The sequence below is a fragment of the Triticum aestivum genome, chromosome 3A (genome assembly GCF_018294505.1).
Source record: "Triticum aestivum cultivar Chinese Spring chromosome 3A, IWGSC CS RefSeq v2.1, whole genome shotgun sequence".
NCBI classification, from domain to species: Eukaryota; Viridiplantae; Streptophyta; class Magnoliopsida; order Poales; family Poaceae; genus Triticum; species Triticum aestivum.
Window position 1 is genome coordinate 12,302,117 of NC_057800.1, and position 72,089 is coordinate 12,374,205.

A 72,089-nucleotide genomic window follows, 5' to 3' on the forward strand; every position below is an offset into this window, starting at 1 on the left:
CCTCCGTCCGTCGCTCTCCCTCTCGTATCTCCTTCCTCCCTCTCTGCCACTTCTCTAAAGTTTTCCCTGCCATGGCTTGCAGCTGCGCCACCACCCTGCTCCGTTCGTCGCCGCCTCCGCAAGATCTAGCGAGGTCCTGCGTTCCCAGCCTCATCCTGCCGGAATCGCCCGAGCGCCGCCGCGCCACATCGTCCAGGGCCCGCCTCGCCAAGCCCCTGCATCGCGCCGCTGCTCCCCTGCTGCTGTTTCTGTTCTTCAGAAACGAGCAGTAGCAACTCGAGCCGCTCGCCCCTCTGCTTTGCCAGCTGGGCTCTAGATCAGGCCCAGAGCGCATCCTCCCCCACCAACTTGGGCTTGGCCCATGGTGAGGCCACCCCGCTGACGCCCCTCTTTTTTTTCCTGCTGTTGGGCTGCCCAGATTCGGCCCGTTTCTATTTTTTCCCTGTGCTGCGATTTTCCCTTTTATCCAGAAAACTGCTGGTTTACAGTGAAGTCCCTAAACTTCATGCATTTAATAACTTCACAACCATGCATCGGATCTAAATAAATTACATATGAAAGTTGCTTAGAATTTTGTCTAGTTTAATAATTTGCAACTTTCATCCATGTTTAAAATGTTTAAAATGTTGTTTGTTTAAATTTGTTTAAATAACTTGCTAAAATGATTTAATTCATAACTAAATAACCGTAACTCGGAATTTAATAAACTTTATATGTAAATGGGGTAGAATTTTGCCTAGTTTAACATGGTGCACTCATCTTGCATGTTTAACAACTCTAAAATAATGTTTAGGGCAGAACAGTACCAAACCTAATATATGCATATGAGGAGTTTCCGGACTTGTTGTTTTGTTGTTCCGGCCTCATTTAAACTTGCCTAGATTAGATAGTTTCACCATGATTCACCAATTGCCATGTTAATCAACATTTAATATTGTTGGGTACATAAACGAGATCGAACTAAATAACTTGTCGTGGTGTTTCGTCAATATGCACCGTTGCATATTGAGCTCCACTTAATTTGTAGGATTGCTTGTGCACTTTTGCCATGACATGCTTCATTAAACCGGACATGCATCATACTTGGTTGTGCATCATGCCCTGTTCATGTGTTGGTTGTTTACTATGTTGTTTGCTTTCTTTCCAGTGTACTTCTTCTTTGGGTTGATTCCGGTAACGTCGTGTGGTGAGGATGCGTTCGACTACGTCTGTTTGTCTTCTTCATAGACTCGTTCTTCTTCCTTGCGGGATTTCAAGCAAGATGACCATACCCTCGAAATCACTTCTATCTTTGCTTGCTAGTTGCTCGCTCTTTTGCTATGCCTATGCTGCGATACCTACCACTTGCTTATCATGCCTCCCATATTGTTAAGCCAAGCCTCTAACCCACCTTGTCCTAGCAAACCGTTGATTGGCTATGTTAACGCTTTGCTCAGCCCCTCTTATAGCGTTGTTAGTTGCAGGTGAAGATTGAAGTTTGTTCCTTGTTGGGACATGGAGTTGTTGTTCCTTGTTGGAACATGTTTACTTGTTGGGATATCACAATATCTATTGTTTAATTAATGCATCTATATACTTGGTAAAGGGTGGAAGGCTCGGCCTTATGCCTGGTGTTTTGTTCCACTCTTGCCACCATAGTTTTCGTCATATCGGTGTTATGTTCCCGGATTCTGCGTTCCTTACGCGGTTGGGTAATAATGGGAACCCCTTGACAATTCGCCTTGAATAAAACTCTTCTAGCAATGCCCAACATTGGTTTTACCATTCGCCACCTAGCCTTTTCTTTTCCCTTGGGGGTCGTGCGCCCAATGGTCATCATTATTTTAACCCCCCCAGGCCAGTGCTCCTCTGAGTGTTGGTCCAAACTAGAGCCCCTTGCAGCGCCACCTCGGGGAAGCTCAAGGGCTGGTTTTAGTTGTATGGACTGCTCATCCGGTGTGCCCTGAGAACGAGATATGTGCAACTCCTATCGAGATTTGTCGGCACATTCGGGCGGTGTTGCTGGTTTTGTTTTAGCTTGTCGAAATTGTCTTGTAGAACCGGGATACCGAGTCTGATCGGAATGTCTCGGGAGAAGGTATATCCTTCGTTGATTGTGAGAGTTTGTCATGGGCTAAGTTGGGACACCCCTGCAGGGATTTGAACTTTCGAAAGCCATGCCCGCGGTTATGGGTAGATGGGAATTTGTTAATGTCCGGTTGTAGAAAACCTGAAGTTGACCTTAATTAAAACACATCAACCGCGTGTGTAACCGCGATGGTCTCTTTTCGGCGGAGTCCAGGAAGTGAACACGGTGTTGGAGTTATGCTTGACGTAGGTTGTTCTAGGATCACTTCTTGATCATACTTTTATTGACCGTGCTTTGCCTTCTCTTCTCGCTCTCATTTGCGTATGTTAGCCACCATATATGCTAGTTGCTTGCTGCAACTCTACCTCATACTTTTACCTTACCCATAAGCTTAAAGAGTCTTGATCATGAGGGTGTGAGATTGCTGAGTCCCCGTGACTCACAGATACTTCCAAAACCAGTTTGCAGGTGCCGATGTTACCGAGCAGGTGACGCGACCAAGCTCAAGGAGGATCTCGATGAAGATCTTGTCCTTTGTGTTGTTTCGTTCTAGTTGATCGGTAGTGGAGCCCAGTTGGGGTCGATCGGGGATCTGTGTAGCATTTGGGTAGTCTTCTTTTATTTTGGCTCCGTAGTCGGGCCTTGATTGTATTTGGATGATGTAATTCTTTATTCATGTACTTGTGTGAAGTGGCGATTGTAAGCCAACTATGTATCTTTTCCCCTTATTGTATTACATGGGTTGTTTGTGAAGATTACCTCACTTGCGACATTCCTTTCAATGCGGTTATGCCTCTAAGTCGTGCTTCGACACGTGGGAGATATAGCCGCATCGAGGGCGTTACAAAGGGCGTCTCTCCCTCCTCGAGCTGCCTGCCGCGGACCCAGAAAAGAAGAAGCCCAAGGCCTAGGATGTGAAGCGCAAGGGGGCTGCCGTGCTCGCGGCAGAACCAGACACAAAGTGGGGCAGAGATCAGCCCGAATCTTCCAAGGGCAGTCGATACTGTGTGTACCACGACCTCCACACCCACAACACCAATGAATGTCAAGAGCTCCAAGCCGTGCGGGAAGGAAGGATCGGTCGTCGCCTCGACCGCGGTTACCGGGGCTACGGTCGAGGAGGAGGAAGGAACGCAGGACGCTGGGAAGACCGCTGCCCGCGCCAAGGGTGGCGCGATCGACCTCGCGAGGATCGCTGGCAAGACCCACCTCGTGAGGGAGACTGGAGGGATCAGCCTCGCGAGGATCGCCCGCAAGGCAACGCAGGCCTCCCTCTGCTGCCGTCGTAGCCAAGGAGAAACGAGGACCACCATCAGGACGAGGGGGCTGGGGGCTTCCAGGAGCCGCGCGCGATCGTCTGCATCCTGGGCGGGGCTCAAGCCCCAGCCTCTCAACGCATCTTCAACCAGTTCGCCCACGAAGTGAATGCAGTCCTCCCCAAGCTCGAAGACACGCGCCCTCTCAGGTGGTCGGCGTGCGCCATCACGTTCAGCTCAGCAGATCAGCTCAAGTGTGCGGCCACAGCCGGAGTCCTCCCGATGCTTTGTTCCCCAATCATCAGCAACATGGTGGTCACCAGGACCCTCATTGATGGTGGGGCAGGGCTCAACGTCCTGTCCGTGGAAACATTCAACAATCTCCAAGTGCCCTACAACCAGCTTCAGCCAACCAAGCCTTTCTCCGGAGTCACCGACGGCTCCACGGTCCCGATTGGGCAGGTCCGCCTCCCTATCACCTTCGGGGCACGCGACAACTACCGCACCGAGCTCATCGACTTCGACGTCGCTCACATTCGCCTGCCGTACAACGCCATCCTTGGGTACCCAGCACTGGCCAAGTTCATGGCCGTAACTCACCACGGCTACAACGTCCTCAAGATGCCAGGAAGTGGCGGAGTCATCACGGTGCCCTGTGAAGAGAAGGACGCGGTGTGTTCCCTGGAACGAGCCTTTCATGCCGCATCGCTAGAAGACCCGGATCGCGGAAGCAGGAGGCTTCCCGAGACCGCCCCCAAGAAGAAGAAGACATCGTCCGGCCCGGCCCCTCAGGAGGCAGGCCCCTCAGGGCCCGCACCTGCCCAGGGGGAACCTCCTTCCATCGCATAGGAAAGCGCGCCCGACGCCCTCCTCAGGCAGGGCTCGGGGGCACTCCCCTGGATGGCCACCGACCTGGCTAAGGTCACGAGGGAGGCGCTTGGGCACCACATGGGGGCGTGTTTCGAAGCACGTTTCCCTCAAGAAGGAGTAAGGCAAGGAGGGCCAGACCCTCAGGAGTTCGTCAGCAAGGCCATTCAGGAGCTACAGGAGTCAAGAGTCATGAGAGGCGGCCGCCGCCTACCAGCTGTGGCTCCCCATCCAGGCGAGGATGGTGGGCTGCGCATCTGCATCGACATAACAGGGCTCAATCGAGTCGCCTCTCTGGAGCGCCTCTGGCCCATGCAAGTGGGGCGCTGCGAAGGTCCACCCCACAGCTACGTTCGCATGCCTTATGGCTTGCCGAACGCGGCTGCCACGTACCAGCGCCTCATGAGGGGCATCATGGAGGCTCAAGAGGCCAGGCGTTCCGCAGCCCTGGCGGAGATGGAGATGGTTCGCGAGGAGCCACCAGCGCCTCCGGAGCCTCCCAAGGCCCCTGGGCCTGGGGCTCGTGAGGATCGGCTTCCGCAGCCCACCGAGTCTTCTACGCCAACACTCCTTCGTCCTCAACATCATCAGGTGACATCTTTCAAGTTTCATTTCCAGCTGGGAGCGCCCCCCAGGGCTGCATTATTCCCAGGCCGCGTGGGTCCGTCCCTGCGGCATGTATCCCTTTTATTTTATGTTGTTAGCTTACCTTGTTGGGGGCGCCCCTCGGGCTACATCATCCCCAAGTCGCTCGGGCCTGACCCAGTGATGTCCGCCTTCCCAGCATCTATTTGAATGAATCCACTCCTTCACGGCTAATGTGTTTGACCTAGTTGCCCGCTCAACTGATGCCAACTGACGAAAGTGCTCCCAAACAGCACGACGCTTGCGCATGGGTCTGTCCCTGCAACACCGACAAACCTGAATGGCTGAGCTCTGGCCGTGGCAGCCCCGCATGGCGCCACCTCGTCAAGCCTTCAGTGCCTCATCGCCCCTCGGAAGCAACCAACGGCTGACTCTCAATTGTCATGGCACCTCGTTCTTTCTATGATGGGTCTACAGGATCTCCTAAAGGAGCTGCGTCAGGCGAGGCCCTTGCGGTGTCTCCTTCACTCTCATCCGCGCGAACCGCTTGCACATTAAAGGGGGGGTGCCTGAGCATCGCGACTCAGGGCTCCTACTGGCTCTCCAGCCCTCACCCTCTGGCCTTGTCCAAGGCATCACGACCTGGCATACCAGCGACGGCTGAGACTCGCTCGAGGGCCGGGACCCGAGGACGTAGAGCAAAAAGGGGAGCAAAGGCGAGAGGGGAAGGACACGCGAGGACCTCGTCGAGCAACCTCACGCCTGCCGATGCACGGACCCGGCAACACACCAGAGAGCGGCCCCTGATTCTCGAGATAAGTCACCACCTGGAAGCACCAGCTACCGTGGCACCATCCCCGCACCTAATGCAATCCCGTGTTAGCGACGCCGCTCTCCTTTCTCACCCAACGACGGCTGCTTGAGCGCCAAAGGGGACCTCCTGAGCATCGCGACTCAGGGGCTCTTACGGGACCCCGGGTCGCTCACCTCCTGGCCTTGACCACGGCATCGCGACCTGGCATACCAGCGACGGCTGAAGCCGCCTTGGGACTGGGACCTGTCGGCGCAGAGCACCAAGCCCTCGTGAGGTTCGAAAGGGAGAACTGAGCTAAGACGGAATGAGCAACTCGCACAATTCTACGACAAGGGTTATATTAACAAAACAGGATCACAGGCACCTTACAAGCCCCCACAGGACGCGTCTTTGATTCCTCGCAGGGAACAGATCCTAAAAGGACGCTAACTACACGCGCCCCTGCAAAAGACGCCATCATCAACAGTGGGTCGTCAAGCACCGGCGCCAACCCCATCCAGATCAGAGTCGGCGACGGCCTGACGAGCCCGCCCTGCTCCAGGAGCAGCGCCGGCTCGGGGGCTCGTAGCTGTCGTCACTCGTCTCCGGAGTCGCGAAGAGCTCGCCAGAGTCGCTGGACCCTCCAACGCCTCCGCCGCCTGAGCAGACGCCAAGGGAGCGGTCGGCGGGTCCAGTCCTCGCCGTAGCAGGGTCCCGACCACCTATCCCGGGGCAGCACTCCAGCCGGCGCCCGTTCGCATTGAAGACCTTGAAGAACATCACCGAAGCACCAACGTACTCCATGTGGATCGCGAAGGAGCCTCTTGTCCTGTAAACCCGGGCGATTTCGCTCCAGCCTCGAGTCATGAAGACCTCGCCCGGGGCAACGACAGCGACCTCTGCCTCGGTCGCGAGGGTGCTGCAGCTGGCGTGCTGCAGCCAAAGCTCCAGGAGTTCTCCTTGCGGGATGATGGAGGCAAAGAAGGGAGGAAGGCGAATCCAAGACTGAGGAGGCATGGCGGCGTGGAGCATGAACTCTCGGGAGGAGCCCTCGGTGTAGACCCCAGGGGGGACGACCCACACCTTCGTGACCCGGCGGCGCCGCCCGTGGCGATCGGCATCGACTCCTTCAGAGCCCTCGATGTGGGCGTACAAGGGAAGCGGGAACCCCGGCGGTGGCCGCTCGCACCAGGGCCTCAACACCACCTGATGGGCCCCCTCGTCCAGGCCGCAGAGGGCGAGCCGTTTCTTCGGCGGGAGCAGGTCTGGTTCCTCTCGGGGAGCCTTTCCCTTCTCTACCGTCGAGAACCGGCGGATCGGAGCCATCGCAGCAAGATGGAGCAAGGACCGGGAAGAAGGAGAAGCAAGAAGGGATGGACTGGAAGGGCACACGCCGCTCCGTACTTATGGCCGGCGAAGGCCAACCGCCGACCTCCACGATCGCAGGTAATCATGACCCGCTTTGCATGCAGGGACTTGTCCAATCCGTGCAGTTGCCGAGGCACCGTGGGGAAGTGGAGACGCCCACGCCCAATCAACCGCCACGCGGCGCCCAGCCAAGAACAGACCCTCGCGAGGCTGTTCTTCCTTGTATTGCTCATCATCATCAGCCCAAGAGGCAATCCACCACACCACACACTAGAGTAGGGTATTACACCACAACGGTGGCCCGAACCAGTATAAACCCTGTGTCTCTTGTGTTGTTCTTTCCATAGCTTAGATTTTAGCGAGGCGGAGGGGTGCAGGTAGGTAGAAGGGAAATCTCCGCACGCACCACAGTGTTCGAACCTCAAGGGTCTGCCGGAACCCGAAATCCGATAAAGCCTTTGAAGTTTATCACTTAACCTAGAATACCATGCTCTAGGTGCTTGTTTCAGACCATATAATGCCTTGTCAAGTTTGCACACATAATGATATTTGTCTTTTACCTCATACCCAGGTGGCTGTTTCATGTAGACTTCCTCCTCTAGAACGCCATGAAGAAACGCATTTTGCACATCCAATTGATGAAGACTCCAACCATTTGATACTGCAACAGAAAGAACAAGTCTGATAGTAGTTGCTTTAACAACAGGACTAAACGTGTCCTCATAGTCAATACTGTACCGCTGTTTAAAACCCTTTGCTACTAATCTAGCCTTGTATCTGTCTATTTCTCCACTGGACTTTCTTTTGACTCTGTAAACCCATTTACAATCAATTATATTTCTGCCTCTTGCTGGAGGAACCAAGTGCCAAGTTTTGTTTCTAATAAGAGCATTATATTCTTCATCCATAGCATTTTTCCAGTTTTTATCCTCGAAAGCCTCAATTAAGTTTCCTGGCTCACCTGTGACATCTAGGCCACCAAAACGAGCATTACTGTACCTGACCGTGCCATCCGTCCGAACCTTGGGCTTCAAAACTCCATGCTGTGATCTGGTTCTCATCGACACAGAATCGGCAGCAAGGGGCCGCTGCATAGAAGATCCGGCGGGATCCGGCGCGGCAGACGATCCAGCGGCACCTGATCCGAGGCTGATTTCCTCGGAGCCGGAGCCAGTTGCTCGTTGGGCCACTTGGCGAGGCCCACCAGACGACGCGGAGAGGCGCCTGGCCTGGCGCGTGAATGCGGTTGGCCCACCTGCGCCGCTGGGCCCGCCTTGGATTGTCGTTGTCTCACCCGCGGGCCGCGGGGGGGGGGCGTGGTCGTCCGCTGGTGGCCCGCCTGACCCCGAGGCAGGTGCGTTGCCACTGCCTGGCGCGGCTGGCGAGGGCGGATCCACACCGGGATCGCCGCTGTCAGCTCCTTGGTGCAGCACCTGAATCCTCCTCGTGCTCCGCGCTTGTCGTTTGCTGCTGCATAAAATCATAGTGCACAACCGAATTTCCTCCAAAATTTATAGCAGAATTTTCATGAGAATTACCCAAGTGATTATTAGTTGTATGTTCGTCCCCATGATCAAGAGGTAAGGAGGAGGAATTTTCAGAGAGAAGAAGGATTTCGGATCTGATAGGTGCACCGGCATTAGGGTTTAATTTGGCAAAGGGAAACACCGTTTCATCGAACACAACGTCCCGAGAAATATAAACACGTCCAGCGGTTATGTCTAGACACTTGAAACCTTTGTGAAGGTTACTGTAGCCAAGGAAAACGCATTGTTTGGAGCGGAATTCAAGCTTGCGAGTATTGAAAGGACCGAGGTTAGGCCAACATGCGCACCCAAGAGCATGATAGTTTGGTGTTTCATGAAATAATTTTTCTAGTGGAGTTTCAAGATTGATCACCTTACTTGGTGTGCGATTGATCAAGTATGTGGCAGCGATGAATACCTCATCCCAAAATTTGAGGGGCATAGACGCATGAGCTAACAGTGAGAGGCCAACCTCGACAATGTGACGATGCTTTCTTTTGGCGGAGCCGTTTTGCTGATGAGCATGCGGGCAGGAAACATGGTGTGTGATGCCAACTTGGCGAAAAAAGGAATTTAACCTCTCATACTCACCACCCCAGTCGGTTTGCATGGTGATGATTTTGCGATCAAAGAGTCTTTCTACAAGTGCTTGAAATTCATGAAACACTTTAAAGACCTCTGACCTATGCTTAAGAAGAAATATCCACGTAAATTTACTGAAATCATCAATAAAGCTCACATAATAATTCTTTTTATTGATTGAATCACGAGAAGGTCCCCATACATCAGAATAAATAAGCTCTAAAGGAGCATTCGAAAAACTACTAGAATGTGGATAGGGAAGTTGGTGACTTTTGCCTTGTTGGCATGCATCACACACCCCCTCTTTATTCAACTCATGAATTGAAAAAGGAATTTTGTTCTTGCTAAGAACATGCTGAACAATTTTCAAAGATGGATGACCTAGTCGATCATGCCACCTTGACGGAGAGATCTTGGTGGCACCAAAAGCATGCCTGCTCGGGCCTAAAGAAGCTGATGATAGGGGGTAGAGGCCGGCTCTACACCTGCCGTGGAGGAGGGTGCTCCTCGTTGCCTTGTCCTTAATGAAGAAGAAACGAGGGTGAGTTTCAAGAAACACATTATTGTCTTGAGATAGACGATGAGCAGAAACAGGATTTTTTGTGGCTTTAGGTGAGTAAAGGACATATTTTAGATGAAGATTACGAGTGGGAGTACGAACATATGCTTGACCAATATGAGTAATTTTCATACCTGCTCCGTTGGGCATGTTCACTTGATCATGGCCGTTGTATCTCTCCCTCATGGTGAGCTTGTCGAGCTCTCCGGTGATGTGATCTGTGGCGCCTGTGTCAACGTACCAATTGGTGTCGACGCCGTAGGAGGAGTTGGACACGGCGCTCGCACTCTTATCCTTGGTGAATGCGATGTCGAAGCGCCTGTAGCACTCTATGGCGGTGTGGTTCGGCTTCTTGCAGATCTGACAGAACACCTCAGGGAGCTCATCTCGTCCCCCGCCTCCTTGGCCACGCCCACCGTGACCGTTCCCGCGGCCGTCGTTGCCTCCATTGCCACGGCCACCACCGTGACCACAGTCGCCTCCGTTCCTGCCACGGCCTCCGCTGCGAGAGAAGCCACCGCGACCGCCACAGGAGGCGGCGTTCGCGGATGAGTGGGACGATGAGTTGCCACCCTCGAACATGGCGAGGCGGCTCTCGAAGCTGATGAGTTGGGCGTAGAGCTCGTTGGGCTTGATGGGGACGGTCCTGGTGCAGATGGAGGAGACGAAGGACATGTAGTCGAAATCCAAGCCAACAAGGATATACGACACCATATCATCATCCGTGAGCGGCTTGCCGATGGCAGCCATCTCATCACCGAGGGCCTTCATGCGGCCAAGATACTCAGCGATGGTGGAGTTTCCCTTCTTGGTGGTGGAGAGGGTGATCCTCGTCTTGACGATGGCCGCCTGCGTCTGGGAGATGAAGATCTCCGTGATTGCAGTCCATGCTGCTGACGCCGTGCTGCATGTTGTGATCTGAACCATCACAGGGGGGTGAGATGGAATTGAAAAGAAAACTCAGAACCTGTGAGTCTCGAGCCCTGTCGATCTCATATGCCGGGTTCGGCACATCGGTGACCTTGCCGTCTTTGTCCGACAGCTTGGGCGCCGGTTCCTCCCTCTCTGGATCGAGGTAGGTGACCAGCTGAGCGCCACTGATCGTGGCCAGAGCCTGCGCACGCCAGACGTTGAAGTTGGAGCGATGGAGTTTCTCAGCGATGGGGATGAGCACGGATGGAGCGGCTGCGGTGGAGCTTGAGGAAGACATGGCGCCGCAAGGGGTTTTGGCGGCGCAGGAGATGTGCGTAGAGGAGAGGCTCTGTATACCATGTAAATATGGGTTAAGCGTATGCCTTAGCAGGGACGCGTTGCGTGTTATTTATAGGCACAGAAGATTACAGGGTTTAGGTAGTTAGGTTGTTGTAGGATTGATCTCCAAGTCATAATCTATACAAGGGATAGAGATCAACCTAAACATATCCTAACTACCTGAATACAACACGCACATGCCCACACATGTATACGGTTTATATGTACACCGTATACATTCTATAATACATACTTTAACAATGACTTAGATGTGCAATACTTATAGCACATCTAGATATGCTTTAGCAAAGCTGTTACATATGTTTGGAATATATAGATCAGACACGTACGTAATCCCGTCTCCAACTAACGGAGGTTAGGCTCGTACCCTGGCCTCCATGGCGGCGCACTTGAGGCCTTGGGCGGATCTCCATGCCGATCTCTTCCTCCCCATCGTGGACCGCCTGCGATCGCTGAGGGACTGCCTCGCCGTCCGCGGCGTCTGCACCGCGTGGCGATCGGCGCTGCCTCCCGGCCCTCGGTCCCCGTACCTCCTCGTCCTCCACGCCTTCCAACCCTTCGACGGCGGCCTCCCTCGCTTCAACACCCATGCCTACGCCCTATCCCTCCCGATGCAGCGCACGTTTCGCCTCCCCACGTTCGCATGCCACAGCAACGACATCACCTGCTCCGGCAACGGCTACCTCACCATTGCCCATGGTCGTCGTCTTGGGCTGTTAAATCCTGTCACGGGCGAGCAGATCGAGCTCCTTCCTCTCCCCAACATGCCGTACCCTCACAGAATCGTGCTCAGGCCGAACCCAAGGCCTGATGAATACACTGCCGTGGCCATCTGCAGCCATGACAACGTTAGCAAGGTCATGAGCAAGGTCGCCTACATGTCGAGCGGGGACACTGAGTGGACGATCACCGACATCACAGCGGATGGACCGAAGCTGGTCGATCTGGTCTACAAAGACAACGATGTATACTGCCTCGATGAAGATGGTGGCGTGCAAGTCCTCCACATCCCCGTCTCCCAAGGCGGCCCGATGAAGGAACCCAACGTCTGTCCCTTGCTGGCTGAGCGTGTCGTGGGTACCCCCTTCGCCCCGCCTTACGACACCGTGGCCAAGGAAATATCTTTCAAGCGCCTGTTCTTCTGTGAGGGCATCCTATACCAGGTGTGGCAAAACACCAGGCAAACCATCCGGCTGCGGTTACGGGAAGGCGGTGTATTCATCATGCCCTCGGATGAGATACTGGTTCTCAGGTACTACCCGGAGCGATGGCCATGCTGGGATGCGGTGAAGGATCTCGGAGGCCACTCAGTGTTCATCGGCAGGAACAACACGGCGGTGGTGCAGGCTGAGGCTACCCCGGGAGTAAGACCCAACTGTGTCTACTGGATTGATTGCGGGCTATGTACGCCGTGGGTGTTTGACATGAGCAACAAAACCTCTACGCATTGCGTTCGTCCTCCTTGTGGTGTAGGATTTGCAAGGTGTTGGTACTTCAGTAACAGTCGCTAAGATTACTCACTAGTATCGACAGCAATGTAAGAGACACGCCGAATAACTAGATACGGGTCTGGAAGACTTCAAAATACATGTTCTTTGCATTTTCTAATCTTGTTTAGGGATTGCATTTCTAAAGTGTTATATCTTGGTCTTTTGAATAAACTGCGGTTCAGTGCACACGAACCCTTTTTAGTTTAACTAGCAAATGTGCCCGTGCATTGCAACGGGAGAAACAAATGCTTGCATGCCTGATCCATTCATGTTGTTAATTCTAATATTTGCTACCATCACAAATGGTGGCTAACTTATCCATCTATTCAACACCCGTCTCTGTTAAACTTGATGCATGCATCGTCCGAACTAAATCACCAATTACCGTGAACTAGATGACAATGTAACTAAACGTCTCAACTTATAAGTAGTGAAGGAAGTCAAGGCCCTCCTGGTGAATGGATGATGAGCCTTGTTAAGATTCGTCGTAGTAAAAAATGTGCTAGCCACGTTAAGGCTGTAGTAGGTACACAATGCATGGCCTATTGGCTGTGAATTTTCGAGTTCTTTGAAAGTTAGGAAAGCTATACAACAATGTGACCGGTTGATGGAATTCCAGTTTCCATGCAAAACCCGGAAACTTTGTGAGCGCAAATGTGATCTCGATGCTAGGTATGCGATTGACAGAACGAGCGAGATGAGATTCCAGTATCCAATAAGTTGTCTGCTATTCATGATTCTGACCTCTATGTCAGCACAATGGGCAGAGCCCCGGCCGTAGTTGAAACAGGTGTCCTGCACCACAGTCTCCTTGACGTCCAACGTGATAGAGTCGTACAGCAGACACCTACAATTTGTTGTCAAAAATATTGAATCCATATGTATTATATGTGTGGTCTTTTTTGTTGGAAATTATATGTGTTTTATCAATAATATGCAAAAAGAAAGCTACAAATTATATTAAAAGTGAATAGTTAGTGTGTATATTTGCTCAACAAGTGGTCAGGAATTAACATAATCAGAATATACTTTAAGTCAGTATGATATGAAAAAATCAAGTACTGTCTAGTGAAAATTCATACAATGCTGGTTTGAATCCTTCAAGCCATGTCTCACGAATCCTGTTCCTCATTAGTTAATTAATTAATTTACTAATTTAACGACATCATCATGTTCCAGGAATCCCTCTCTCTCTCCCATTAATTAGTGGACTCTCTCAATTAATTCTGATCTAATTGGCCACAAGAGCGTGCATCAGCTGATTTAATCGCATAACTTTTTTCCCACTAAATAATCCTACGGTTGTCTCTTTTCCTTTTTTCTTTCTAATATAATCATCTCCCCCTGATTTTAAGGGATGGGGCCGGGCCTTATTATGTTCCAATCAAATCAAGCCACGTAGACGGGAGCACGGATGGGCACACGACGGGGGAGCAAGCAAGTCTCATCCTATCAGGAGACCATAATCGCTTCATTTTCGCCCACTAATCCCTCCATGAATGGTGTTGCTGTTGTGCATCAGCCGGTTCAATAGCATAATTTTCTCCATTAATCCCTTCATGAATGGCGTGGCTGTTGTGCATCAGCCTATCTTATCCCATTATTCTTTCCCACTAATTCCTCGACAAATGGCGTGGATGTGTTCTTTCCCACTGTTTCCTCCTTGAATGCCCGGATCTCTCTCCGTCTCTCCATTAATTTCGAATGCATCTGCTTAGTAATCTCAACTCTCAAGGCGCTTATTGATTTCAACTTGTACTCATATATAAATTGGTGAAATTATATGCAAAGAAGCGAGGTGGTATTATACAATATGTGTGAAACCTCTTCTGTTTACACAAGAAAGATTTAGATAAGTTGGATCTACGTAAGGAAAACTGATGGCAGGTGATGAGTTAATTTGATCCCTGAAAGCAGTATATTTTGCCGGATTCATTGTTGGGCCACAATACAGGCTGCTGATGTACGGCCAGGGGCCCAAGCGGGTCCATGTACGTGAGACAGAGAGAAAAAAGGCGGAACTGTTTTCTACGACGTACGAAAATCCTGTAACAACGGACGGACGAAAATTTCGTTATGACGGACCAAAATTAGGGAGGAAGAAGCAATAGCCCCTTTATTATTACTAGGACAAATGCCCGTGCGTTGCAACGGGAGTGTAGAGAAAACATATAACACTGCAATATGATTTGTATGAAACGACGGGAAAAAGGTGAAAGACGAAGCTCTGGAGACTCGCTGCTCTAAACTTGTACTAATGATGCTAACAAAATGATAAAAAAATGACACATAACTTTTACTTAGGAACAACATTCCAATGACCTCATCAAGGTGATGCCAGAGTTAGTAACCTCTGGTTCACGCTAAATATGGCAAAGATCTTGGTGTGTGGCCAATGAAATAATCGGATGAGGGACATTATCTAGATTGTTGACGGTGTCGTATATTGGTATGTGTTGGAAAAAAAAAATCACCGAGCACGACATAGTCTTGCGGCGGTCGGTACATATTGAATGACGAGATTCATCATTCATGATGCATGATTTGAAATCTTCTTTTATTGAATGGATTCTAATCATTACTGGTGCTTCGGTATGGAGCAAATGTCAGTTGCCATGAATAGTGGCTTACCAGATCGAGAAACTGAGTTGCGGGAAACAGGACACTGACAACAAAAATGGTATATTTTGAGGGCAGATTTATAGACTTAGTTCGAGACATGGGACATGATCCCAAATCAATTGATCTAGGTGAAGAACAATGAATTGACCTAGGGATTTTTTTTTTTGACTTAGTTCGAGATATAGGCCATTATCCCAAATCAACTGATATAGGTGAACAATGTTAGTTTCAGATAATTACATTACACTGAAATTTAAATTAGAACAATGTCAATAAGTAATATAACATTTTCGACAATCTAGAGTACCCGGAGTAGCAAGTATACCAACTTGGTAGCAGCAAGCAAAACATGTATCTTTTGTGTTTTGGTAAAGACCATCTCGTCGATATCAGGCAACACTGCCTGGATGCCGTCCGGATGCGGTCGTGTCCCTCTCTCGAGACATAAACGGTACTCCTAGTCTTACTTGACACCGGCTCAAAAAAGATGTTACGGGACACAGATGGTGCTCTGATGAATTGGCGATTACATCAACACAAACATGCAATGAATTCTGGAGCTGAATCATGACGTTGGCAAGAGGCCTAGGTTACTCCACATAGTTGTAGGCTTCCTTGGCTAACTAAACGGTTTCATTTAATGCCAAAAACTTGTAGATTAATAGCAGAAATAATGTAGTACATTTTTTTGCGAGAAAGAAATAATGCAGTACTTGTCAATATTTGTGAGCAAATACCATAGACCAACATATGCATATCACATTCTATGTCAAGAGAAAACACGTGAAAAAGCACTAAGCATAATCTCACACAGGATGGATCAACAAACAAATGAACCCAGGTTGTTGGACAGCTTCAATTAGCGGTTCGTAAAAGAACAATTAATCAGGAATTTGGGGTTCACATGTGGGTAAAGGAAAAAAATCCCCATTGATCATCGTCACCACACAACAGACTTATCACTGAACCGCGCCAACACAATGGAATATTTATAACTTCTAAAACTAATCTAGTCAATATTTCAATATATAAACTCTTTTTGAAAAACAATACATACATTTTAAAATGCAAGGGCACCTTTTGAAAATTCACCTATTTTTTCAAAAAGCACGAACACATTTTAAATTACACAGCCATTTTTAAAGCATGTAGACACTTTTTAAAATTATATAAGCAGATTTTGGGGAAAATACAAACCACTAATTCTGTAGCATGCACGTATAGAACTTGAATCCACGTACATATATGGATTCTGTATCCAAGAAATAAAATCTATTGTACCTTTTTTCAGCTCAAAATAAAAATCTATATGTGCGTGCACGCTAGCGCTAACACGTTTGTTGGTAGCTAGAAGAAATCAGCCGCCTCGCTGGCGCTCCAGCGTCCTATTCACAGTTCCGTCCAGATAATAATAAAATAAAAGAAACAACTGTACATGCCCCACCCAATTTATTGGTTTCAACTCGCAGCAGTATTTAAATTAGTTTATTTGAGTGCAAGGAAGCGAGGTGGGATTAGACCGGCTAGCTACCACCTACGGGAGTTGAGAGTTCAATTCATATATGGAACATATATTTTTCACTTTTTTGGTCAAGGTGGCAGGAGCGGGCCCATCAAAGAAAGGCTGAGGCCCACTCGGTTGAGGCGTAGCGGCCTTTGGACTATGCTTTCTCAATGCACGAAACGACGATAAATATTTTTCTGTGAATAGTACCACCTCGCTGGATCTAAAAAACTAAAAAAATAATTTAACCGCGGGACGAAACCAAGAATATCACCTTGCTTTATTAGTATATATATATATATATATATATATATATATATATATAGGTATAGGTATAGGTATAGGTATAGGTATAGGTATAGGTATAGAGGTATGGAGGTATAGATATAGATATATTAGGTAAAGATAAAGATTACATGTATTTTACGTTTATTAACTATATCTAGTTTATTGTAATGTTATAGTTAAATTATTGAGGATTTATATTTTTAACCAATTATAATCCATCAACGTCCATAATGAGTGTGGAACATTCTAGGATATCTTGGTTATTACAGTGGGACGCCAAATGCAGAATCTTATACCAAAAATTCAAAGACAACGCAGCGACTGTTGTGCATGAGTAGGGTTGCAGTGCAGGAGGACGCTCTTGTTGCGCAGGTCCTCCCCCATGTACTTGTACCCCACGTCCTTGTGTATATGTCGAGTTATCGATTGACGCTTGTACCATCATTTGCTCAGGAACGAAGCTTCTCGCTGGCTGTCTATTTTTTCAGAAGAACTATAGCTAAACAATGTGATCTCTACTTCATCTGATCGACGTGTGGAGACAGTTGTCTACCTAGTCCGCATGATATTAGCACACACACACATACAAATATACAATCCTCCACTCAAATGACAGATTTCGAGGTTTAGCAATATAGTTTTTATCTCTGAATATACAGTGGTCAGTCAGTATACAGTTCCTCGTTGCATGTGCATGCTACTAGAAATTTGGAGCAACATAAAAGCGCAGGTCAAACCAGCCATCTAGCAACGCACAGCAGCCAATCTTGATCTATTATTCCATTCCAGTGTCGACAGTACAGCCGAGGATGGTCATGTGGATAGAACAGTCCCCTCCCCAGCCCCCGCGTCGTCCGCTTCGGGCGACTCGGGTTTCCCCGTCGCGCCGCCGCTCCCTCACCCTCCCTCCCTCGCCGCCACCTGAGAAAGCCGCCGGATCCGCTCGCGCGGCCGCCCATGATGGTGGCGGCGAGGCCTCGGTCGCTCCTTTCCTCGAGGAGGACCTCGGATCTGGGGCGGCGGCCCTTCTTGGCGAGGCAGCAGCGCCTTCTCGGCCGTTGTTGTTCACGGGTGTGCTCTGGCCGGCCGCCTGGAAAGTGAACCCCGTCCAACGTTTTGGGTACCGAGCGAAATTTCACGATTTCGCGCGGTTACCGCGTTTACCGTCGCCTCTCGAGAAACACTCATACCAAGCAAAATATCTCGAATATTTTGAAATTTTTGAATTCAAACGCTCACTGTCCACTTAAATAAGCGGCACCTCTTCTATGCCAACACAACTGGTGGTGGCCTAGTGGCAAAGGCCTCCCGTTTAAAAAATACTGCAATGACCAGGCGTCGGACTCGCGACACGAGCAAGCTGTAACTGCGGTCCAGTAACCACTACGCCAAGGAATTGTTCATGGTACTTATGAGTAAAATGGTTAGTATATCGACGTCAAAAATATTTGAATTCAAATTTTGATTTTAAATTTCGCCCGAGTTTTTTTCGGAATTTCGCGGTTACTGTGGTAACCGCAAATTCCGGTGACCCTCGAGAAAAAAGGACCGCTTGGGATCCAAAACCTTTACCCCGTCCAGCTCTTCTTGCAGGACGGCGAGACCCTGACGTAGACGGCCAGTATGGAGACGTTGGTGAGGTAGGAGACGGCGTCGGCCAGCGCGGCGCCTCTGATCCCCAGCCGCAGCCTGTACACCAGCGCTCAGCACACCAGCACGTGGCTCACCGCGGTGGCGCCGGAGCTGAGCATCACCGGCACCACCAGCTTCTGCGCCTGCAGGAACCGCACGTGGCACTGCAGCCGCCCCCGCCGCGATCTCTGGGCCCTGCCCCAGGTGCAGCAGGATCGCGCCGGTGTTGGCCCACACCGCGGCGATCGGGAGGCTCGCCAGGCCTAGCACCAGCATCGCCCTCTGCTTGTACACTCCCAGCAATCGGGGTCCTCGCTCGCCCCGGAGGCCTGCCCGCACAGGGTGTCCAGGGCGAACGACATGCCCGTCTGCCATGGTTCAACAAGCTAAGTGCAAAGTGGAAGATGAACGTGCATGTGAGCTAGCTAGCTCGAGTGGTACCGTACCAGGAAGCTGAAGCCGGTGACGATGGCGAATGAGCTGGCCATGGAGGCGCTGGCCAGCGCGAGCTCGCCCAGGTGCCCCACGAACATCACGGAGATCATCTGGATGACGCTCACGCTCTGCAGCAGGCATCCCACGATGAGCGGCCCGGCCAGGCGGAGCTGTCTCTTTGCCTAACTCCATGGATCTGCTCTTGGTGCTTCCGCTGGGGAGCTACCTCGGCTCACTCGGTCAGTGTTCCTCTCTCTCTCTCTCTACTTTTGAAGGTAAAAAGACAACTGATGTCACACATTATGTAACGGAAGAAACACCGATCTATAGAAAACGGACGGCTGAGAATTCACCAATGGAGTATATGGCTGGATCCAGCGGCAGAGGAGCCGGTAGGGCGAGGTTGGGCTGCCGCCTCATGTACCTTGATTTTCTGCAACGTTTATACAGGTATATGCTGTGTATACACCGTTGGCCGGCTGGGTTGATCTCTTCGAGCGAGTCGTGGTCACGCTGGAAAAATAAGATGTGCGGACAAGCAACCTATTTGGGCCATGAGCCCACTAAATGAACTCCTGCTGTTGGGCTGTTAGTCATCGATTGAGCACTTACAAGTTACACTTAAAAAAAAAGAGCTTAAGTGGGCGTGAACTCAGTCGGTAATGGGCATTGGGTTTTTGTAAGCGTCTGTTCCATTGTTCCATTGCATTGACTCAAACAACATCGGTCTTTATTATTATATTGTTTAAAAAGAATGTAAGGTTCCTGTTTCATCTTTCTTTCCACCACACCTTCGTCCAACCTTCTCCATATGATAATTAATAATCTTAATTTACTTACTTTCTGAACCAATTTCACTTTAATTTACTTACCAAATTTCTGATCAAAATATGGGTAACCCACGGGCAAAATGTGATGAACATTTATATGCATACAATCGGATATTATGGGCAGGTAAATCACTTCTAATCAAAATATAAGGTAAATCACGGACATAATTTGATGAACTTTTATTTACACAATTGCGTATTATGGTCAGGTAAATCACAAACTAACGTACTAGAATATTTATATCACATTGCAATGCACATTCATTCTTCTAGTTATAAGAACAATGGAGCTCTATCATTGTCCGGCACCCTGACAAACCTTAGTCTCTAGGTCCGCCACTGTTACCGGTTGTGACGGCAAATTTTTATGCTAGAGTTCGCCCTCCATCAAAAAAATTTCGTCCTCCGCCACTAGCTGGATCAGCACAGGAGCCTTGGCGTAAGCAAGAACAGTTCATTTACATGGAGACTTTTCAGAAATGTTATCTCTCAAATGTTTGCCCGGAGGCCAACCCTAGCAAACGGTATCCCTGTCGTTGCACAGATATTGGCCAGGCGCAAGGCCAATGCCACATCAATTCCCTGGAGGTGAGCAGCGAATGGGCGGGCGTTCCTTCAATTTTTTTCAAAAAATTAGTGATGCGCACTTGGAGGGAGTGGAACTAGCAGTCAATGCGCACTCACCATTCAGCTGAAGCTAGGGTTTGTGAACACTTGCGCTCAAACTTCTTTTATGTATTTGATTCAACTATTCTTTTTTTTCATTTGAAAAAACTCTGAAACATGTTTTCTTCATTTTTGAAAAAATAAAATACCTACTTTTAGAGGCGAATTTTTCTAAACTCACCATGTGCATTTTTATTATAGGTAGCATGGCAATTCCTAGAAATACTAACATGCCATGCTCTTCAATAATTTAAACCACCATGCGTATGATAACAAAATGTCATGCACTTAATAAATAAAAACTATAATGAAAATGCTATCCTCACATGGCGGTTTTATTATTTATAGCATGGAAATTCTATTATTATTAACATGAATTTTTTTTAAAGAGGATGGCATGTTTATTATCAAGACGATGACATTTTTATTACTGAGAGTGAGAGTATGGCATTTTGATTTTCAATGTCATGGCAGTTTTATTACAAAGAGCATGTCACTTTTATGAATAGGATGTCATTTTTATTACGGAGAGGATGGCATTTTTGTTATCAAAAGGATGGCAATTCCATTATTGAGAGGATGGCATTTTTATTTTTAATGGTATGGCAGTTTTATTAACTAAGAGCATGACAATTTTATAACTAGGATGCCATTATTTTATTATGGGGAGGATGTAATTTTTTGTTAAAGGGGGTGGCAATTTTATTTTTGAGAGAATGGAATTTTTATTATTTTTGTACTACCGCTTTTTTTTGTTCACAAGATTTGTGGTTGATAACTAGAAAGGTGGCAACTTTTGTGGCATTTTTTATTTCTAAATTTAAATTTTTTTCAGTTCAGGAAATAAATAGGCTCATTCCTAAAAAAGGAAAAAAATCATGCAGGGAGTTACGGGCTGTTTTCTCGTACATGGGCCAGCTGGATGGTTCACTCAACCGCGACAGCCCCAACGAACGAAAATGCTCGCTGGTGGAACGACTCCCTTGCGAACTAATCATTTCATGGGTAGCTCCTCCCTGGTCATCATTCCTTAGATATTACGCTCCATATTTTTGGACACTACTAACGAGCAGACCTACACTTACAGGAAGGATCACCCCCCCCCCCCCCCCCAAAGAGTGTCGATCGAGCAAACCAATATCGCTCCCTCATACGTTCGCTATATATGTTTTTCAGTGCAACGCAAGGTGCCCACAATCTAGGGCGCACGAGAAAAAATGAGTTGGGCCCAATTAGCTGAATATTTTGAAAAAAAATGGCATCTACAAAAAAGTAAATATTTTTTGATACATAAAAGGAAGAAAAAACATAAATTTGGGCATGAAAAATAAATAAATTTGCCATGCCCACAAAATTCCCCTCTAGAAACCAAAAGGTAAAAGAAAAATGGGGAAAATGATCATGTTAAAAAATATATAAATCCATCTATATGAAAATGTAAGATTTCCATGCTCGTGTTCAAGATTTCATATACCAGGATAAAAATTAAAAAGAAAGAGAAATTGCCATGACAAAATGAAAACTCACATAAATTAAAAGTAAAATTGCCATGCTGCATTTAAAAAAATCATGATATGCTCTCAATGAATTTTTCATGCTATAGAAAACAATCTTCCATGGTAAAATACAACAAAACAAACATAAGTGAAAAATTGCCAAGGTGTTGTACGAGAAAACATCCATGGTTAAAATTTTGCCATGGTCGATGGCAACTTGGATGCAAAATGTTCTATATATCGTTGAAAACTTGGCAAAAATTTTGTACTTGTAATTAAGGGTTTTTTTTTCTTATCTAAACACATGACAAGGTGTTAAATTTTCTGTAATCATCACATGGGGACCTGTTGGGAAAAAAGTTTAACTTATACACTCCAAAATTAGGAAAGATAATTCACTAAAAATTATGGCAACAATATATATGTAGAAGAAACAATGAATGAAAACTCTTAGTTTTACCATCTGCCTAGGTGGCAATTACAAGTTTAGTGCCCTGCTTAAGTGTGTGTTCTAATGGTGGCAACTTTTTTTTATAACATAGGGTTTTTTCAAGAAGTGGTGATTTTGCACCCAGGTCGAGATGCTCCCATGTGTGAACAGTAAAATTGTTTAAAATAAGAGAAAAAACAAAAAATCTGATTTTTCTAGGGAAATATGGTCGAATGTGTGAGCCCATCCCAAATTTCGTGGAGTTTGGACATTCGAGGACCTTGTGGTTAACAAGACAAAATTTTGGCATGTGAAAAAGTTAAAAAACGCATTGCTCATAGCCGATTTTGTCTTTTTTGTGCGAGCTCCTCAAATTTCTTTTACCACGAATTTTTGCATGCACCTGGCACGCTGAAGGATCTTTCATGCAAAAATAATAATCAATTTTTTTTAAGTGTTTTACTATTTGTTTTCATTTTAGTGTTCACCTAGTGTAGATGAGCCCAAGCTCCGAACTGAGTTATTGGTTTTTTCAGACTAGTATTGTTTTGTTAGTAGTTTTTAGATGACAATCACTAGGTTTTGCACCTGGCAACTTAATCCACATGGATAAAACATTGAATGAAACTATCTACACCCCCATTGTAAGTAAACAATCATGATGGCAAAATTATACAGATAATGGCATTTTCAAAATAATTGTTCTCCAAGTCATGGCAAAAAGTGCAGAAGCATTCTCATCAAATGGAAATTTTAGAAAAGAAATAGATATCTAGATCATGGCATGTTAATAATGACCCTTGTTTGTGATTGTTTGATCGGGGTCAGTTAATGAAGTCAGTGATGAGGGGACGTGCTATTCAGTTTTGTAGTGGTGCTTGTGGGGCATTATTCGTTCCATTCTCGTTGAGGGTTAAGTTCCCTTCATCCATAGCCCCGGACAATGACTGGTAGTATCTAATGATATGTTGATTCAGCTTAGTCCCTCGATATATCCCTCATCCCGGCAAAGACTATAAATACACTATTTCCTGTGTCGCCCATTGGCAACCATGTGAGAACTTTCGTGTGTTGTTGTCACATTCCATGATGAACTAGGCTTGGGGTCTTTGGTACCACCAAATTTCCACTGCTCGGAGTAGAAGTGATACTTCTCATTGGATCTGATAGCTTTTTCGCGATGTTTGCAAAGCCAACCTGCTCTAAGCATCCCAATTCATATTTGAATGGATAGCATGCAATGGGCGACCTACCAGAGTTAGATTTCAAGAATGATCAATGCATGGTCCAAAAGTGTCTAGATATTCTCAAGGGCATGCAGGGGCGGAGCCAGAAAATTTAGCCATTGGGTTCATTTATTGACTTTGCTGTGAATGTTTGATATAAATTAATTAAGTAAAAATAGGTGTATCTAGTGTTGAAAACACCCACGCAAGATAGGTTACCCCAGCATAATAATTCTGCAAGGAAGCTGGATGGAACTCAGGATCTCCAGGCCACAAGTGGAGAGACTCTACCACTTTGTTAAGTGTAAAATCTAACTTCACATCATCTTACAACAAAGATTATAACACTAAAAATAACTTAATGTCTGGAAATATGATATCACTTATCATATATCGTGTTACATAAATACCAAAGAGTGCATGACAAAGCTGTTACATGTTATAGCCAGCTCAGGACCAAATGACTTCATAGCTTCAGATAAAGCTTTTCATCTTCCTGTAAGCATTGAAGAAAATGACCATTAATTTCTAATGACTCACTCTCAGTCTTGTCCTTATTGTTATCCCTAAAAAGATAGCAGCAATAACAAAAGGTCGTATGCATCTTGTCACTAATCACTATACTAAGTCAACCACCATATTCATAAAATCATTCCAGATTAAATCTGGGTGAAGCATCTCCAACTCCAATGAAGCTCTAGGAATAATCACAGGTGGTATCCCGTAATGTCTTATGGTTAGATATGTTCGCCTAATCTCATATTGCTTCTTAGAATTTTTCAATCAGCCGGATTGCTTGCAACATCGATATTTGATGCACATTGCCTGGGTCTAACAACTGGACATGATGTGTCTGTATCATTATCTATATCGGTAAATTGATTTTTAGTTGAGAAATATAGATCAATAAAAGTATATGGGATAAGCAATTAGAAAACTAGGGCAAAAATCAATATTATAGTGCCATACGAGATTAGAGAGGAGATGTGGAGATTGTGATTCATTACCACGAATCTGGACTAGTTCTTGGCCTGTCGCTCAATACCTGGCATCTGGCGACCAATCCACGACGGAACACCGAGAAAGAGAGACGAGATTGTTGAGTTTTTTTGGGAAGTCATTGAGCGAATAGGAATGACGAGAGGCGGCTGCCGAGTATTCGTACAGAGAATTGGCGAACGAACAGACGTAGGCACTCTACTTGGGCTTTTGGGCTTTCGATTGGCCAGTACGTGAGTGGGATCCTATTTTTCTTTCCTTTCTTTTTTTGTACGTGCGATCCTGGTTTGATGGGTTCAGCGACGATTTTCTGTTGGGTTCATACCAAAAAAATACTCATACGCACATAGGGCCACAGGGAAATCGTTGGGTTCAACGCTGGCTCCGCCCCTGAGGGCATGCATGCACGATTACCAGAGGAAATTTAAGTTCCCATTTGTAAACCTAACTACTCAATGGAGTTTCTCGTATTTCACCACGAGGTGGTTATTAGCACAAGTGATTGCCTTCCCGACATACAAGATTTCCGTAAACTCCCCCCTAATAAGCATGTGGTATGGGTTATCCTTTCCCAAGTTGACCATTTTGCGTAGAAAGGCGGAATTATTCTTAACTTTGACAGCTCCATAGACTCCGACCAGTCTCCATGTAAAATTGCTAGCCCTGTGAAATTCACCAACCGAGAAATCTAACAAGTCTATGGTTATGCTCTATATGCCAAGTAACATTCCTCGTGACCTTCCCATGGCGTTAGACAAGGCCATGTGAAGTCAAACCTCCTTCTAAGGTGGTCGAGGACATACATAGGGAAATCTTGTCTACTGACCCAGAAATTGCCACAAAATCCATCTCCGAGTTCACGCACACAATCACCCATGTGTTTATGTTTAGCTAAGTAAGATAGACCTCTGTTATTAAAAACATGCCTTTCATGTGGAAACTTGTATTGGGGTGGTAATTTATCCCTTCATGTGTAGTTTTTGTTTCTTTACAATTGAATGAGACTTAGATTTGTGTGAAGATGATGTCAAGTCACAAAAAATGGACTCAGGTCTAGCTTCGTCCAGCCCAACCTCTATTACCGCACCAACCAAGTGGAATAGAACTGAGACATCATATGTGGCCTCAGCCTCCCCCTCCTCGGTATTTAGGTCAGGTAGCGGGCTAGGACATTTACGAGAAATATTTAAACTGTCTATCTCCATATGTTTGAGCACCCCGCCCGACAAACATGCACATCATCATCATCATCATTCTTTCCCATATAGACTCGAACATTCTCTAAGATAGAAGAAATATGGGTATTCGAGTAAGAAGAAAGAAATGTTTTTGTGGAAGAAGTACCCGACTTGTAGTCCAAGTTGCGTGCAGCATGACTTCGCATCACCTTAGCTCAAGAGTTCTCATCGATATGTGAAGAATCGTTGGAGGAGACTGCATGGCGGCCACTGCCGCGAAGTGAGATTGTCATCCCATCTAACGCATGAGCCACTGGTGACCCTGGATGGACAGTTGGTGATGGATGTGGCGATGACAGCATGTGCAAAGAAACAGCCTGGTGGAATAGGACCATAAACATTAGCAGGAGCCACCGCGTTGGCCGTTGTGCGACTCGCTAACTTGGTCTTGGTCCTTGCAACAATCGCAAAGGATGACACGGTCGCAGTTGATGCAGCCGGAACAACCGGCATTAGGGTTGAAGTCGGCACAACAGGTGTGGATAGCGTGACAGAGGGAGTCAGCAAAGACTCGGGCCACACTGGCAAAGGTCGCATTCCCGCCGGGGCAACCACAACCCACCGAGCTCCGTGTTGACCTACGTCTGCGACGAGACTTCCTATGAGACAAATGTTGCGTCAGTTGACAACGCTACCGATGGGCCAAACCCTAATTGTCTATTTCGGCTCATGAAGCCATCCTATGGCGAGCCGACAAACTATAGCACGACCCAGCTACTTAGTGAGCTACTACTAGTAGCCAATGTGTTTCTTTCTTTTAGATTTTATTCGGCTATTTGAGTAACTACCGGGAAATGCTATTTCAAAAGTGATTGTTTTCCATAAAAATATTTTAAAATGTTTGTGAAGATTTTTTGAAAAATTAAACATTTTTTTATGTTTTTAGTCCTTTTAGAAAGCAAATCTTTTTAAAATGCCACCTTTTTGAAAATGCGATCATTTTTAGAAATATTGAAACATATCTTTAAAAGCTAATATTTTCTGAAAACAAGTATTTTTAAATTCCAAACATATTTTCAAATTCTTAACAATTTCTGAACATTTCCTATAAATGCAAATATTTTTGATAAATTCCAAATATATCTTGAAATTTTAATTATTTGAAATGAATGGGAAGTAAATGAAATGAAATAAAAAATTCAAAAACCAGTAAAGGAAAAATGGAAAGTGAAAAACAGATAGGAACATTCTAGAAGGTTCCCTTCACTGGTCAGGAACCTTAAAGTTTCCTGCGACAATTTGACTTAGATAGAGTAGAACGTTCTAGTAGTTTTTTCTTCACGGGATAACGAGCAAGTAGTTGGGTAGGCGCGAGAGCTATTTCTCGATGAACATGAGATGGAAGGATCTCTAGCGTTAAGCATTTTTCCTCTCCCTCATATCAGGGACAGCCCGATTCATTTTTTCTATTTGTTGGCTTTTCATATGATCAAATTGTTTTCTTTTCTTTGTTCGCTTGAATTGCCATAGGTCACTCGTTTCATCTGGGTTTTTCTTCTTCCTAAATTATAATTATTGCAGCTGCACTAATTAGAAGTCGCGAGCACACCCTCTGCTGGCCATCCGATGGTCCAGATCGCGCCCAGGTGGCACCTGGTCGGGAGCGACTGGGCTGAAGCGTCGTGAAGCGGTCGAAACGCCTGCGGTGCTATGGGTGGTTCCTCATCCCCTCGCCCAAATCACCTGTGTCGCCTAAATCGAGGTCGTGGCGCCGCCCAAATCGCTGTGCAGGGGGAGTGGATTGCCGGTGCGGGTGGTCGGGGCGTGGAGCAGCACTCGTGTGCGGTTCGTCGATTTTCTTTTTATTGAAACATTGCAAACTAATTCATCACATATTGCATGACTTTACACTGACCAAATAAACTAACAACAGTAACGCTAAAGATGATTCGTGTGGAGGAGTAGGAAAAATGAAACTCAGTGCTTCCAACATATCTAGTAGAAGGGTCTTGTTTACACTAGCTCATATAGTTAAGAGTAAGGAAAAATGAAACTCAATCAAACATAACCCAAAAAGCTACAAGGTAATCCTGGGAGTGGTGGCCATGGACAGTTTTTACGACCAGGTATCCTGTAAATATTCTACACGTGCTATTTTGGTAGTCTCTGTCTTCTTGGATGGTTTTTGTTCCTTTTTAGAGAAATGGGACTTAGATTTGCGTGAAAGATGTTGTGAACTTACAAAACATGGACCCAGTCTAGACTCATCCAATCTAACCTCAATAACCACACCAACCAAATGGGATAGAAGCGGGCCATCCTATACGGCCTCCGCCTCCTTGGTGTCGGAGTAAAGCCGGGTACAAGTGCAAGAAAACAGCCTACAGTGTCAAGATCCAGCACTGAAGCAGAGTACAAGTCCTTTAAGAATGCAACAAAAGTAATCTGGGTTTAGTCATTGTTGCAAGAGCTTGGTACTCCATCCGTTTCATAATGTAGTGCACATAGATTTTTAGAGAAGTCAAAACTCGCAAACTTTGAACAAATTTGTAGAGAAAAACATTTACATCTAGAATGCCAAACATATATCATCAAATTCATCATAAGATGTAGTTTCATGTTTTCTCTATAAACTCGGTCAAAGTTTGCAAAGTTTGATTTTTCTAAAAAAAATACGGACTATATTATGGAACGGAGGGAGTATTATTCAACCTAAAGCGTGTCTCATGCAGGTAATAAACATATTGAATTGGATTACCACTTTGTCAGAGAAAGAGTAGCAAACAAGTTGCTCAACATTCCTTTTATACCCACAAGAGATCAAGTTGTAGGTTTACAAAACCATTGACAGTACGGCAGCAAGAAGCATTTAGGCGTAATCTCAACTTAGATAAGTTGTGAATGAAAGGGGTTCTTGAAATACTTTGTATGGTTTGTATTCCGTATGTGTGGTTGTGGTAATGCTGGTTATTGGTTTGTGTAAGATTGGCCATATCTCCTGTATAGCTTTCATAGAGGTGACAAACGACCCATAATAACACGTACGAGTCCCTGCTGATCGACACACAGCAAACTCTTCCGCCTAGCTTTTACAGGCATGGGTGCTAAATCTCTCCGTTGGTCCAAGCCTCCAACTAGGCCATTCCAAAATAATGCAAAGTGAAAACCCACTATATGCCAAACCTAGAGAAGAGCCAAGAAGGCTGAAAAGAACTTAATCTCGGGAAAGAAAGTTATGTACAGCATCTAGCGCTAAGACAATCAGTCAGGCGGCAACCACCTAGCAGTGTTCTTTCAGATGCCTTTGATTCCTTGCACCTCGGAGGAAACAATGGTTAATGCACCGTCATCTCGGAGGTCGACGTTGATGCAACCCATACAGTCCCACCATTATTTAAGCATACCATCTGCCATAGTTCCTTCCAAGAGAAGAGCTCGGTTCATCATCCACTACCCTCAACCGATCAACCACCACAGTCCTAGCAACAAGCAATGGCGAACAACGGGCTCGTCGCTGAGAAGGACCCACTTTTCTGGGGTGCGGCGGCGGCCGAGCTCACCGGCAGCCACCTCGACGAGGTCAAGCGCATGGTGGCGCTGTTCCGCGAGCCTGTCGTCAGGATCGTGGGCGCCGGCCTCAGCGTCGGCCAGGTGGCTGCCGTCGCCCAGGCCAAGGATGTGTCCAGCGTCACCGTCGAGCTCGCCGATGAGGCACGCGCCCGCGTCAAGGCCTGCAGCGAGTGGATCCTGGACTCCGTGGCCAACGGCGGCGACATCTACGGCGTCACTACTGGCTTCGGTGGCACCTCCCACCGTCGCACCAAAGATGGGCACGGCCTCCAAGTTGAGCTCGTCAGGTGATGCCTAGTATAATTTTACATCTCAACATCATGAGAATATTTGAGTATTCTTGATATTCTGGCAGAAGAAACCGCTAACAGGGACTGCAGTGGGGACGTGATGTTTCTTAGCTCCAGCTCAAATAGTTCGGATGAAAGTAAAATATGAAAATTTTGATAAAGTATTTAAAAATCCTTTTTTTTCTGATACACTAACAAATGTTTTGAGCACTTATAAAGTTACACCATGAAATAACATTCGTGGATGTCACGGCAAAAAAACATCGATGCTCCAAAAATGATATTCTTGTAAGCATTTTGAGGTGCTGATTTTTTGCCACGACTTTCACGAATGCCATTCCACAATGAAATTGTGCAAGCACCCAAAATATGCTCAGAGTCTTTCATGAAAAAAAAACAGATTTTTTTATTAAATATATTTTGAAATTTACTGTTCATCATAGCTCATTTCAGCTCGCAAGCAAAAGAAGACTTCCGACGGTCGCGCTGCTACTAATAGAAGGGAGTAGCAAGCAAATAAGGAAAAAGTCTAAAATGTATATTTGTGTTGTTCAATCTTTGCTTGACCTCAAAGTAGTAGGTTTTTCTTTTCTTTGGCAAGTACGTTATAGTAGAAGAAATAATGTTAATTATTAATTGGCTTGTGAAAATTGTTTGAAATATATATGCATGAAAAGATCATATATTCAATTTTAAGTATTTATGTGGGAAATATGTACATAAAATGGTTAAAAAAATCTTCTAACGCCGCAAGATGTGGTACAATGAATTTAGTAAAAAAATCATAATTGGAGATGTAACGTATACATGTGCATAACCACACTTTCTATTATTGGAATGTACTTTTTAAATATCTCTCACTACATGATGTAATTAGAGATTAAAAAGAATGTAGGATTCAAATTGAGGACTATTGTAGTCTTTCTATTTCCTGTAAACCAACTCAGGTTTGTTTTTTGTCGACTAGCTAGTAGAAGATACATATTCTTTTCAGTATTCCTTATGTTCTATAATATAGTGCAAATTAAATTAGGTCTAAATAAAATTTTGTAAAACTTAACCAAGTTTGTATAGAAAAATATGAACACTTCCAATAGCAAATGTATATGATAGGAAAATATATTCTAACATGAATACAATTGCATATATGGTATATCATTGAATAGATGGAGTATTTATCATAGTAGGAGAATATGTGTCACTAAGATTCATAGTCACTAGTACGCCTGCACAATATTTTATATCTCAACATCTTGCTAATTTAGTTGAGAACACAAGCCAACACGCAGACACTTGGCATCCTTTTTTTTGCGAGTGTAAAAGATTTTTATTTCAGGATCATAGGGTTACAATCGAGAGGCAAAAGTTTCTTAATACACGGTGGTCCTCTACCTAACCATACAGCAGTAGCACTCTCCGTATGGCTATACAATACCAACCGATCTGCTATCCTATTTTGTTCACGTTTAACTTTGCATGTATATAGCTTGCCACCACCACACTGAAATTGTTTAACTATCTCGTAGTAGTACGGAAAGTGATAGAATGATCTTGGTCCTATACGAACCCAATTTCCTAACTTTATGTTCTCAATTACTCTGTCCGCCCTGAATTATTTGTCGTGAAAATGGATAACAAACAATTTATTTAGAAATAAAATATGTCTACATACATCCATTTCTGCGACAAATAATTCCGGACATAGGGAGTATTCCGTAACAGTTATGCAAGTAATATGGATACAAACTTATCCACGTGACCTTCTGTAAAAGAATATGATAATATGTGAGCTGTGTGAAATTTATAAAAAGGAACAAGTTATTTATTTCAAATATATCATAGTATATAGCAACTTCATCCATACCTCTTTTTTTTTTGCACAGCTCGTACGTTATCATATTTTGTTAACGAAAGTTGGCAAGGCTAAATTTGTTGAAACTTAACAATGTTTATAAAAGACGGGTCCATATGTATGTATCAAAAAAATTAGTCTGTTGGCCGGCCGTCATTGACCTTATTCGTCCATGCATGCAGGCATCTCATTGCTGGCATATTCGGCACCGGCAGCGACCACGAGCTGCCATCGGAGGTTACACGTGCGTCCATGCTCGTGCGCATTAACACCCTCCTCCAGGGCTTCTCCGGCATACGTTTCGAGATCCTTGAGGCCATCACAAAGTTCATCAACAAAGGAGTGCACCCGAGAATTCCCCTCTGAGGCAGCATCACCGCGAGTGGCGACGTGGTCCCGCTTGCTTACATCGCCGGTGTCCTTACCGGACGCCCCAACGCACAAGCATTTACCCACGATGGTAGGAAGGTGGATGCCGCTGAGGCATTCAAGATCGCCGGGATAGATGGTGGCTTCTTCAATCTGAACCCCAAGGAGGGGCTGGCCATTGTAAATGGCACGGCTGCGGCCGCCGCCCTTGCGGCCATGGTGTTGTTCGATTGCAACATCTTCGCCATCCTATCTGAGGTTTTGTCCGCGATGTTTTGTGAGGTAATGTATGGTAAATCAGAGTTTGCCGACCATCTAATCCACAAGTTGAAACATCACCCCGGCACGATCGAGGCTGCGGCTATCATGGAGCACATTCTGGATGGCAGCCCGTTCATGGTCCACGGCAAGATGGTGAACGACATGGACCCACACCTGAAGCCGAAGCAGGACAGATATGCGATCCGCACCGCGCCACAGTGGTTTGGCCCGCAGATTGAGGTCATTCGGGCTGCTGCCAAGTGTATTGAGCGTGAGGTGAACTCCATGAGTGATAATCCAGTTATTGACGTCCATCGTGGCATTGCACTCCATGGCGGTAACTTCCAGGGAACACCCATCGGCATATCTATGGACAACACCCGCCTTGCCATCGCCAGCATTGGGAAGCTCATGTTCGCGCAGTTCTCCGAGCTCGTAAATGAGTTCTATAATAATGGCCTGACGTCAAACCTAGCTGGAAGCCGCGACTCAAGCTTAGACTATGGTCTCAAAGGCATTGAGATCGCCATGGCTGCCTACTGCTCGGAGCTCCAATACCTTGCCAACCCGGTGACAACCCATGTCGAAAGCGCGGAGCAGCACAACCAGGGGGTGAACTCACTCGGCCTTGTCTCAGCCAGGAAGACTGCAGAGGCGGTGGAGATGTTGAAGCTCATGTCCTCGACGTACCTGGTGGCACTTTGCCAGGCCGTCGACCTCCGCCACCTGGAGGAAAACATCAAGATCTCCGTCAACATATGCGTGGCACAAGCTGCCAAGAAGGTGGTCGACGTCACCAGTGTTGAGAAGAAGCTTGCGGCCGCCATTGACCGCGTGGACGTTTTCCGCTATGCCGACGACCCATGCAGCGCCAACTACCCCCTGATGCACAAGCTGCATTGCGTGCTCCTCGAGCACGCTCTTGCTAGCAGGAGCATCGACGATGAGGTGTTGTGCAAGATCAGTAAGCTAGAGGAGGAGCTCGTGATAGCGCTGCCACGGAAGGTCGAGGCGGCGCGTGTGGCCGTGGAGAAGGGCACTGCACCCATCTCAAACATGATCATGGGGAGCAGGTCGTTCCCACTATCGTTTTGTTCGTGAGGAACTCGGATGCGTGTTTTTGACCGGGGAGAAGCTTCTCGCGCCCGGCGAAGAGTGTGACAAGGTGTTCGTGGGGATCAGCCAAGGAAAGCTCATCGACCCCATGCTTGAGGTTCTCAAGGAATGGAACGGTGAGCCTCTGCCCATCAACTAACTCATGTCAAGGTTTTTATCTCCATACGTGTGCCTGTCTGAATAAGTGAACAGTACTGTTGTTCACGTGTTGTTCAGCTGTTTTTCCTTTGGGTAAGTCGAACTTGTCTCGTGTCATTTTGTAACTCGTGCTCTATATGTGTGAAATGTTTGTCTGATTCTTGCCCATCTTTGTCTGATTTTAATTTGGGCCACAGTCAAAAAAGCCCCCCACGCATTAGACCATTTCGCATGACTCGCAGCTAAAACAAGCCAGACAATGGCCCTGTTTGGTTCAGCTTTTATCGACGGATTCTGTTGCCGCGCAGCAGAATCTGAACCAAAAGGCAAACCCAGCAGAATCCGATTCCAGAAATTCGCTGCCAAAATATGAACCAAAAGCGGAAGCAGACCAGGACGTGCTTTTCAAAATCTGATTTCGCTGCGGGCCAGAATCTGAAAAAGCTGTATCAGCTGGTTTGCCAAATGACCTACATCTTTTTCACATCAGATTTTCTATAGTTGTTTTTCCACAACAGATTTTTCATAGCTGCTTTTAGAAATCCACAGCCGAACCAAACAGGGCCAACATATCTCCTCTCATTCTATTTTGGCTTTTTGCTTCCTGGATCGTGTAATGTCTAGTGAAATACCTATGCAACAAAGCAAAAAATAATAATAATCCTCCCGGTAAATCAGCTAAAATTTACTAGTAACACTATTTTTTGGTTGACTCTGCTAAAGAGGAACACTCGGGGAATCTACGAATAACATTGTCAAGCTCATTGGCTGTGGTTTCTTAACCTCAAGTTTCCTTCCATCAGAAATAAACAATTCCCATATCAGAAACATGTTACCAGTTCCTCAAGTTTTTCGTTAAACCAGGACTATCTATTTTTCCTGGAGCAATATCATCAAAAAATGGGCTTCCATTCAAATCTAAATGTAATCCACAAAAGCATGTATCCACTCCAAAAAGAATGCTCATATACAACGCATTCGGCTCACGTATGCACGCTAAGGGCCGACCCAGTTACATTTGGTTAATCGGTTGACTGGTGGACCAGCGACCGCTGACTATCTAATCAGTCATGAATTACCATTGACCTTTTAGGGAAAACTCAGCCCTGACTTGTTTGCAAATATGAAAAAAGTTTGTGAGTTAGAAAAATGTTCATGAATTTGAAAAACATTCATCGATTTGAAAAATTCCCGAGGATTTAAACAACGTTCATGGATTTTAAAAAATGAATTAAAAAATGTTCACAAATTTTGAAAACGTTCATGGATTATAAAAAATCATGGGTAATAGTATCATGCATGCCAACTAGGCAATTTTGTCGAGGTGTCGTAGCATTAAATGAAGAAAGAAATGATGTACTACCTCCGTCACGGTTTAGAAGGCGCGCTTGGAAATTCTCTAGGACCTAGGTGGTTATCTATTGGTTGTGAGATGGGCTAAAAAATAGCATTTACATTACGCATGCATATAGAAATAGTATATCGGAGTACTAATTAGCTACTAGAAATAAATGCAATGCGCCCTAAATCTTGTCTATTGTGGAAACGCACGCAAATTTAAATGTGCCTTCTAAGGCCCTCTTTGATTTGCAGGATTTTCCTCCGTGTTGGAGTACAGGATTTGAGTGGCATGTCCACTTGAATCCTATAGAATTAACATAGAGTGTTTGATGCTATAGGAAAAACAAAGGATTGAAAAAAGAGGTTGAAGTGGATGCTAGATTTCCAATGAAATGGTAGTACACTTGATTCCATAGGAAAAAAATCCTATAGGATTCAATCCTATGAATCAAATGACAAACGTAGGAAAAAATCCTAGGGATTCTGACCCTCCAAAAGTCCCACGGAATTCCTTTGAATTAAAGGAGCCCTAAATTGTGACGGAGGGAGTAGTATCATATCATGATACCGTATCATAATAAATGCTATGCTACTTTGTGTCATGCATGACAATAAATAAAGTACTACATGATACTAATATATGATACTATGCATTAGGGAGGTAGTAACATACACTAGTATTGTATGCATGATACTACTATATAATACTCCCCATTACAACCAGCCTTCGTGAAGAGCCAGCTCTAGCACAGGCTCCTAGACACTTTGTGAGAATTAAAGATGGGTCACATAATAAAAAAGTAGTATCTTTTTTTGTTCTATTATTGTACATGTTAGCTATAAGATAGGCTTAAATGACATGGCATTGTCTTATAGGCAGCAGCCAGCTATACTATTAACTATGCTCTTATGTTACCCCACTATGATCAGCCTTAGTCGTCAACACACTGATTATGAAAACACTCACAACCTTCAACACAGACACAAAAGCAACAACATTACTATAATTATTCCCTTCTTTGGCGAGGAAACATTATAATTAATCTTGATCACGCACGACATAAGAATTGTTGATCACCGGTTCCATCCGAAAATGCAACCCAAAAGACATGCATCGCATTACATAGCAGTTCGTAACCTGACATTTTCTGATTGTACTAGCTACCAGTACCATGGATCTTTCTTATAAGAGAAGGCTATAAAATGAGACTTGGCGGCGTCGATGGATCAGAGCTTGTCAATGCGAACACCGAGGAAGAGGTCTTCGCTCTCGCTCCCAAAATCCGGTGGCACCAGCAGGCACACCGGCGGCCCTCCACCGGGAAGACTGCCGCCGCTGCTGCTGCTCGGCACCGTGGACTGACGACGAAACAATTTTTCCTCCGTGTTGCTCGCAACCTCAGCCCATACCGTGGACCTGAAGCGGGGCGCCGCCGCCGCCGTGCCCTCCCGCACGCACACCACCGTGACAGCGGTGGCCTCGCCGAAATCGGAGAGGGTCACGAGGAACAGGCGCGGGTCGTTCCGCTCGACGAGGAGGTGCGTGCCGCCGCCGCGCCACGGCGCCGGCACGGCGATCCTGAACGGGCTCCCGTAGCCGACCTCCGTGACGGGCCAGGAGTGGGCGGCGGTGATGTGGTCGAGGAGGGCCGGCGGGGAGGCCCACATGCTGCAGCCGTGGCCCGGGCAGTGGCAGGGCGCGAAGGCGCACTGCAGCGCGTGGTCGGCGGCCTCGTGGTACATGAGCTTCCTCCCGCAGCCGTCGGCCCTGTAGCAGCACGGCAGCCGCACGGCGGCCAGCGCGTCGTCCATGAAGGGGAAGGGGCTGTAAGCCGCCGGCGGGTCGCACGCCGTGCAGCGGTCGCCATGGCACCTGCCGCACACCCTGTGGCCGCCCTCGCACTGCACGCAACCACTCACAAATCAAGCTATTGGTTCATGACAGCGATAGTGATGGAGAAGAATCACAAACTAGCTAGGCATCCATTACCTGGTGCACGGGAGGCCTGAGGGGAAGTTGGCATGCAAAGCAGAGATAGAAGAGTGGGTTCACCTCCGCGGCCACCCATGGAACCTGCATGGCTTCCTCCACCGCCAACAGCGCACCTTCGCCGCCTTGGCTCTCCCTCGTCTCCGCCCGTTCATGCTTCACCGCCATGGGCTCCTTCTGCAACCTCGATTTCTTGATGCTCGGCTCGCCGCCGTTCTCCATGGTTGGCGCACTCACCTGCAAGGTGGAAGACAGAGCAGAATATGGAGCACGGCTCAACTTATGCACGCAGTAGTACTGGAAGGCAGAGGGGTAGACGAGGAAGATGTGATGTGTGAACACGGTAGAAAACACTTCGTGGGGACTTGATTGCCCCAGACAATTACAATTACAATGCGCGTGCACCGGCGCTGATCAGCCAGCCCATCCAGTCGTCGGCAATAACTAGCGCGAAGCTCCAAATGCAGGCTTAACTCTTGTGAGCACACCACACTCCATGCGGATTCACTTCAAATACTACAAGGCTGCCTCTACTTTGAGCCTATATCTGTGCTAAAAACACGGGTCATATACTCCCTCCGTTCCTAAATATTTGTCTTTATAGAGATTTCAAATGGTCACCACTCGTATTTAAGAAAAATAAACCATTAGATTCATATGCAAAATTACATGGTGCACAAAATATATACTTCGGAGGCATATACAAGACATACAAATTGAAGAGATCGTTTCCATGTACAAACTGCCGTTGGCAACCTTTCCAAATGGCTAGCCAACCACCGGTATGAGCGCGTGACGCGCCCATGACATCAAACCAAGGAATATTTGTGAAGGGGACCCGACCGAATTTGAGGTGTTGCAACCCCTAAGCCCTATTCCAAAGAGTTTGCACTATGAAAAGGAGAGGGAGGACTCCTGCGCCAGAGGATCCTGTTCTGCTTCGCTCCACCCGCCAAGTTCCTCATCTAGAGCCAACATCACCACCACCACCATAGCAATTTCTCCATATTTTTATTCGTGTACTCAAGATTCCTTCATGGCCGAAGAGATGATAAGACGGTTTATTCATTCATCTTAATGAAACCATTTCGCGGTGCCTCTTGTGCACGATCTAACCACGATGTGTGTTTAGTCCTCACATCCCACATGTGTGCTTCATATGGAATCCATGATATGTTTATGTTATATTATGTTTATGGTATGAGTTGGTATTTTTGTCTCTTCTTAATCCTATGATGTTGATACCCAATGCACCGAATGTGCACCAAAGAGGAGGCACATTGCAGGGCGCATGAAAGGCTACATCAAAAACTGGTGACAATAGGGATTAGTATGATAGTCCAATAAAATTCATTTGGGGAGGGGGGATGACGCGGTCACAAATACGCGTGACTCCAAGCTTTGGTGCAGGTGAGGGGGTGTTGGGTTGCAAGGGACTATACTTTTTTTAGTCCCAGGGACTAAAGAGAAAAGACCCTCTAGTAGAGTCTTTTTCTAGTCCCTTAAGAAAAAGTCCCTCATATTTGGTTACATATGGACTAAAAGGGACTTTGTCTAGTCTAGTCCATGTAAACAAACAGGGTCCCAAGGGTCCACGTGACTCCGAGTTTGGAAAAGGTGAGCAGTATCCAGGCATCAAGGATCTGTGTGGGTCCGAGCTTGTGCGACGAACATCGTGACATCGGAGATTTGAGTGACTTCCGAGTTGGCAAAGGCATGCGGCGTCGAGGATCACTGTAACTCCAAGCTAGCAAAGGCAAGGGGCGCCGTGACATCGATGAGCCTTTCACCTTTTGCAGGCAATGCTCTTTACATTACTTGTGTTTTACTTCGCCCAGAACTTTGTTGAGGATTTAGCATCATCAATTCACCGCTTTATACTTGGTGAGGATTTACCACTGTAGATTGCAATGTTGTTATAGTGAAAACAAAAGGTGATTCGTCGGCCTTATAGGGAAGGTTGGCGTACATGGCTAATATTGACACACCAATGTTTTTTTTCTAATATGTTCAATCATCTTGACGGAGCACCGCCTATTCGTACGTTATGAAGGTGTCGAGGGAGGTTTGTCATAGAGTCAAGCCGTTCTCAGATTACTTCAACACCCTGTACAAACTTCTCTTCCTCGACGCCAATCCAGGTCGTTCTCTATTATTTGGACTCAACTATTTTAATTAATCATACAACGTCTATCCTAACATGGATAGTCAACAAAAGTTTGATGGTACGATTAGTTATTCTCACAACACTAACTTTTCTAGTATCGATATCTCTATTTGGGTTAACCCGTCAGATGTTTTTAATAATAATAAATTATTATAATAGATACGCTATTTGAGTAAAGATAACAACATATTTTAAACCGGCAAAAAAACCAACATATTTTTTAAAAAAAGTTTTACTAAAAAATAGTAACTTAACTGTGTGTTATGCTATTTCGCAAAAAAAAAGTGTGTTATGCTTGAATGTTGGAGTATGCATGTGAATTGTGAGACTCTTGGGAGAAGAGAGGGCATCATGATGGCGTGGGGAAAAAGCAAATCAATCAGCTGTCTCGGGTGGCAAAACTTCAATATATATTTTCAAAAATTCAGATTTGACCAACCATTAATACCCATTATACTTGTATATGTTCCTAAAACGTCTAGACTCCTCTTTCCTAGAGCACGGCCGCCTCCTCTTCTTCCCACATGACCGCATATATTCTCCCCGTCCTCTTCCGCTAGACCGTACTGGCCGGACGGACGAAGCAGGCAAGCCAGATTTTAGTCCGGGAGGAGGTGGAGAGAGTAAGCTTTCCTGCATCTCATCTGTTGCTGATTTGTTCTTGTTAGATGATTTCTTTGAGACTAAACCTGCATCCTTTCTTTAGTAATCCCATTCTACCATTCAATTTAAGTTAACCTATCCTATATATGACTCGGATCAGATTTGAAACTCTCTGAATTTATTTCATTTGTGTATGGCAATCACGATAATTTTTTTGCTTTTGCGTAAAGTGTATAGCAAGAAGTTGACAGCCGCATTTACACAGTAAAATTGATCGGACATGTCGGAACCAAACTAGGGCCTAGCATTCGCGGAATCAAACATTTTTAGAATCTAGAGACTAAATTATGAGAATGTTTGTCATTCGCCGTATGAAAATCGTGTCAATGGATTTGTCGTCAATGGTTCATGCTGTTCTTATATGTTCTTTTGCACCAAGAGATTTCACGGTAGAAGCTAAGTTAGATATAGTATGTGCTTAGTTGCTTACCTTTAATATGCTATGCATTAATATCTTGATTCATTACTCACACATTTTCTACCTATTTCAGCTGCACAATGACAATAATAGACTTCATAGACGTGATTGATGATATCATTGACTTGAGCAGCGATGGGGAGAATGTTGAACAGGATGAAATCCCAGCTCAGCCCCCGGCGACGATGCTTGATAGGCAGGAGGTGTTTGTCGAAGCTGGTGATGGAAGGCAAGAGGCTGACGAGTCCGGAAATACTATCCAAGCTACCACATGGTCCATGTTTAGGGAGAAAGGGCCTCTTGATACAACTGCAAACCAGAATTGCGCTTCAATGACAGTATCACTCCCAAGTAACTACATTCGTTCTTCGCTATCCCATCTTATGTTAAAAACCTTGTGTGCTTATCATGAAAATAGTACACATATCAAACAACCATTGCAATGCCAATCCCGGTTTTCAATTAACAGTGACACCATGATATAGAGATAAAAAGTTGTTACATCGCTGCAGGCCCTGCTTCAGCGGCTTGGGAGGCTCATCCCTCATCACAGCCGGACCACACTGAAGAAGGGTCCTCTACTCGGTCCAGAAATACTATAATAGATACCACTGCAACACCGTCCTCGGTTGCAGAAAAAGGGCCTCTTGATGCCACTGCAACACAGAATTTTCCTCTAACATCAGTGACATTCCCAAGTAATTACACTCTTCTCTACCACACTATTTGTTAACTTGTGTGCTTATCATGAAAATGTTCCAAATCAACCAATCATTGCAACATCGATCCCTCTTTTGAATTAACAAAGACAGCCTGATAGAGATAAGTGGTTATCGCTGCAGGTGCCACTTTCACGACTCCAAAGGGTCTGACACATGAAGGAGATAATGGAAGGCTGCTGAGGATGTATGGGAGACGTCCTAGGAAGAAGAAGAACTACCATACCGAAACCCCTAGGAGAAGTCCTAGGTTCGAAGATAAGCTGGGAGTCGATCGGAAGCTGTTGTAAATCCTGGTGTGTAATAAAAGGCTGCTGTAGAGCTGGGAGTCGATCGCAAAAGGCCCCGCATGCTAGAGCCAGCAGAAGAATCAACTGCCTCACCAAGCAATGCAGAATTTTCAAAAACCTGCTCGCCTGCACCCCCAACTAGCGTAATAAAATCTCTCTCTGCTGCTTCCAGTTAAATGTCACAAAAAGATTGCGAACCTGTTCTGAATGCGCATTATCAGGTGGTATTTTAAATAAATTTGGGAAATGCACTCAGTTTTTGCAGTTTGGGACTTGAGAAACTACGTAGTAGCTGCAATGTAACCAACAGGTTGGATGTTGGACTGAATTTGTGAGGCCCACAACATTGTGAAAAAAATCAAAAATAATCTTATGGTTTGGTGTGTGAAAGCTACATTTCACTTGTGTTCACAGTTGAATTACAAAATAAATCGAAGCTTATATCTGACGCTATGCTGGACACGACTGTTGTTGATCTTTGTTTTCCTTCAAAAAGGGGATACCCTGGGCCTCTATATTATGTGATGCACACCACCATTTTATTAAACATAAAAGCTGCAAATCACGGAGTACCAAAAGGTTTACATCAAAACACACCAGGATTTATGTGATCCATGAATATAAACTTTGAAAGAAGCATGATCCTCTGTCCCCAGTTTGATACACAATAACACACAACTTGACCCATCTCCGAGAGGGGGAAAAACTCTTTGAAATGTGACTTTATCCAAATTGTCATCTTCGGTTTGAACTTGAAGGTTCTTTTGAGCATCAGGTCCAGCTTGCTCACAGAAAAAAGGGACAGAATGATCTTAGATACAAAAGTGAAAAAAATGATGCAGGTTTTTGAGAAGGATACATTTACATGATCTTTTCATGCCAATCGGAAAAATGGATTTATAGAAGCTCCCTTCACGTGAACATAACATTGAAGAATCTGCACACGAACAATACGATTCACAAAATGTATAATTTGCCATACATACTCTGCTGCAGGTTATAAAGAGCAGAATAAATTCTAGTGGAGGATCTCCAGATTAACTTCAATTTGTTGCTCTTCACTCAGATCAAATACAAACCAGTAGCTGCATTACTAGTACTACTATCTAGGCCATTTGTTCAGAATAAAGAGTGAAGCATTCCTACCCTCGCTTAGCTACATATTACTGCTACCGTACCATTGCTTGGCTGCATTACTACTAAGTCTAACTGATCTAGTACTGATATTGCGTAAACAGCTTAACCATCAGATGCCAGAATAATCATACATTCATACAAAGTGTCATACTAATCATCTTGATCGATTAAGTTGATTAGCTTGCACATGTGTGGTTTAGCCTCCAGTCAAACATTCACACTAATCATCTAACTTAGCTGCACTAATCATACTAATCATCCATAACATGAAGGAGATCAAGAACATACTTCACTGCATCCTCCTGGGCGCCCTGGCCTGCGGTGTAGTAGTTGACTTGGTAGCGACGGCGGCAGGTGGGATCAGATCGATCCGGACGCTGAGGGTGAGCGTGTCGCCGGAGAGCAGCTCCTAGGGCACCACCAAGAACATCCCTGGCCCAACGCCGGTGCGCTCGTGGATAGCGCGTTGCTGATCACCGGCGAGGTCATGAGGACTAGGTCGTAGTCCTTGTCGCCGCCACGGCGCTCAATGGAGAGCTTGCACCAGAACCAGTGACACGGCGGTGCCCGGACCGAGCGGACGGAGGGAGACGAGGAACACGCCGCGGTCCTCCTCCCCGACGAGCAGGTGCCAGCCGTGCGACAGGGAGAAGTTCAGGCACCAAGACCGGCCATGGCGGACCGTGACGGCGGGGCGCTGGTGATCGGCGGCGAAGTGGTTGGCCAGCATTGCGCGGGAGCCCACGAAGGCGCATGCGGACTCCGGGCAGGTGCAGGGCGCGCACTGGCACATGCGCTGGTGGTTCGCGGCCTCGTGGAACACCACATAGCGCTCGCAGCCGAACGCCTTGTAGGGGCACGGCACCTTGGCGGCGCCGACCACCTTGTCCAGCTGGCCGCAGTGGGTGTTGGTACGGCTGCAGACGGCGCGGTGCCCGGCGCGGCAGTAGTAGCACACTACGTGCCCTACGGCATCGCACTGCCGCAGTAAACGCAACAACACCCAAGCCATCAGCTCTCAGGTCTCGTTTCTCACTTGCAACTTTGCTTTAAGAAAAGGAGGATAACCTCCGACCTCTGCATTATTGCGATGCACATAACCATATATTTATTCAATTTCACTTGCTCTAGATGATAGATCGTCGACGGAAAAGATGACAAATGTCTTCCATCCACTTGCAAATAAAATAAATGTGTGATCTTCGCAAAATCTCAAAGAAATCCACTCCAAAAGTGAGATAGAAAGAAGTTCATTGGTCCTTTAAAAAAATTATGATTGCTCTAGGGTGAGAGGAGAGATCACCTTGAACACCGGGGGCTTGAGGGGGAGGAGGCAGCCCTGGCAGTGGAGGAGTGTCACGTCCATCCTCACGTCGATTTGCGTCGGTGCCATGGATTCCGGCGCCACCAACGCGTCCCCTGCTTTGCCTTCATCCTGCATCGTCACCTCCCCTTTCTCTGACTCCGACTTCACCTCCTCGGCACTCGCCCTCTTGCCACGACTCTCCCCTTCCTTCATTGTTATTTCTGGTCGCAATGTGTGTTTTAGTGGGGAAATAATGGACGAGAAGGGAGGGTGAGGACGGAAGAGGAAAACTGGGGCGGCCATTGCGGCAATGTTGGAGCCAGCATAGCATACCCCAAAAGGAAAGATAGCTGCCAATAATTTTAGCATGCTGATAATGTTCGTTTTGACGGTTCAAAGAACTGATCTTTAAAATTCCAGAAAGTTTTAGAAAATACAAATTTGAAAAATATCTGTGAATTTAAGACAAAATAATTATTTTGAAAAGTTCGCAGGTTTAAACCGTTTGCGTAGGATGGTTCTGCACCAGTGACAGAATGAGGCATGCGCCTTTCAGACATACTTTCTTTTCTATTCCAGTGTTTCAGCGTTTCTTTTCTTTCTTTCTTTCTCATTTTTTTCTTTTTTATGAGTTAACTGGCCAAGGCCCAAGTCATGATGATGACCACTCCAACCAACGCATAAACCAGACACATAAAGCAATGACCTGATGTTCCTAGGAGTGAAACGAAGGGAAGAAAATAAAATCACTCAATCATGAGCAGCCCGTGTGATAAAAAAATGTAAAAACACCTTGATGGCGTGGGTACTAAAATTTGACAGGCTTGCAATGCAGCATGCTCACAAGCATAGAGGCCAAGGTGAAAGGCAAAGCTACAAAAAAATCTTCTCCCCGAACGAAGTGACGACGTCCTCTGGCAGCTCAATCTCTACCCTAGCGAGCAAAGTCCCCCCCCCCTAGCAATCTCACAAGCATAAGAAAGCGCAGACAAAGCAAACCGCACTACTAGAGCCTCTAAAACAAGTAGCACAAAAGAGATGACGGAACACATCGTGTGCGGACGGACCGACAACGAAAATGCAACAAGCTGCAGCAGTATCGCACAGGAACACAACACACATCTTAACGGGCGAAAAGAAAAACAATTTGATTAACCACGCAAAGGGCATCAAAACCTCCCTAAACAAAGCAAGTTACGAATCTTCAAGCGACGAAACGGACGACCAGCAAGTGCGTGGAAATTTTGCACAACAAAAAGGCTAAACGTCAAACATATATTTTTAAAACATGTTTTTGTAAATTTCTTTATTCAAAAAAAAAATGTTCTTTTATGTCTACTTTTTTTTGCATATATAGCTGTAGATTTTTTGTATACACCAGGAACATTTTTTATACACATTTAAATTTTTGTAAAGACATGATTAACATTTTTTCCCCATATATGTTGTCATGTCTACTTTGTTCCATACAGATTGTACAAGTTTCGTATACATTAGAAATAGTTTTCTATACACATTTAATATTTTTCGAATGCGTTGTTATTTTTTAAATTCTTTAAGTAAATTATTAAGAAAAAATAAAAATGAAGCAAAAATGGGGAAAAATAAAGCGCTCAAGGCCTCTGATCCCCGCTGGGCCAGCCATTTGGGTAGCTGTTTGTAGCGAGGCTGCCCGACATCTCGCTTTTATCACCAAATAGAATTTTTCCTGTCAATATCTCGCTTTTAGCGAGTTGTATCATCGCGTCGCCCATATTGGACAGACCCACTAAAATAGCATCCTGCGGCTAGGTGCAGAGCCCCTTTAATTTTTCTTTTGAAGTGTTAATTTAGTGTGTGTAGTAGAATAGCTAAGTAGCGATCTCTTGTACATGAGTATGCAAAAATGTGTATGTGTATGTGACCTTCTGTTAGAAATGTAATTAGATAAAATTATAATTTCCACACCTTGACTCCGAAAACAACATAGAATTAACCTAAACTATTTTTCACGTGAACCTAAATAATATGAAAATCTTAATCTATACAAAAATAAATGTGCATATGTCTTTTGGTGCGAAAAGGTAAAATTAAAAGGATGTACCATGCCTCATAGAAAAATGTTCAGGTACACAAAGAAAATGTTGCATGATTCAATAAGAGTGTCCTCTAGATCACGAATATATTGCGAGGAAGAAATGTTCATAGAATTGTGCATTTGAATCATTTTTTTGTGTAATAAATTTTTCTGTATTCAAAAATTGTTTATTGTCTATTAAAATAATTTCATGTGTATGTGGAAAATGTTCATGGAACATTACAAAAATAGTAGTCATCTACTGAACAAAGGATGATGATGAACTAAAGTTTTTACTACTTATTTGAAACAAAGTCATCATGTGTTCGAAAAATGTTCATTTAACTAAAAGAAGTGTTTACATTTTTTTCCCTAAATGTCCATGCTGTACAAGTGTTAACACATTCTGAAAAAAAATATCCATAAAAGTAAGTTCACATATTCTCAAAAAAATGTGTATAAATTTTGAAACATATGAGCATTATTAAATAATTTATATTTAATTTGAAATATTGAAACCACAAATATGAATGGAAAAGAAACGGAAAAACAAAACCCAAAATGAGACACAAATATATAATCCAGATATTTCAAACAATGAACATTCTTAAATCCAGAATGAATAATTTTGAGATATGTAGTGAACACTTTTCTGAATATGTTTTGAATACATTTGAAAATTGTAAACAGCACTTGAACTTTTTTAAATAGCCAATGAAACTGTTTAATATATCCTATAAATATGTTTTAAAAACACTATAAAAATTACTGGAAGACAAAAGGAAAAGCAAAATGATAAAAAAATATTTAACAAAAATAATAGGACAGGGAAACCGAAATGAAAAGGAAAACAAATAAAAATAAAAGAACAGAACAGAAAAATGACGAAAGACCTGATGCTAGAGCAAGTTATGGATGGTAAAATAATCATATCAACTACACCCGAGGTGAGCGTACACATGGAAAAGAAAATATTGCTGGATAGTGGGCTGCGGCCCACAGGCGAATTAATGAAGGCGGGAGAGAATTCAGACTTGCCCTAGGCGATATATAGCCTGATCCATAGCCTTTTCCACGGATCAATCAAGATGAATACTGATAGACAATTAAACAAAAAGGAGAAGAGTATTGGTCGTCAATCAAACGAAACAAATATGTGCTAATTGTACAAATTCTGTCTGAAAAGTCCCAATATTACAAGTTCAGATAAAGAAACAAAATTAACCATAACTAAAATCATTTGGGAGGCACAAGGGAGGTATCAGCGGCCGGCGACAGTGGCCGGCGACTAACACGATGGTGGTGCCGGTTCCGGCGTGGATTCCAATTTGACGACTATCGAGGAAGACACAAAGAGAAAACTTAGGGGCTGATGGATGAATGGGTAGGGAACTTGGAACCTGCGTGAGTTTTTTCTTACAGTTTTTCCACTGGTTCTTGTCTTTCTTCTTCCAGTTTTTCCGATGTTTTTCTTCTTTTGTTTCTCTTATTAGTTTTTTCTCTTTTATTTGGTTTTAGTTTTTCTGTTCATCTCTTTTCTTTCCTATGTTTTTCTGTACATGAACTACTTGCAAACATGTGATGAACATTGCAGTGGCGGAGCTTGGGCCAAAATTCTGGAGGGGCAATGGGCTGAGGGGGGGCTAAATTATGAGGTCTGGCCTTATTTTCCTATTCTTATGGCCCAAATACCTAGGGGTAGTGAAGGATTTCTTCATGGGCTGGGGGGGCGGTGGCCCAGGTTGCACTCCAAGAAGCTCCGCCACTGGAACATTGTAACATATACATGATGAGTTGTTTTATAAAAATACGTGAGGAATTTCTTACAAATGCTTAATAATCATTTTTATAAATATGCGATGAATTTTTTAAAATACATGATGATCATTTTTCATATATGTGAAGATTTTTTCTACATACATGATAAACATATTATATATGAAATCAATATTTCATAAGCAAAGGTGAATTCTTGGTCTAGAGACATGCCTAAAAGATGAATTCTTGGTCTAGTTTGAAATTATATGAAATGTTATCGCAAGGTCAAGTGCCCACACTCTTCTTAGCACGGTTGGTAAATTACTTTACTTTCTAGACACGTATGAGTAAGAAGGATGCCTAGTTGGAGGGTGCTGCCTTGCAGGTATATTCAGACCAAGCCAACGAAAGATAGTGTCACACATAGACAGACTGAGTGTGCTATGACACAGCAAGCTATCACCCTAGTATAAGCTAGCTCTTCATAGATTAGATCTACAATACTGTGATCATCTTGCTTATCAACAAAGATACACAGGCAGAACATATAAATCCTAAACCCGCAAAAAAAAGAACATATATTTTCTACCCAATCAGGCCTGTTGTATTACCTTCATCATCAATGCGATTTTTTTGGACACCACTCATCACTCTACCTTTAGAGGGCGACGGCACATTAGGCTGGCATAGTGGGAGTAACTTAGACTAGTAACATACATATGTTAGTAGTCTATATTACTGCCTCTATAGTGCATAGTATTATAGATTATATCATATGTAGTGTCATTTATTGCCATGCATGACACATAGTAGCACCATATTTATTATGTTACGGTATCTACCTATATTACTATAGCCATCTCTTTTTTCTTTAATTGTCTGCCACATAAGCATGTTTGTGAGTCCCAAGTACATGATACTACTTAGGCTAGTCATAGTGGGAGTAACTTAGGTAGTAACATAGCGCACCTCGAGAATTTTTTGCTTATGTGGCAAGTAGTTAATGAGAAGTAGTAACATAATATGTTACTGTAACATAGCGCTTTCCAAGACAACATTAGTCTACAAGCTATTAAATGAGGCCACATATGACACTAGTACTATGTTACTTTGCACTATAAAGGTAATAACTTAGACTAGTGTAAGTTACTCCCCACTATGACCAGCCTTAGAGCAAGTAATATAATAAAGCTGAGTCAGCGGGCTGTGAGGAATAAACTAGTATATTTCTGCTTAGTTGGAGGAAAGAGAAGAGGAGGGAGAACGTACGCGAGCTCTTCGGCTAGTCGTAATGGTAGTATCATAGCTACTTCCTCCATCGCGGTTTACAAGGCACAGTTAAATTTGCGTGCGTTTCCATAATAGACAAGGTTTAGGGCACACTGCATTTATTTCTAGTAGCTAATTAGTACTCCGATATACTATTTCTATATGCATGCGTAGTGTGAATGCTATTTTTTAGCCCATCCCACAATCAATAGATAACCACCTAGGTCCCAGAGAATTTCTAAACGCGCCTTCTAAACCGTGACGGAGGTAGTAGTATCATGCATGCCAACTAGGCAATTTTGTCGAGGTGTCGTAGCATTAAATGAAGAAAGAAATGATGTACTACCTCCGTCACGGTTTAGAAGGCGCGCTTGGAAATTCTCTAGGACCTAGGTGGTTATCTATTGGTTGTGAGATGGGCTAAAAAATAGCATTTACATTACGCATGCATATAGAAATAGTATATCGGAGTACTAATTAGCTACTAGAAATAAATGCAATGCGCCCTAAATCTTGTCTATTGTGGAAACGCACGCAAATTTAAATGTGCCTTCTAAGGCCCTCTTTGATTTGCAGGATTTTCCTCCGTGTTGGAGTACAGGATTTGAGTGGCATGTCCACTTGAATCCTATAGGATTAACATAGAGTGTTTGATGCTATAGGAAAAACAAAGGATTGAAAAAAGAGGTTGAAGTGGATGCTAGATTTCCAATGAAATGGTAGTACACTTGATTCCATAGGAAAAAAATCCTATAGGATTCAATCCTATGAATCAAATGACAAACGTAGGAAAAAATCCTAGGGATTCTGACCCTCCAAAAGTCCCACGGAATTCCTTTGAATTAAAGGAGCCCTAAATTGTGACGGAGGGAGTAGTATCATATCATGATACCGTATCATAATAAATGCTATGCTACTTTGTGTCATGCATGACAATAAATAAAGTACTACATGATACTAATATATGATACTATGCATTAGGGAGGTAGTAACATACACTAGTATTGTATGCATGATACTACTATATAATACTCCCCATTACAACCAGCCTTCGTGAAGAGCCAGCTCTAGCACAGGCTCCTAGACACTTTGTGAGAATTAAAGATGGGTCACATAATAAAAAAGTAGTATCTTTTTTTGTTCTATTATTGTACATGTTAGCTATAAGATAGGCTTAAATGACATGGCATTGTCTTATAGGCAGCAGCCAGCTATACTATTAACTATGCTCTTATGTTACCCCACTATGATCAGCCTTAGTCGTCAACACACTGATTATGAAAACACTCACAACCTTCAACACAGACACAAAAGCAACAACATTACTATAATTATTCCCTTCTTTGGCGAGGAAACATTATAATTAATCTTGATCACGCACGACATAAGAATTGTTGATCACCGGTTCCATCCGAAAATGCAACCCAAAAGACATGCATCGCATTACATAGCAGTTCGTAACCTGACATTTTCTGATTGTACTAGCTACCAGTACCATGGATCTTTCTTATAAGAGAAGGCTATAAAATGAGACTTGGCGGCGTCGATGGATCAGAGCTTGTCAATGCGAACACCGAGGAAGAGGTCTTCGCTCTCGCTCCCAAAATCCGGTGGCACCAGCAGGCACACCGGCGGCCCTCCACCGGGAAGACTGCCGCCGCTGCTGCTGCTCGGCACCGTGGACTGACGACGAAACAATTTTTCCTCCGTGTTGCTCGCAACCTCAGCCCATACCGTGGACCTGAAGCGGGGCGCCGCCGCCGCCGTGCCCTCCCGCACGCACACCACCGTGACAGCGGTGGCCTCGCCGAAATCGGAGAGGGTCACGAGGAACAGGCGCGGGTCGTTCCGCTCGACGAGGAGGTGCGTGCCGCCGCCGCGCCACGGCGCCGGCACGGCGATCCTGAACGGGCTCCCGTAGCCGACCTCCGTGACGGGCCAGGAGTGGGCGGCGGTGATGTGGTCGAGGAGGGCCGGCGGGGAGGCCCACATGCTGCAGCCGTGGCCCGGGCAGTGGCAGGGCGCGAAGGCGCACTGCAGCGCGTGGTCGGCGGCCTCGTGGTACATGAGCTTCCTCCCGCAGCCGTCGGCCCTGTAGCAGCACGGCAGCCGCACGGCGGCCAGCGCGTCGTCCATGAAGGGGAAGGGGCTGTAAGCCGCCGGCGGGTCGCACGCCGTGCAGCGGTCGCCATGGCACCTGCCGCACACCCTGTGGCCGCCCTCGCACTGCACGCAACCACTCACAAATCAAGCTATTGGTTCATGACAGCGATAGTGATGGAGAAGAATCACAAACTAGCTAGGCATCCATTACCTGGTGCACGGGAGGCCTGAGGGGAAGTTGGCATGCAAAGCAGAGATAGAAGAGTGGGTTCACCTCCGCGGCCACCCATGGAACCTGCATGGCTTCCTCCACCGCCAACAGCGCACCTTCGCCGCCTTGGCTCTCCCTCGTCTCCGCCCGTTCATGCTTCACCGCCATGGGCTCCTTCTGCAACCTCGATTTCTTGATGCTCGGCTCGCCGCCGTTCTCCATGGTTGGCGCACTCACCTGCAAGGTGGAAGACAGAGCAGAATATGGAGCACGGCTCAACTTATGCACGCAGTAGTACTGGAAGGCAGAGGGGTAGACGAGGAAGATGTGATGTGTGAACACGGTAGAAAACACTTCGTGGGGACTTGATTGCCCCAGACAATTACAATTACAATGCGCGTGCACCGGCGCTGATCAGCCAGCCCATCCAGTCGTCGGCAATAACTAGCGCGAAGCTCCAAATGCAGGCTTAACTCTTGTGAGCACACCACACTCCATGCGGATTCACTTCAAATACTACAAGGCTGCCTCTACTTTGAGCCTATATCTGTGCTAAAAACACGGGTCATATACTCCCTCCGTTCCTAAATATTTGTCTTTATAGAGATTTCAAATGGTCACCACTCGTATTTAAGAAAAATAAACCATTAGATTCATATGCAAAATTACATGGTGCACAAAATATATACTTCGGAGGCATATACAAGACATACAAATTGAAGAGATCGTTTCCATGTACAAACTGCCGTTGGCAACCTTTCCAAATGGCTAGCCAACCACCGGTATGAGCGCGTGACGCGCCCATGACATCAAACCAAGGAATATTTGTGAAGGGGACCCGACCGAATTTGAGGTGTTGCAACCCCTAAGCCCTATTCCAAAGAGTTTGCACTATGAAAAGGAGAGGGAGGACTCCTGCGCCAGAGGATCCTGTTCTGCTTCGCTCCACCCGCCAAGTTCCTCATCTAGAGCCAACATCACCACCACCACCATAGCAATTTCTCCATATTTTTATTCGTGTACTCAAGATTCCTTCATGGCCGAAGAGATGATAAGACGGTTTATTCATTCATCTTAATGAAACCATTTCGCGGTGCCTCTTGTGCACGATCTAACCACGATGTGTGTTTAGTCCTCACATCCCACATGTGTGCTTCATATGGAATCCATGATATGTTTATGTTATATTATGTTTATGGTATGAGTTGGTATTTTTGTCTCTTCTTAATCCTATGATGTTGATACCCAATGCACCGAATGTGCACCAAAGAGGAGGCACATTGCAGGGCGCATGAAAGGCTACATCAAAAACTGGTGACAATAGGGATTAGTATGATAGTCCAATAAAATTCATTTGGGGGAGGGGGGATGACGCGGTCACAAATACGCGTGACTCCAAGCTTTGGTGCAGGTGAGGGGGTGTTGGGTTGCAAGGGACTATACTTTTTTTAGTCCCAGGGACTAAAGAGAAAAGACCCTCTAGTAGAGTCTTTTTCTAGTCCCTTAAGAAAAAGTCCCTCATATTTGGTTACATATGGACTAAAAGGGACTTTGTCTAGTCTAGTCCATGTAAACAAACAGGGTCCCAAGGGTCCACGTGACTCCGAGTTTGGAAAAGGTGAGCAGTATCCAGGCATCAAGGATCTGTGTGGGTCCGAGCTTGTGCGACGAACATCGTGACATCGGAGATTTGAGTGACTTCCGAGTTGGCAAAGGCATGCGGCGTCGAGGATCACTGTAACTCCAAGCTAGCAAAGGCAAGGGGCGCCGTGACATCGATGAGCCTTTCACCTTTTGCAGGCAATGCTCTTTACATTACTTGTGTTTTACTTCGCCCAGAACTTTGTTGAGGATTTAGCATCATCAATTCACCGCTTTATACTTGGTGAGGATTTACCACTGTAGATTGCAATGTTGTTATAGTGAAAACAAAAGGTGATTCGTCGGCCTTATAGGGAAGGTTGGCGTACATGGCTAATATTGACACACCAATGTTTTTTTTCTAATATGTTCAATCATCTTGACGGAGCACCGCCTATTCGTACGTTATGAAGGTGTCGAGGGAGGTTTGTCATAGAGTCAAGCCGTTCTCAGATTACTTCAACACCCTGTACAAACTTCTCTTCCTCGACGCCAATCCAGGTCGTTCTCTATTATTTGGACTCAACTATTTTAATTAATCATACAACGTCTATCCTAACATGGATAGTCAACAAAAGTTTGATGGTACGATTAGTTATTCTCACAACACTAACTTTTCTAGTATCGATATCTCTATTTGGGTTAACCCGTCAGATGTTTTTAATAATAATAAATTATTATAATAGATACGCTATTTGAGTAAAGATAACAACATATTTTAAACCGGCAAAAAAACCAACATATTTTTTAAAAAAAGTTTTACTAAAAAATAGTAACTTAACTGTGTGTTATGCTATTTCGCAAAAAAAAAAGTGTGTTATGCTTGAATGTTGGAGTATGCATGTGAATTGTGAGACTCTTGGGAGAAGAGAGGGCATCATGATGGCGTGGGGAAAAAGCAAATCAATCAGCTGTCTCGGGTGGCAAAACTTCAATATATATTTTCAAAAATTCAGATTTGACCAACCATTAATACCCATTATACTTGTATATGTTCCTAAAACGTCTAGACTCCTCTTTCCTAGAGCACGGCCGCCTCCTCTTCTTCCCACATGACCGCATATATTCTCCCCGTCCTCTTCCGCTAGACCGTACTGGCCGGACGGACGAAGCAGGCAAGCCAGATTTTAGTCCGGGAGGAGGTGGAGAGAGTAAGCTTTCCTGCATCTCATCTGTTGCTGATTTGTTCTTGTTAGATGATTTCTTTGAGACTAAACCTGCATCCTTTCTTTAGTAATCCCATTCTACCATTCAATTTAAGTTAACCTATCCTATATATGACTCGGATCAGATTTGAAACTCTCTGAATTTATTTCATTTGTGTATGGCAATCACGATAATTTTTTTGCTTTTGCGTAAAGTGTATAGCAAGAAGTTGACAGCCGCATTTACACAGTAAAATTGATCGGACATGTCGGAACCAAACTAGGGCCTAGCATTCGCGGAATCAAACATTTTTAGAATCTAGAGACTAAATTATGAGAATGTTTGTCATTCGCCGTATGAAAATCGTGTCAATGGATTTGTCGTCAATGGTTCATGCTGTTCTTATATGTTCTTTTGCACCAAGAGATTTCACGGTAGAAGCTAAGTTAGATATAGTATGTGCTTAGTTGCTTACCTTTAATATGCTATGCATTAATATCTTGATTCATTACTCACACATTTTCTACCTATTTCAGCTGCACAATGACAATAATAGACTTCATAGACGTGATTGATGATATCATTGACTTGAGCAGCGATGGGGAGAATGTTGAACAGGATGAAATCCCAGCTCAGCCCCCGGCGACGATGCTTGATAGGCAGGAGGTGTTTGTCGAAGCTGGTGATGGAAGGCAAGAGGCTGACGAGTCCGGAAATACTATCCAAGCTACCACATGGTCCATGTTTAGGGAGAAAGGGCCTCTTGATACAACTGCAAACCAGAATTGCGCTTCAATGACAGTATCACTCCCAAGTAACTACATTCGTTCTTCGCTATCCCATCTTATGTTAAAAAACCTTGTGTGCTTATCATGAAAATAGTACACATATCAAACAACCATTGCAATGCCAATCCCGGTTTTCAATTAACAGTGACACCATGATATAGAGATAAAAAGTTGTTACATCGCTGCAGGCCCTGCTTCAGCGGCTTGGGAGGCTCATCCCTCATCACAGCCGGACCACACTGAAGAAGGGTCCTCTACTCGGTCCAGAAATACTATAATAGATACCACTGCAACACCGTCCTCGGTTGCAGAAAAAGGGCCTCTTGATGCCACTGCAACACAGAATTTTCCTCTAACATCAGTGACATTCCCAAGTAATTACACTCTTCTCTACCACACTATTTGTTAACTTGTGTGCTTATCATGAAAATGTTCCAAATCAACCAATCATTGCAACATCGATCCCTCTTTTGAATTAACAAAGACAGCCTGATAGAGATAAGTGGTTATCGCTGCAGGTGCCACTTTCACGACTCCAAAGGGTCTGACACATGAAGGAGATAATGGAAGGCTGCTGAGGATGTATGGGAGACGTCCTAGGAAGAAGAAGAACTACCATACCGAAACCCCTAGGAGAAGTCCTAGGTTCGAAGATAAGCTGGGAGTCGATCGGAAGCTGTTGTAAATCCTGGTGTGTAATAAAAGGCTGCTGTAGAGCTGGGAGTCGATCGCAAAAGGCCCCGCATGCTAGAGCCAGCAGAAGAATCAACTGCCTCACCAAGCAATGCAGAATTTTCAAAAACCTGCTCGCCTGCACCCCCAACTAGCGTAATAAAATCTCTCTCTGCTGCTTCCAGTTAAATGTCACAAAAAGATTGCGAACCTGTTCTGAATGCGCATTATCAGGTGGTATTTTAAATAAATTTGGGAAATGCACTCAGTTTTTGCAGTTTGGGACTTGAGAAACTACGTAGTAGCTGCAATGTAACCAACAGGTTGGATGTTGGACTGAATTTGTGAGGCCCACAACATTGTGAAAAAAATCAAAAATAATCTTATGGTTTGGTGTGTGAAAGCTACATTTCACTTGTGTTCACAGTTGAATTACAAAATAAATCGAAGCTTATATCTGACGCTATGCTGGACACGACTGTTGTTGATCTTTGTTTTCCTTCAAAAAGGGGATACCCTGGGCCTCTATATTATGTGATGCACACCACCATTTTATTAAACATAAAAGCTGCAAATCACGGAGTACCAAAAGGTTTACATCAAAACACACCAGGATTTATGTGATCCATGAATATAAACTTTGAAAGAAGCATGATCCTCTGTCCCCAGTTTGATACACAATAACACACAACTTGACCCATCTCCGAGAGGGGGAAAAACTCTTTGAAATGTGACTTTATCCAAATTGTCATCTTCGGTTTGAACTTGAAGGTTCTTTTGAGCATCAGGTCCAGCTTGCTCACAGAAAAAAGGGACAGAATGATCTTAGATACAAAAGTGAAAAAAATGATGCAGGTTTTGAGAAGGATACATTTACATGATCTTTTCATGCCAATCGGAAAAATGGATTTATAGAAGCTCCCTTCACGTGAACATAACATTGAAGAATCTGCACACGAACAATACGATTCACAAAATGTATAATTTGCCATACATACTCTGCTGCAGGTTATAAAGAGCAGAATAAATTCTAGTGGAGGATCTCCAGATTAACTTCAATTTGTTGCTCTTCACTCAGATCAAATACAAACCAGTAGCTGCATTACTAGTACTACTATCTAGGCCATTTGTTCAGAATAAAGAGTGAAGCATTCCTACCCTCGCTTAGCTACATATTACTGCTACCGTACCATTGCTTGGCTGCATTACTACTAAGTCTAACTGATCTAGTACTGATATTGCGTAAACAGCTTAACCATCAGATGCCAGAATAATCATACATTCATACAAAGTGTCATACTAATCATCTTGATCGATTAAGTTGATTAGCTTGCACATGTGTGGTTTAGCCTCCAGTCAAACATTCACACTAATCATCTAACTTAGCTGCACTAATCATACTAATCATCCATAACATGAAGGAGATCAAGAACATACTTCACTGCATCCTCCTGGGCGCCCTGGCCTGCGGTGTAGTAGTTGACTTGGTAGCGACGGCGGCAGGTGGGATCAGATCGATCCGGACGCTGAGGGTGAGCGTGTCGCCGGAGAGCAGCTCCTAGGGCACCACCAAGAACATCCCCTGGCCCAACGCCGGTGCGCTCGTGGATAGCGCGTTGCTGATCACCGGCGAGGTCATGAGGACTAGGTCGTAGTCCTTGTCGCCGCCACGGCGCTCAATGGAGAGCTTGCACCAGAACCAGTGACACGGCGGTGCCCGGACCGAGCGGACGGAGGGAGACGAGGAACACGCCGCGGTCCTCCTCCCCGACGAGCAGGTGCCAGCCGTGCGACAGGGAGAAGTTCAGGCACCAAGACCGGCCATGGCGGACCGTGACGGCGGGGCGCTGGTGATCGGCGGCGAAGTGGTTGGCCAGCATTGCGCGGGAGCCCACGAAGGCGCATGCGGACTCCGGGCAGGTGCAGGGCGCGCACTGGCACATGCGCTGGTGGTTCGCGGCCTCGTGGAACACCACATAGCGCTCGCAGCCGAACGCCTTGTAGGGGCACGGCACCTTGGCGGCGCCGACCACCTTGTCCAGCTGGCCGCAGTGGGTGTTGGTACGGCTGCAGACGGCGCGGTGCCCGGCGCGGCAGTAGTAGCACACTACGTGCCCTACGGCATCGCACTGCCGCAGTAAACGCAACAACACCCAAGCCATCAGCTCTCAGGTCTCGTTTCTCACTTGCAACTTTGCTTTAAGAAAAGGAGGATAACCTCCGACCTCTGCATTATTGCGATGCACATAACCATATATTTATTCAATTTCACTTGCTCTAGATGATAGATCGTCGACGGAAAAGATGACAAATGTCTTCCATCCACTTGCAAATAAAATAAATGTGTGATCTTCGCAAAATCTCAAAGAAATCCACTCCAAAAGTGAGATAGAAAGAAGTTCATTGGTCCTTTAAAAAAATTATGATTGCTCTAGGGTGAGAGGAGAGATCACCTTGAACACCGGGGGCTTGAGGGGGAGGAGGCAGCCCTGGCAGTGGAGGAGTGTCACGTCCATCCTCACGTCGATTTGCGTCGGTGCCATGGATTCCGGCGCCACCAACGCGTCCCCTGCTTTGCCTTCATCCTGCATCGTCACCTCCCCTTTCTCTGACTCCGACTTCACCTCCTCGGCACTCGCCCTCTTGCCACGACTCTCCCCTTCCTTCATTGTTATTTCTGGTCGCAATGTGTGTTTTAGTGGGGAAATAATGGAAGAGAAGGGAGGGTGAGGACGGAAGAGGAAAACTGGGGCGGCCATTGCGGCAATGTTGGAGCCAGCATAGCATACCCCAAAAGGAAAGATAGCTGCCAATAATTTTAGCATGCTGATAATGTTCGTTTTGACGGTTCAAAGAACTGATCTTTAATGTATCGCTATGTAGGTGGAGTTTTTATTTGGGATAATATAACTTTGGGTTCCAGTTCAGGGAACCGGATCCTCTAACATTGAGAAGGAATGTCACCGTGCTACAGTGTTAGGCTAGTGTAAAATGAAGAAGGAAAGTTAGGGACTGTTAGTAGATAATTAATAGGTTGTTTAGTGTTGGTATTTACTGTAAATATAAATAATTTAAATTTAATTTTATTTCACCATCAATTTGTTTGCATATAATTACTATAAATGTATACGGTAGATCATCAAATTGCAAATTAATTTAAATCATTTTAGACATAATCATATGAATAGAAAGAAGGAAAGTTAGAGTATTGTAGCTTCTCTAACATTCCTTCTTAATGTTAGAGGACCCGGTTCCCCAGTTCAGTACACCCCCTCTAATAAAATCAACGCTTGAGATTAAGATGTGCCTCTTCGGATGAGAGAGTATGATGGTACAGTTGACAAGTAATTATTGCTTTACAAAACTCACAATGTGGGATATGATCTTCCTAAATTTAACAGATGTAACGTGGCCTGACAAACTGCATTCTGGTCAGACTACATAGCAATACGAATTTAATAGTCATGGAACTTCAATGTATCCCAAAGTTATATGTTTGTGAACTTTAGCTGTGTGGTCTGGTGAATTATATGTTTGTGAACTATATTGTTCTGACCAGATTTAACACAATGTATTTGATGTAATTTGGGATAATATAACTTTAACGTGAACTATATAACTTTGGAACTAACACAATGTATCTCATGTTTTCGCAGAAAAAAAGGGTACTCACCTGATGTTGAGTGAATTGATGCATGCTACCAAAATGCATCGTCCGTTAAGCTAAATTAAACCAAACTAGACTAAACCTTGCTAGTATTAAGGTCAGTAGAACCCTAGGCATAGCAGAATCATTTAGGAGGTGATCTTGTCGATGCGAACATGGAGGGACACCGTCCTGGACGGGCCAGCCCCGGCCAGCAGCTTGTGAGGCACCGTCAAGAAAGTCAGCTCCTCCACGGCGACGGTGCCGGGCTCCTTGCTGCTCGTCACCTGGATCTCCGCCCGGACCGTGTCGGTCCTGTCGTTGGCCGCCGCCGAAGGCCCGTTCGCCCACACTTTGGCCACGTAGTGCGGCGGCGGGGACGCCCCCGCCCTGATGCACACCACCGACAAGGCGATGGGCACGCCCAGGCCGAGCGAGCCGCCGACCACGAGGAACGCGCGGCCGTCTTCCTCCGCGAACAGCAGGCGCCGCGGCTCCGACACCGGCACCTCGAGCTGGAGCACCTTGCCGTACTGAACCGCGTGAACGGGCATGGAATGGACCGCGCTGAGGTGGTGGGGCAGGGCCGGCGGCGGGCCTTCGAAGCCGCAGCCGGACACCGGGCACCTGCAGGGCGCGAGCGGGCACGCGCTTTTGTGGTCGTCGAGCTTGTGGTAGGTGACCTGGCGGCCGCAGCCGTGGTGGTCGCACTTCATCCTGGCCGAGGAGACGAAGGCGTCCACAAAGGGGCAGCCGTGGAAGTCGCCGCCATGGTCGCACCTCTGGCACTGCTTCCAGGGGAGCTTCGCGACGCAGCTGCCGCAAGCGAGGTGCCCGCCTATGCACTAGACAGATCCAAGGAAGTAAGAAAAATACTAAAATCCGTGCGTGCAGCTGCTGCTAGATCCGATTCAGTTCATGGGATGTTGAGTAACCACCAACCAAAGAAATTGCTCTACTACACCAACCTGGAAGACGGGAGGCTTGAAGGGGGAGGAGCAGATGGGGCAGTCAAGCATGTTGGCCTCAATCCTCACGGTGGCCTCCGTCCTCCTCATGCCGTGTTCCGACGCCTCCGCGATTGCGCCACCACCACCTCCTCTTCCTTGGGCTGCTGCATCATGCACAACGATTTCTTGCTTCACCGGGCCGTTGAGATTGGGCAGCTCCTTCTCCATGGCAGAACCAGCAGCCTGCGCTCGCCTGGAACAAACCTCTCTCTCTCCCTCTGGCGTCCCTGGCGAACGGCTGGAGAAGAGAAGACCAGAGGAGGAAGGGTGGGACTCTGGGAGGGACAGCATGCCAGCGCACGGCACAGTACAGAAGTAAGCAGCAGAGTTAACGTGACACCCAAAGGCCCTGTCCATGGGTTAGAGTTTTTTTTTTTACTGCAAATAGACTTTATTTCTCAAATAATAGACATGTCATTTACAAGCAGATAAGAAATAAAATCAGGGATCTCATCATCCCAAGAACTAGAAGATCTAGTAGTAAAAGAGTTCTTTGCTAATTCATCTGCCACCTGATTGGCCTCTCTATAGCAATGTCTGAAGGATATGGACGCAAAGTCCATCATAAGTTGTTTACACTCTGTGATGATAGCTACCTCCGGGCCTAAATGATTATCAACTTGATTCAACGAGTCCACTGCGAACGAACAATCTGATTCAATTTCTATGTTGTTGCATTCAATGTGAGTTGCCAAGTATATCCCGTTTTTGATGGCAGTTAGCTCAGCTGAGTCAACTCCACTGATGTTTGGAACAAACCCACTTGCTGCAGCAATAAAATCACCCCGGTAGTCCCGAGCCACGGCACCACAAGCACCTGAAAGTGTTTCATACTGAAAGGAAGCATCAACATTTATCTTCACGATCCCATATCCTGGTTTCCTCCACATGTGGTCGTTCTTACGTATTGGTCCTTTGGGTATAGTTGACCTGAGGAAATTTGTCGCCAAAACCTTGATGGCTAGTGCAGTTTTTTCTGGCGTTTGGACTTTGACTTCCTTTACTATCTGTCGGCGCTGCCACCATATATACCATGCTGCTACAACAGCAAGCTCCGCCGTTGGTACCTCCGCATCATTGCCCTGAAGCTTTGATAAAATTTCCATCGTAATAGATCCTGATCTGTCCTCGGCGACAGCTTTCCGTATGACTTGTAGCAAGCCCAGCCGCTCCCAAACATCCGTCGCTCGTCGGCACCTAAATAAGCAGTGTTGAATGTCTTCTGCTCTGACTAAACAAACTGGACATTGAGCTGAGCATGGGATGTGTCGGCTTGCTAATACACCAAAGCATGGGAGGGCGTCATGCAAAACTTTCCATGCAAAATGTTTTATCTTCCCTGGTATTTTCAGCTTCCACATATCCTTCCAAACTGAGTTTATATTTTCTGTACCTTGCCCATCAGCTCACACCCACTGTGCCCCATGTTGATGTTCAAACTCCTAATGATAAGCCTAGAGTTAATTTGAGTTAGTTTGTACTCAACTAACCCAAAAGTATCCAAACAGGAGGGTTAGTTTGGGTTAGATGCATCTAACCCATCCAAAAAAACTAACCCACTCAAGAGGTGTTTATTTGGGTTAGTTCTTCTCGGGACCACTAAAAAACATATTTTTTCTCTTGCTCTTCCCGTAGCAGAATCCTCTTTACTTCCTCGAAGCTTCTCGTTCTCTCCCTCCCTCCCTCTCACACCACCCGTGAAGGCGTCTCGCCGTATCCGTGCTCCATCTAACCCTGCCATCCAAACACCTCTTTGGTTAGAGTTAGTTCAGGGTTAGTTCAGAGTTACAATCCAACTCTAACCTCTAACTAAGTTAGTGTATCCAAACAGGACCAAAGTTGCAACAGTCAAAGAGCAAAACGAACCACCATAAATTTGGTGTAGCCTGCTTCGTCCTTGGCAGGTGGGGAAGAGTACTACAATGAACAGACTAAGGCCTCCTTTAATTCATAGGGTAGGGAAATCATAAGAATAGAAAAGTCATAGGAAATGAGATGAGATGCATCTCAAATCCTATGAGTAGGAATAGGAAAGAAGATGCCCTTTGATTTACTTCATAGGATTTTTTTCATTGAGTCTAGCCTAATATTTATTTTTCTATGAAATGTGGAGGATAGAAAGAATTCCTCCATACGAATAGGATTCCATTCCTACAAATCAAAGGGCTCTAAAGGAATTTTTTCTACAAAAATCCTATCCTATGGAATTCCTACAAAAATCCTCCAAACCAAAGAAGGCCTTAAGTGTTTTGAAGCCGAAGCTCTATACTCCCTCTATGTAATAATATGTACTAGTACGCGTACATTTTTATTAACAATCAAACTTTGTAAATTTAGTTTTCAGAGATAATTATTTACGTATATTTGTAATACCAAATATAAAGTATAAGACTGCATTTTATAATAAATCTAATCATATAATCTTGGTACGGGTGGCAATTTTATCCATGGATTTGGATACCCATGAATATCCGACCCGGTTGGGCAAGGGTATGAAGCACATTTCTGCCCATGGGTCCATGGATATGGATACCCACGAACAGCTGGGTTGGGCATGGTTATGGTTTGTGCTCCATGGATATCCAGTGGATACCCATATGACATGTGGGGCCATATGCCAGTGACAGTAGAAAGAGCGAATCAATGGGAAATGGCAGGAAATATGCAACTTGTGCCATGAGTTATATGCTACAGAATCAATATCTGGTATGTCACACTTAAAGACTCATCTTATTACTTGTTACCTACTTATGCATGTAGCTTATGTTGTCATTTGTGAGTGAATGATGATGAGTTAATTTGATCTCTGGGAAGGCTTCATGCTGACTTTTCTATGCCCATGGAGCTCCATGGGTATGTGGGTATGCAGCGGGTTTGGGTATGGGCACAAGTTATGCCCATGGATAATTTGGTGGATGGGTAGAGGGTAGGAAGATGGGTCATGGGTTGGATTTGGACCAGCTCCACCCGCCCCAAACCCGACCCATTGCCATCCCTAAATCTTGGCATTTTAGATGTAGATGTTTTTTCTCCGTAAATTTGGACAAAGTTTATGAGATTTGACATTTCAAAAAAAACAAATCACAACATTATGAAATAGAGAGGGAATTATAGTTTCTCTGCCTGTAGTATTATTAACTAGATGATACCCCACACGTTGTTGAGGGACAGTTTGCAATACATTTCAATGAGATTCCGTGTATGAAACATGGATATTTTGAGTAATAATATAAGAGCTAGAACTGAAAGTGTGTTTTATTTTTGTATAGTTGCATAGTATTTATTAAATATAAATATCGCAATAGAATGCATATTTGCATGTTTGAGGTGAGTATTTTTCCATGCATGTTGCATGATGTGGCATGCTTGCATGTTTAGAGAAATAGGTTAGTGGGGATCCGGTTTGCTTGCTCATTTCCCATGCTCCTATCCGTGCTCCCACTTTATCCTACGGCTGTCTTTTTCTCTTATTTCTTTCTAATATAATCATATTTCCCCCTGATTTTAAGGGGGTGAGGCCGGGCCTTATTTTGTTCCAATCAAATCATGCCACGTATGCGGGCGCATGGATAGGCGCACGCCGGGGGAGCAGGCAAGTCTCGTCTGGTTAGTGGAGGCCAGCCTTTTTTTCATGCATGTTGCATGATGAGGTGGCATGTTTGTATGTCAAGAGAAATAATTTAGTGAGCCTAGCTATTTAGATATAGAAGATAAACGTAAATGAAACAAAAGACACGGTAGATTGATGAGCAGTGTTGGGCGTACGACGATTTCCTGTAGGACTCGTCCAACACTACCAAACCACCGTGAGATGTTATCCCCACTTGAACCGCGAACGTAGAATCCTAGTGTAGTATGGCGGTCGGACACATCATACCCAAAGCAATTTCCTTGATCGAAATGTAAACACTATTAGTCTCTGAAAAAATATACAAAACGAAAAAGTTTAGAACTAATTCAATAGGAATTTTGATCATCCAATCTAACCTTAGGTTCTCACTACTTCATATAGTACTCCCTTTTAAAGATAAAGACACATACAAACAAAGTGGTGAGGATACCTTCTAACAAGCAGGTCGAAAGAAATATAATGACGACGGGCGAGTGGCACAAGTACCACAAACCCAACACCCAGCAATAAAAACAGGAGAATCCACCCCTAACAAACTACAACCAAGAATATTAAAGAGGATCGAAGCCGAGTCTCCATGAGAACCCACCGAACACCTAGGATTCGAACACACCGAGCCACCTCCGGAAGGGGGCGTCTCATCGTAGCGATAGCCCCCTCACTTCGGGTCGTGGAGAATCGCTCTTGCCAAGGGACAACAAGGACTGAGAACAAGGACCACGGGGATCCGTCTACAATATAGGAGATAAACAGATGCAACCCACTCCACAGACTAGGACGTGATACTTTAGGGGGAGGCAAACCATTCATCGTAGGCCATCTGCCATCGAGAGGGACCGAGATTCCGCGACGATGCCATCAAAAGGGTGAAGGCTTCGGGCGCCACTGCCATCGGGCCCAAGACTCAGGGTGTCTCCAAGGCTGATCCGCAAACCAGACACCGCATCTGTCAACAGACCGGGAGGGGAATGGATCGTTCAACGAACACTGATGCGGAAGCCGACCATCCAAAGTTAGCTGCATACATGCATATTTAAACAAACTAGATGAATCTCATTAAAACTTTGTTATTTTTACATAAAACTTTATGATTTTTGGCATATTTGACCGGACTCTAAAACTGAACAAAATAACCGCCAACACTCGTTCCCCATGTCCGGCAGGCCTCCCGGGAATTGAAGCTCCGCCTCCGTAGCCTGCAAGCGGCTACTTAGCCGACGATAATGAGCCCGCCAAGTTTGGCTTCAACGGGAGCGAAAGAGCGATGGCCTTCCTGGGACCCGAGCGTCGACGACCTCCCATGCTCTACTCTTCCTTGCTATCGTTGGTGCCTGCAGATGTGCCGACTTCGTGATCGTGGCGGGAGGCACAGGTGTGGCGGAGCTGGTGACGTTGTCCTCGTCCTCGCTCTTGTCGTAGACTTCATCCGCCGCCTCATCGATCTCCTTGAAGGCGAGTTCTAGCTATGCCTGATGGCGGCGGCACCGCCAGCGGTAGAGGCGGATTTCGTGGGCGGTACGATAGGAGTCGACCAGGTCCACGTCCGTCGCGATGTTCATGCTAGCGGCGAGTTGCTCCTCCACGCGTCGGTGCTCATCGAGGAGGCAAAAGGATGTACTCCTGGTCGGCCTGCGTCTACCAGAACGTGGTCTCCCGCTCAGCTAACTGTTGGAAATATGCCCTAGAGGCAATAATAAAAGTATTATTATTATATTTCCTTGTTCATGATAATTGTCTTTTATTCATGCTATAACTGTATTATCCGGAAATCGTAATACACGTGTGAATACATAGACCACAATATGTCCCTAGTAAGCCTCTAGTTGACTAGCTCGTTGTGATCAACAGATAGTCGGTTTCCTGGCTATGGACATTGGATGTCGTTGATAACGGGATCACATCATTAGGAGAATGATGTGATGGACAAGACCCAATCCTAAGACTAGCACAAAAGATCGTGTAGTTCATTTGCTAGAGCTTTGCCAATGTCAAGTATCTCTTCCTTTGACCATGAGATCGTATAACTCCTGGATACCGTAGGAGTGCTTTGGGTGTATCAAACGTCACAACGTAACTGGGTGACTATAAAGGTGCACTACAGGTATCTCCGAAAGTATCTATTGTTTTATGCGGATCGAGACTGGGATTTGTCACTCCGTGTAAACGGAGAGGTATCTCTGGGCCCACTCGGTAGGACATCATCATATGCGCAATGTGACCAAGGATTTGATCACGGGATGATGTGTTACGGAACGAGTAAAGTGACTTGCCGATAACGAGATTGAACAAGGTATTGGATACCGACGATCGAATCTCGGGCAAGTAAAATACCGCTAGACAAAGGGAATTGAATACGGGATTGATTAAGTCCTTGACATCGTGTTTCATCCGATGAGATCATCGTGGAACATGTGGGAGCCATCATGGGTATCCAGATCCCGCTGTTGGTTATTGACCGGAGAACATCTCGGTCATGTCTGCATGTCTCCCGAACCCGTAGGGTCTACACACTTAAGGTTCGATGACGCTAGGGTTATAAAGGAAGCTTGTATGTGGTTACCGAATGTTGTTCGGAGTCCCGGATGAGATCCCGGACGTCACGAGGAGTTCCGGAATGGTCCGGAGGTAAAGATTTATATATAGGAAGTCCTGTTTCGGCCATCGGGACAAGTTTCGGGGTCATCGGTATTGTACCGGGACCACCGGAAGGGTCCCGGGGGCCCACCGGGTGGGGCCACCTGCCCCGGGGGGCCACATGGGCTGTAGGGGGTGCGCCTTGGCCTACATGGGCCAAGGGCACCAGCCCCTAGAGGCCCATGCGCCAAGATAAAGGAAAAAGGGAAGAGTCCTAAAGGGGGAAGGCACCTCCGAGGTGCCTTGGGGAGGATGGACTCCTCCCCATCCTTAGCCGCACCCCTTCCTTGGAGGAGGGGGCAAGGCTGCGCCCTCCCCCTCTCCCTTGGCCCTATATATAGTGGGGAAAAGGAGGAGCAATCATACCTAAGGCCTTTGGTTGCCTCCCTCTCTCTCCCGTGACACATCTCCCCTCCCGTAGGTGCTCGGCGAAGCCCTGCAGGATTGCCACGCTCCTCCATCACCACCACGCCGTTGTGCTGCTGCTGGATGGAGTCTTCCTCAACCTCTCCCTCTCTCTTTGCTGGATCAAGGCGTGGGAGACATCGTCGAGCTGTACGTGTGTTGAACGCGGAGGTGCCGTCCGTTCGGCACTAGGATCATCGGTGATCTGAATCACGACGAGTACGACTCCATCAACCCCGTTCACTTGAACGCTTCCGCTTAGCGATCTACAAGGGTATGTAGATGCAAACTCACTCCCCTTCTACTCGTTGCTGGTCTCTCCATAGATAGATCTTGGTGATTCGTAGGAAAATTTTTGAATTTCTGCTACGTTCTACAACAGTGGCATCATGAGCTAGGTCTATTGCGTAGATTCTTTGCACGAGTAGAACACAAAGTAGTTGTGGGCGTCGATATTGTTCAATATGCTTGCCGTTACTAGTCTTATCTTGATTCGGCGGCATCGTGGGATGAAGCGGCCCGGACCAACCTTACACGTACGCTTACGTGAGACCGGTTCCACCGACAAACATGCACTAGTTGCATAAGGTGGCTGGCGGGTGTCTGTCTCTCCCACTTTAGTCGGATCGGATTCGATGAAAAGGGTCCTTATGAAGGGTAAATAGCAATTGGCATATCACGTTGTGGTTCATGCGTAGGTAAGAAACGTTCTTGCTAGAAACCCATAGCAGCCACGTAAAACATGCAACAACAATTAGAGGACGTCTAACTTGTTTTTGCAGGGTATGCTATGTGATGTGATATGGCCAAAGGATGTGATGAATGATATATGTGATGTATGAGATTGATCATGTTCTTGTAATAGGATTCACGACTTGCATGTCGATGAGTATGACAACTGGCAGGAGCCATAGGAGTTGTCTTTATTTTTTGTATGACCTGCGTGTCATTGAAGAACGCCATGTAAACTACTTTACTTTATTGCTAAACGCGTTAGTCATAGAAGTAGAAGTAGTCGTTGGCGTGACAACTTCATGAAGACACGATGATGGAGATCATGATGATGGAGATCATGGTGTCATGCCGGTGACAAGATGATCATGGAGCCCCGAAGATGGAGATCAAAAGGAGCAAAAAATGATATTGGCCATATCATGTCACTATTTGATTGCATGTGATGTTTATCATGTTTATGCATCTTGTTTGCTTAGAACGACGGTAGTAAATAAGATGATCCCTCATTAAAATTTCAAGAAGTGTTCTCCCCTAACTGTGCACCGTTGCTACAGTTCGTCGTTTCGAAGCACCACGTGATGATCGGGTGTGATAGATTCTTACGTTCACATACAACGGGTGTAAGACAATTTTACACAGCGAAAACACTTAGGGTTAACTTGACGAGCCTAGCATGTACAGACATGGCCTCGGAACACGGAGACCGAAAGGTCGAGCATGAGTCGTATAGTAGATACGATCAACATGAAGATGTTCACCGACGTTGACTAGTCCGTCTCACGTGATGATCGGACACGGCCTAGTTGACTCGGATCATGTAATCACTTAGATGACTAGAGGGATGTCTATCTGAGTGGGAGTTCATAAGATGAACTTAATTATCCTGAACATAGTCAAAAGACCTTTTGCAAATTATGTCGTAGCTCGCGCTTTAGTTCTACTGTTTTAGTTATGTTCCTAGAGAAAATATAGTTGAAAGTTGACAGTAGCGATTATGCGGACACTAGAACGCTTATGTCCTTAATGCACTGCTTAGTGTGCTGAACCCCAAACGTCGCTTGTGGATGTTTCGAACATCGAACATACACGTTTTGATAACTACGTGATAGTTCAGTTAAATGGTTTAAGTAGAGGCACCAAAGACGTTTTCGAAACATCGCAGAACATATGAGATGTTTCGAGGGCTGAAATTGGGATTTCAGGCTCGTGCCCACGTCAAGAGGTATGAGACCTCCGGCGATTTTCTTAGCCTGCAAACTAAGGGAGAAAAGCTCAATCGTTGAGCTTGTGCTCAGATTGTCTGAGTGCAACAATCACTTGAATCAAGTGGGAGTTAATCTTCCAGATGAGATAGTGATGTTTCCCCAAAGTCATTGCCACCGAGCTGCTAGAGCTTCGTGATGAACTATAACATATCAGGGATAAATAAGATGATCCTTGAGGTATTCACGATGTTTGACACCGCGAAAGTAGAAATCAAGAAGGAGCATCAATTGTTGATGGTTGGTGAAACCACTAGTTTCAAGAAGGGCAAGGGCAAGAAGGGATACTTCATGAAACGGCAAATCAGCTGCTGCTTCAGTGAAGAAACCCAAGGTTGAACCCAAACCCGAGACTAAGTGCTTCTGTAATAAGGGGAACAGTCACTAGAGCAGAATTACCCTAGATACTTGGTAGATGAGAAGGCTGGCAAGGTCGATAGAAGTACATTGGATATACATTATGTTAATGTATACTTTACTAAGTACTCCTAGTAGCACCAGGGTATTAGATACCGGTTCGGTTGCTAAGTGTTAGTAACTCGAAATAAAAGCTACGGAATAAAACGGAGACTGACTAAAGGTGAGCTGACGATATGTGTTGGAAGTGTTTCCAAGTTTGATGTGATCTAACATCGCACGCTCCCTCTACCATCAAGATTAGTATTAAACCTGAATAAGTGCTCTTGCACCTAAAGGAATGTTTTATTGAATCTTGATCGTAGTGATACACATTTTCATGCCAAAAGATATAAGATAGTAATGATAGTACCACTTACTTGTGGCACTGCCATGTAAGTCATAATGGTATAAAACGCATGAAGAAGCTCCATATTGATGGATCTTTGGACTCACTCGTTTTGAAAAGTTTGAGACATGCGAACCATGTCTATTGGTGTATATGCATGAAGAAACTCCATGCAAATGGATCGTTTGGACTCACTTGATTTTGAATCACTTGAGATATGCAAATCATACCACATGGGCAAGATGACTGAAAAGCCTCGTTTTCAGTAAGATGGAACAAGATAGCAACTTATAGGAAGTAACACATTTTGATGTGTGTAGTCCAATGAGTGCTGAGGCATGCAGTGAATATCGTTATGATCTTACTTCACAGATGATTCGAGTAGATGTTGAGAATATTTACTTGATGAAACACAAGTCTGAATTATTGAATGGTTCAAGTAATTTCAGAGTGAAGTAGAAGATCATTGTGACAAGAAGATAAAATGTCTATGATATGATCATAGAGATGAATATCTAAGTTACGAGTTTTGGCACACAATTAAGACATTGTGGAAATTGTTTCGCAATTAATACCGCCTAGAACACCATAGTGTGATGGTGTGTCCGAACATCATAACTGCACCCTATTGGATATGATGCATACCATGATGTCTCTTATCGAATTACCACTATCGTTCATGGGTTAGGCATTAGAGACAACCACATTCACTTTAAATAGGGCACCACGTAATTCCGTTGAGATGACACCGTATGAATTATGGTTTAGAGAAACCTAAGTTGTCGTTTCTTAAAAGTTTGGGGCTGCGACGCTTATATGAATAAGTTTCAGGTTGATAAGCTCGAACCCAAAGCGGATAAAATGCATCTTCATAGGAAACCCAAAACAGTTGGGTATACCTCCTAATTCAGATCCGAAAGCAATATGGATTGTTTCTAGAATCGGGTCCTTTCTCGAGGAAAAGTTTCTCTCGAAAGAATTGAGTGGGAGGATGGTGGAGACTTGATGAGGTTATTGAACCATCTCTTCAACTAGTGTGTGACAGGGCACAGGGAGTTGTTCCTGTGGCACCTACACCAATTGAAGTGGAAGCTTATGATATTGATCATGAAACTTCGGATCAAGTCACTCCCAAACCTCGTAGGATGACAATGATGCGTACTACTTCAGAGTGGTACGTAATCCTGTCTTGAAGGTCATGTTGCTAGACAACAATGAACCTACGAGCTATGGAGAAGCGATGGTGGGCCCGAATTCCGACAAATGGTTAGAAGCCATGAAATCCGAGATAGTATCCATATATCAGAACAAAGCATGGACTTTGATGGACTTGCCCGATGATCGGCAATCCATTGAGATAAATGGATCTTTTAAGAAGAAGACGGACGTGGATGGTAATGTCACCGTCCATGAAGCTCGACTTGTGGCAAAAAGTTTTTCACAAGTTCAAGGAGTTGACTACGATGAGATTTTCTCATCCGTAGCGATGCTTAAGTCCGTCGGATTCATGTTAGCATTAGCTGCATTTATGAAATCTGGCAGATGGATGTCAAGACAAGTTTCCTTACTAGTTTTCGTAAGGAAAGGTTGTATGCAATACAATCAGAAAAGTTTTGTCGATCCTAAGGATGCTAAAAGGTATGCTAGCTCCAGCGATCCTTCTAAGGACTGGAGTGAGCATCTCGGAGTTGGAATGTATGCTTTGATGATGATCAAAGATTTTGGGTTTGTACAAAGTTTATGAGAAACTTGTATTTCCAAAGAAGTGAGTGGGAGCACTATAGAATTTCTGATGAGTATATGTTGTTGACATATTGTTGATCAGAAATGACGTAGAATTTCTGGAAAGCATATAGGGTTATTTTGAAAGTGTTTTTCAATGGAAAGCCTGGATTAAGCTACTTGAACATTGAGCATCAAGATCTATAAGGATAGATCAAAATGCTTAATAATAATTTCAAATGAGCACATACCTTGACATGATCTTGAAGGTGTTCAAGATGGATCAGTCAAAGAAGAAGTTCTTGCCTGAGTTGTAAGGTACGAAGTTAAGACTTAAAGCTCGACCACGGCAGAATAGAGAGAAAGGACGAAGGTCGTCCCCTATGCTTAAAACGTAGGCTCTTCAGTATGCTGTGCTGTGTACCGCACCTGAAGTGTGCCTTGCCATGAGTCAGTCAAGGGGTACAAGAGTGATCCAAGAATGGCTCACAGACAGCGGTCAAAGTTACCCTTAGTAACTAGTGGACTAAGGAATTTTTCTCGATTATGGAGGTGGTAAAAGAGTTCGTCGTAAAGGTTACGTCGATGCAAGCTTAACACCTATCCAGATAGCTCTGAGTAGAGATACCGGATACATATAATGGAGCAACAATTTAGAATAGCTCCAAGTAGAACAGTTATTTGGAATAGCTCCAAATAGAGCGTGGTAGCTGCATCTAGGAGATGACATAGAGATTTGTAAAACACACACGGATCTGAAAGGTTCAGACCCGTTGACTAAAACCTCTCTCACAAGCAACATGATCAAACTTAAAACTCATTGAGTATTAATCACATAGTGATGTGAACTAGACTACTGATTCTAGTAAACTCTTGGGTGTTAGTCACATGGCGATGTGACCTGTGAGTGTTAATCACATGGCGATGTGAACTAGATTATTGACTCTAGTGCAAGTGGGAGACTGTTGGAAATATGCCCTAGAGGCAATAATAAAAGTATTATTATTATATTTCCTTGTTCATGATAATTGTCTTTTATTCATGCTATAACTGTATTATCCGGAAATCGTAATACACGTGTGAATACATAGACCACAATATGTCCCTAGTAAGCCTCTAGTTGACTAGCTCGTTGTGATCAACAGATAGTCATGGTTTCCTGGCTATGGACATTGGATGTCGTTGATAACGGGATCACATCATTAGGAGAATGATGTGATGGACAAGACCCAATCCTAAGACTAGCACAAAAGATCGTGTAGTTCATTTGCTAGAGCTTTGCCAATGTCAAGTATCTCTTCCTTTGACCATGAGATCGTATAACTCCTGGATACCGTAGGAGTGCTTTGGGTGTAT

General features: G+C 45.2%; 3 protein-coding genes and 4 pseudogenes across 3 annotated transcripts; 3 read left to right on the forward strand and 4 right to left on the reverse strand.

Moving 5' to 3' along the window:
- Positions 1–10,197: 10,197 nt before the first annotated feature.
- Positions 10,198–10,336, reverse strand: LOC123063864 (uncharacterized; annotated as a pseudogene).
- Positions 10,337–29,164: 18,828 nt separating this feature from the next.
- LOC123057541 (phenylalanine ammonia-lyase-like) lies at positions 29,165–33,269 on the forward strand (annotated as a pseudogene).
- A 6,059-nt stretch (positions 33,270–39,328) lies between these two features.
- LOC123056604 (uncharacterized) lies at positions 39,329–40,856 on the forward strand. The gene is made up of 4 exons (XM_044479949.1): positions 39,329–39,389; positions 39,921–40,198; positions 40,360–40,545; positions 40,690–40,856. Exons 2-4 carry the CDS (start codon positions 39,928–39,930, stop codon positions 40,854–40,856), a joined length of 624 nt encoding a protein of 207 aa, XP_044335884.1. The 5' UTR covers positions 39,329–39,389; positions 39,921–39,927.
- Positions 40,857–42,282: 1,426 nt separating this feature from the next.
- Positions 42,283–43,472, reverse strand: LOC123057542 (E3 ubiquitin-protein ligase SINA-like 11; annotated as a pseudogene).
- Positions 43,473–53,427: 9,955 nt separating this feature from the next.
- Positions 53,428–54,956, forward strand: LOC123056605 (uncharacterized). Its single transcript, XM_044479951.1, has 4 exons — positions 53,428–53,488; positions 54,020–54,297; positions 54,460–54,645; positions 54,790–54,956. Exons 2-4 carry the CDS (start codon positions 54,027–54,029, stop codon positions 54,954–54,956), a joined length of 624 nt encoding a protein of 207 aa, XP_044335886.1. The 5' UTR covers positions 53,428–53,488; positions 54,020–54,026.
- A 1,425-nt stretch (positions 54,957–56,381) lies between these two features.
- Positions 56,382–57,572, reverse strand: LOC123057543 (E3 ubiquitin-protein ligase SINA-like 11; annotated as a pseudogene).
- A 1,029-nt stretch (positions 57,573–58,601) lies between these two features.
- On the reverse strand, positions 58,602–59,863 carry LOC123057544 (putative E3 ubiquitin-protein ligase SINA-like 6). Its single transcript, XM_044480492.1, has 2 exons — positions 59,558–59,863; positions 58,602–59,434 (listed from the first exon to the last, which is right to left on the reverse strand). The coding sequence occupies exons 1-2, from the start codon at positions 59,765–59,767 to the stop codon at positions 58,739–58,741; spliced, it is 906 nt and encodes a 301-aa protein (XP_044336427.1). The 5' UTR covers positions 59,768–59,863; the 3' UTR covers positions 58,602–58,738.
- Between the last annotated feature and the right edge of the window lie 12,226 nt (positions 59,864–72,089).

Excerpts from the sequence above, each read along its gene's own strand:
- LOC123056604 (XM_044479949.1), top strand. The coding sequence starts at position 39,928 with ATGACAATAATAGACTTCATAGACGTGATTGATGATATCATTGACTTG. Across the intron at positions 40,199-40,359 it reads AATGACAGTATCACTCCCAA|GCCCTGCTTCAGCGGCTTGG; the intron begins GTAACTACATTC and ends ACATCGCTGCAG. Across the intron at positions 40,546-40,689 it reads AACATCAGTGACATTCCCAA|GTGCCACTTTCACGACTCCA; the intron begins GTAATTACACTC and ends TTATCGCTGCAG.
- LOC123056605 (XM_044479951.1), top strand. The coding sequence starts at position 54,027 with ATGACAATAATAGACTTCATAGACGTGATTGATGATATCATTGACTTG. Across the intron at positions 54,298-54,459 it reads AATGACAGTATCACTCCCAA|GCCCTGCTTCAGCGGCTTGG; the intron begins GTAACTACATTC and ends ACATCGCTGCAG. Across the intron at positions 54,646-54,789 it reads AACATCAGTGACATTCCCAA|GTGCCACTTTCACGACTCCA; the intron begins GTAATTACACTC and ends TTATCGCTGCAG.
- LOC123057544 (XM_044480492.1), bottom strand. The coding sequence starts at position 59,767 with ATGGAGAAGGAGCTGCCCAATCTCAACGGCCCGGTGAAGCAAGAAATC. Across the intron at positions 59,435-59,557 it reads TCAAGCCTCCCGTCTTCCAG|TGCATAGGCGGGCACCTCGC; the intron begins GTTGGTGTAGTA and ends GGATCTGTCTAG.